The 72,089-nt window shown below is 32.2% G+C and overlaps 3 protein-coding genes across 3 annotated transcripts; all 3 read right to left on the bottom strand.

Annotated features, from left to right (window-relative positions):
* Nucleotides 1-18,692: 18,692 nt before the first annotated feature.
* On the bottom strand, nucleotides 18,693-20,954 carry LOC123697468. Its single transcript, XM_045643993.1, has one exon. The coding sequence runs from the start codon at nucleotides 20,914-20,916 to the stop codon at nucleotides 18,931-18,933; it is 1,986 nt and encodes a 661-aa protein (XP_045499949.1). The 5' UTR covers nucleotides 20,917-20,954; the 3' UTR covers nucleotides 18,693-18,930.
* A 369-nt stretch (nucleotides 20,955-21,323) lies between these two features.
* Nucleotides 21,324-22,910, bottom strand: LOC123697549. Its single transcript, XM_045644093.1, has one exon. It carries the CDS (start codon nucleotides 22,908-22,910, stop codon nucleotides 21,324-21,326), a length of 1,587 nt encoding a protein of 528 aa, XP_045500049.1.
* Nucleotides 22,911-47,788: 24,878 nt separating this feature from the next.
* On the bottom strand, nucleotides 47,789-49,102 carry LOC123697550 (uncharacterized protein F54H12.2-like). The gene has a single exon (XM_045644094.1). It carries the CDS (start codon nucleotides 49,100-49,102, stop codon nucleotides 47,789-47,791), a length of 1,314 nt encoding a protein of 437 aa, XP_045500050.1.
* Nucleotides 49,103-72,089: the final 22,987 nt, after the last annotated feature.

A 72,089-nucleotide genomic window follows, 5' to 3' on the forward strand; every position in this document is an offset into this window, starting at 1 on the left:
CTTACTAGTGCCAAAGTACCTACCTTGTTATTGGAACTAAACGTGGAAAAAGTTTGCTTATTCTCGTTACGCAAATCCCCAGTTATTTTAGATATTAATGTGATAAGTTTGTATTTATAGCTGTAAATTACTTGCCTAATTTATACGCTCATTTTATTTCATCGCTCGAGTAGGCTTCACTGACTCGATCGATTTTTCAAGTTCTTATTTATAAATTGTGTTTTATTATTTAATTCCTGGGGATTGAATATTTAGTAAAAATGCTTATAATCATTTAGTTACATATTAGACGTTTTATTTTCACTTTTCACAGGGTTTGTATACTTGTTGGCATTTTGTGAAAAGTCTAGGAAAATGTATTTATATTTAAATGTTCATTAGCAATGAAAATCTTGGTTATTTGTTATTAACTTAACGCTTCTAACTCTCAATATTTATTATTATAAAACACTACTGTTAATAAAACATTTTAAAAAAATGAATAAAAAAATAAAAATCAGCACAATTCAGAATAAGTACGCAATGTACGAGTCTGACGAGCTATTTTGGAGAATGTTTTACCTAACATAAATGTTTAACTGATGGAAACATGTCTCGATTAAAAAAAGGGATCGTTAATAAATTCTGATATAATATTTGCTTTTTCAAATATGGAATACATTTTTGATGTCTTTATTCCGTACTTGAAATTGGTTTATGCAGATACGTCATATTAAAATGTTGCTCTCATTTTGTTGACGTTTCATTTATTGTTTTATAATATACCTAGGTATAACATGAATTTGTGTATAATAATTGACGGAACTAAATTGTTGGTTAAATTTAAACAACGATTGTTATTCGTGCCGTATTTTGTTTCAATTTTAATTATTTTATATAATTATTTGTGTAGTACCAAAGTTTTCTACGTGTATTAATTATTTTAGGTTTATTTTATATTCAGAAACTACTCTCTACCAGTTATTAATTGTATTATTTAAGCTCCAACCAACCTTCATTGTTTTTAGTTACTAACTTTACTAACTAGTGCAGTTTTAATAGGATAAAGATCTTCACCTATTCGAATTGGTATTCAGAACATTGTAATAATATGAAACAAGTTAATAATATATTTTAGATGAAAAATTTAAATATTAAAGTTACCTAAACATTTTGCTCTAAAAAGAAAACCTCGCAAGAAAACATCTATCTTACAATTGCCTGATTAAATTCTTTTAGAACTATTAAAGATATCGAAGCGTATAGTTAACTAAGAAATTAAACTCGAAAGTAAATTAACGGTAATAAGTTAGTATGAGGAATATTTCCCAATATCACGTTGGTTAAATCAGTCTCGTCTCCATCGGATCAAACTTTGTAATTCCAACTACACTTTAAGCTCAGTCTAAACGGTTGATTAACGAGTACCGACCAGTTCTAACTTTCTTCGCTTTAAGCGCTTGTGCGTTTGATACCGTCCAGCGGGTGTAATCAGCTAAGCTGATTTAAAGCGCCCTTTTGTGATTTTTTTTTTTTGATAAGCGTTGCAGTTTTACAGAGTACTGTCTCTTTTTAGTTTTAGTAGTATATTTTTAGCTTTTTATGTACGGAGAAATGGTGTAAGTTCTCTACAATTATCCATCACATCGGTTAAGAATTTAATCTAAAACATTTAAATAACTAATAATAAACGCCTAATTGTGATAGTTTTAATTTGGTATCACAATGACGTTGATAAAACGAATAAAGTTTTATTATATTGCAGTCTTGAGATCGAAATTTCACCTCCATTGATAACTAAAACTCAATTTTAGGAATTTGGCCTGTATGAAGATACTCCTAACATCATCATCGAAATAAATATTTATTTTTCAATGTATCGCTTACAATGTGACCATCCACGTACTACGAGAATCACTCAAGCGTTTCGTTTTAAAACTAGTTTACGATTTTCTTACCACTAAGTTACCTTCTTGCTAATAAACTTCATACAACACTTTATTATTTTTAACTCAAACTTATTACTCTGTTGTGTTTACACTTTAAAATTCAAAGTACAATAAATGATCGGTTGATGTTTGAAACTCTGAATATAAAATTGGTTAAATGTAACTGTTTAATTGGGAAATTATGTTTTTAAAGCATGAACTGGAAGCCTGACAAAAGTTTTGAAACAAGATTTTTTCAGTAACTTCGCAAAAATATTATAACTTTTATAAGGCTATTTAATTCTTACAAGGTTATAAGAAATGTTGGATTTAATCTTAGGGTTGATCCCTCATTCGATTGTTTTTGAAGTTATACTTCTTTTGGCGCGATGGAGAAAAATGATGAGAGTGAATTTTTACGATGCGCGCGCACACCGACACCTAAATTTAACAGCATGAAGTTAGTTCTAGGTGGTATGAAAATTGATAACTATGTTCAAGTTGTATATTCTAGTATTTTTTCCATACGCCAAAGTCCAAAGAAGTATAACTTCTAACGCGTGTACATAAGTACACACACTCTTTTTTTAACAACCTTTCGTTATGTTAAATAATATTATTTGAATAAAAAAAATACTATATTTAACCAAACCGTGACGTCACATCCTCATGTGAGAAAAGTAAAAAACATCTTAACTAGAAGGTGCGAAAGTTTTTCTTTCCGCTACTGTAGTCAAAGTAAGCTACTGCCTGCAAAAGGCATGCACGCGAGACTTTTAAATAGCTTATTTTAAAATAAAGTGTTTCTTTATGTATTAGAAACATAATTTTAATCGTAGATGTGTGACGTGATTTTGATATTTGCTATGTAAAACATGATTTTAAGTTGCATGGTTCTAGGTGGAAGTATATAAAGGAAATAATTCGCTTACCTATTATTTTACATAATATAAGGTGTGGACAGTGGTGGATAAGTTTACAAACTTGATAGTTCGGTTAATTAAACATAATATGATATTTGACGAATTTATTACAATGTTTATGTCATCAAAAGTTTTATTTTGACCAAGCGCTTTCTTGTTTAATCTGTGTTGAACTGTACTAGCCGATCATTTTCTTTTTTTAGCCGAGCTTTTTTAGCACAAACACACGAAAATCTTATCTGTTTACAAACCTCATCTTCAGAGATAAACTACATATTTACATAAAAATATAAAAAAATAACTAAAACTAGTTTCAAAATAGAACTGCTTTAGCAATACGAGGTTAACGTCATAAAGCTCTGTATGCACGTTCGATTTAATGCAACACGTCAGCCAGTGACGACGATAATTTGCGGGTCTCTGTAACGTTCCTTATCGATGCACATTATACTGTAATAACATTGTGCACTTTGCCTTATCGCGAACACTTGTTCTGAGTAATTTTAATATTAGACCTGGTGTACACTCTTGATGGTAACTAGCTGTGCCGGACCCGCAGACAAAGACGCAGGAAAAAGTAAGTACCTATTTATAAAGCTATACATTATGATTATTCTGGTAAGTACCTATATTAATATATGACATACTAGCTTTCCGCCTGCGGCTTCACTCGCTGTGTCTGAAACTTATTAAATTATACATATATAAACCTTCCTTTTGGCTCTTCAATCACTCTCTCTAATCTAAACCGCATCAAAATCCGATCCGTCGTTTTAGTTTAAACATACATAAGGAGATAGGGGCAGAGAAAGCGACTTTATTTTATACTATGTAGTGAAGTTACATCTCCGCCAAGTATCATCAAAATTCGTTGAGTGGTTTTGCGTAGGAGCACATACGTTTATAATTTCTTAAAAACTTTCGTGTTTACAATATTATCTTGGATATAATATGAATGGAAACGCTAGAAATGCCTTTATTGAATGAACGGCAGAAAATCTACGTCATAAGTACTATATGACAGCTCTATTCATTATTTGTAACGGTCAAATACAATTTGATATTAAAATTGGTTGGTACCGATCTATAGGAAGGAACGAAATAAAATGTCGAGCCAGTGGAGGGAAATAACGCGAGATAAAGAAGCGAGCGAACCGAACTCGAATATCATTAGCATTTATATATTTGTGCCTCGACGAGAATGCAAACTATGCATAACTATTTAGCGTATACGTTTACGATATTACGTACTGCATTTTGTACTGTACTGTACATTTTACAGTAATATTATAAATGGAATTTTCAATAGCGGATTTTGTCCATGAAATGGATAATTGTGCATATTAGGTGCAGTGGCAAGTCGTAATAGCTCGCTTGAACAGTTTTTACTAAATGCGAAATTGTTTTTAACCTCCTGGGGCCTGCGGTCATATATATATTACATAAACAATAAAAAAATATTTCTACGCCATCTTTTGCGCATATGCGGGAATAATACCTCAAATCGATGTAGTGGTATGTCATCCGCTATACTAAACGGTTTTTGGTTTTATAAGTGACAGTGATTTGAAGTATTCTCATTTCGAAGTTGACGGTGGCTGTGCGACGGCAAACACGTGGTCAGTAATCTTACATTTTTAGTGGAACCATTAGTATATTGCAGTATATCTTTGTATATCTAATTATAATAGATATTATTTCTGCAACTGCAATAGTTATTTTGTAAGATAAATCTAAAACTTGTGAAAAATATGAATGTTTTCTTTTATGTCATACTGGTAAGACATTTGGTCTCAATTCTTGCCAAATTGGTATTGGTTACAAGGGCCCCATGTATTACCTATATGACATTATTTAGTTTATGTTACAGATTTTATTATAATTTTCAAGGATTATAAGATACTGAGATCTACCAACACCTGGATGAGTCAAATATTGACCTATATGATGGACCTATGGAGTTTCTTGCCGGTTCTTCTCCATAGATACTGCTTTCCGAATCGGTGGTAAATGTTAATACTGTTATGACGATTCAAAAGTGCTTTTAGAAGAAGTCTAATTTAATAAATAAATGTTTGAGATGAAGATAATCCCCCAAATGATACCGATGAAGCCGCCCAAACACCAGAAAATGAGTCTTCTTCCATTCGTCCAATGAGTATGAGTCACGTCAGTACAGAATCGTCACTATATATGTCATCTTCAGTTGTTGGCAGACCATTTCGGGGACGCACATGACGTGGACCAAGCATTAGAGGAGGCTGACCAAGAGGATGGATTAGAAATAAGACCTATGGGTGGACGTGACAATATAAATACACCGCCGCGCCGGTGCAAAATACTTGAACTGGTTATTTCTCACCCTTAAAAATACCTATCTTTGAACCAAGTAACAAAAAATAGATACAGACCAATAGATAGAATAATAAATATTAGGTTTCAAGTTTAAAAATATATAATAACTAAAAAAACAAGTAGTTTTTCTTCATTTTCATAAACTTATTACACTTGGTACTGGGACCCCCTGTAATATATAAATGACATAAAGAAAATCCAAGTTTTCCACGAAAGATTTTTTTTTCCATTTTTTTGAATATCTATAATTGCATTAGAACAGATACAGCTAATTTTTATTAAAAAAGAAAGAAAAAAAAATCCTGGGTCTCAGGAGGTTAAACACCTCCATGGTAATTCACGTGCATTTGTGAATTATGTAAAGAAGGGATTATTATGCAGTGAATGGAAGTAAATTGAAATAAATACAAGGTGTTGTTAGACTTTAATTATTGTAATTGTGCATTATACATAGTATTAAGTATAGTAAATTATATCTAATCTTTACTGAATTAGAAACGTGTACGGATAAAAATAACAGTTTCGCGATAAATTTATTTAACAGCATACTCCAGGAGGTCTTGTGAAGTGTGGTCCTACTGCGAAGATGTCACATAAAATAAAGGTATAAATATGATATATTATGTACATACAAACTGATTTTCCGTAAAATCAGTGAAATCTTTTCCTTAATCTGCCCCACACTCTACACAAAAAATATTATTATTTTCTTTTAAAAAGTATGAAAAATAAATTAATAAGTTTATTTTATAGAACAGAATTATAATTACTATAACAATAGCTAAGGAGGCTTGTAAATAAATATGACATTAAGCTGAAAGCATTTAATCCAGTACACTGTAATACCAAAACCAACTATTGGTAGGTCATACAAATATTTGTTCCATTTGAGAATTGAACACGCAACCTTAATGTAATTGCTCAGCCTATGCGCCAAATACCTGCATAAGAAAGTTTGACTCAAATGCAGTTACAAATAAAACACAAAACAAGGCATTATGTAAGGGAATTTTAAGTTAAAACGATTTTTGTTTTACGCCAAAACATTATTTTTTTCAGTTATTAAATGATGTTCAAAAATATTAGGAAATGAGTTGGCGTAGTCAAGGAGCAAACGGAATGGAGTAAGAAATTTCTTGCGGACGTTAAAAGAAAGATACGGAAACAGAGAAGAATAGAAACGAAAATAAAATAAAACTGCATAAAACTTTCCGAATTTCCTTGATGTGCTTCGGCCAAAATAGGTGCCAGTTGAGGAGAACAAAAAAGAGTTTTTCACGGTTTTACTTTCTGATTTTATTTAATCGCACAAATCTACTATAGCGCTTCTAGCTTCGCTGTATCTTCTAGACTCCTAATCATAATATTAATATCTCGTGAACATTTTCAGCAAATCATGACGGTACTAATAATAATTTAACGACTTCTAGGTAAGTAATTTTCCTAATGGAATAAAATATAGATAGGTACTGAATGTAAAATTTGTATAATAATGTAATATATGTGTGTCCCCTTGAAGATACATGTTTAAAATATGTTTAATGCTATCTAAATAACTTAAAAAATAATTATTGTTATTCAGATTTATGAAAAGAGACAGAAATGAGTAAGAAGGCATCAAATCCTACTAAAAACGGACAACCTTTACCACATAATTGGGTATTCCAGAACAATCGATATATTTCTCGAACATTCCTCGTTTTACAAAGCGCCCTGTGGAACTTTCGCCAATAGCACTAACGATAGATCGTTACTAACCTTATTCTTAGTCTATTACCACCGTTCTCTACAATTGGTAGACATAAAATAGTTATAACTCGGACTGGAATGAGAGCTATTAGCCCTCCAATAGCGTGTAACAATTTGCGACACCATTGTAAAGGTCTTGGCCCTTGAGCAAGTTTGTCGATTGGCGAATTAGTTGAATTTAATGATCAACCCTCACAATGGACTTTTGTTGCGAGGGTGACAATGGTTTTAGTAAACTCAATAGTTTCTTATTAATATTTATCGATTTAAAGTATACATTTTGTTATAAGGCAATGACTATTATAGTAGTAGACGCGGCATACGCCAACATCATTGCACTAAAAAACAGCGTAATTAATACATACCTACTTACTAACGCATTATCACCAATACAGTTGTTCTCTCTTTCACTCTCACGCACGAGACATAATACATGTCTCACTCATGTACTTCGTAATAACAACTGCCGATTAAAATACAAAAAGAACGTCCAGCCACGACGCTGAATGGTGCGTGACTAAATGAACTCGGGCACTTACCTGAGTTTTTTCTTGCCAAAATAGAGAGCGGGTAACGTATCTAGCTATCTTTTATATATCATAGTTATAAGGTATATAAGTTTCGTTACCGTTTTTTGTAAATTTATAAACATCGATTGCTTAAGCAGTTCAAATACGCCATTTCAAAACAAACCTGTAAATAATCAATTAGCATAAGCAGTAACCAATCAGATAATTAAAATCCACGAAGTCCATCAATTTCCCTTATACAGCTAATCATACAGATTTGTACAGCTAATAACGCCACCATTAACCCGGAATTAGCGGGTAATTTTTAAACAAACGACCCACTTAAAGGATTGACAAGCCAATACATCAATAGGTATTTAAGCTCTGCCATAAATCACAACAGACAGTGTCTGGGCGATACTGACGCATGTCCAATTTAGCAGCAAATTGTAACAAAACCAACGCTTGACGCAGTAATTGTAGGAAGGTTTTAGTAATGGAATTAGTTGATCGTTTCTGGGTGGGAAGCTATTACGCGGTCGCGTTTAAGGGTTAAATGTTTGCTACGGTTGTCTGTCGTTAAGGTGCGTAATCTATAAATTGAGTTGGTCTGTGCGAAAAATTCTTAATGTTTTGTTATCCATTGAGCTCAAATTTAGTCACGAATAAATGGCCTCCTACTGTGCTACTATTATTTGCTTTACTATATGACAATTTTGAAGCTGCACCTTCTTCAAAGATGTATTTTTTTCTTTATTTATTATTCCGCATTTCTCATCAAAGCAGCCACAATATGTGACAGTGAAAGATGTAATAATTATCCTTATATAAATACTAGAAGTCCGCCCCGGCTTCGCCCGTGGTACATATTTCGCAATAAAAGGTAGCCTATGTCCTTTCTCGGGTATCAAAATATCTCCATACCAAATTTCATGCAAATTGGATCAGTAGTTTAGGCGTGATTGAGTAACAGACAGACAGACAGAGTTACTTTCGCATTTATAATATTAGTATGGATATTGTTTGTGAATTTTTAATTATATTAAAATTTACTGGTAATAGGTTCGCCATTTATTAAAACATTAACATAAAAGCATATTGCGTACCTGTGTAGGCCTTTTTAATCCTTCCGGCGTCTGGCATTATGGGTTGAGCTAACGAAATTCGTTTACACTAATTAATATTTTATGTATTTAATTTAGATTTTTACGGACCTCCCTATATCAAATGAAGGCAGCAAAATGGTCATAATATTTTCACTTGGAAAAAAATTCTTGAAATTCTGTTATTTATATTTTTTGAATTAAAGGTTTTATTCAAATGTATAATATATTATCTTCGTGGTTTTATACAAATTCACACTTTGTATATTTATTACTATCTGTACCCGTATTACTACGTTCTTATTGATCTTAACGTGATGATATATAGATCATAGCTTTTCTAGATAAATAGGCTATCTATCATTGAAATATTTTTTTCAAATCGGGCCAGTAGTTCCGGAGATAAGCGAGATAAGCATACAACCAAAGAAACAAACTTACAAACTCTTCAGCTCTTTAGTATTAATATATAGATTTAATTATATAAATATATTATTTTTATATCTATATATGGAAACTAGCTTACCACCCGCGGCTTCGCCCGCTTTGTCTAAAACCTAATAAATTATATACTAAAACCTTCCTCTTGAATCACTCTATCTATTAAAAAAAACCGCATCAAAATCTGTTGCGTAGTTTTAAAGATTTAAGCATACAAAGGGACATAGGGACAGAGAAAGCGACTGTTTTATACTATGTAGTGATATCAAATGCAAAGTCAATTATTAATGTATACCAATGACATCGGGCTTTACGAAAAGGAGTCACCTAGATATGGGTATTAACTATTAGGTCTTGCTCACTTTATGAAAATGTGATAAGGTTCAAAGGTTAACTTGGACCTTTCATTAAATCTCTTAAGATATGACCCTTTCATATCTTAAGAGATTTAATGAAAATGTGGTCAGGAATACAGGCCAAGATTACCTACATGAATTTTGGTATTAACTGTTAGTCTTCTTATTTTGGTCTACTCTTTTAATTTCCATGGTACCTTTATATAGTTTTTACCAAAAGCTGTGCATAGTGGCATCATAATATTATATAATATACTAGGTTTCCGCCCGCGGCTGCGCCCGCGCAGTCAAAGAAAAACACGCATAGTTCCGGTTCCCGTGGGATTTCTGGGATTGCGTCGATTAAAAGTAGCCTATGTCCTTTCTCGGGTATCAAAATACCTCCATACCAAATTTCATGAAAATTGGTTCAGTAGTTTAGGCGTGATTGAGTAACAGACAGACAGACAGAGTTAATTTCGCATTTATAATATTAGTATGGATATGTATATAGCAGAAAGAAAAGTCACAAATTTACACGGAAATATAATACAACTCGGGATACAACAGTGTCAATTTCATTAATTGCATTTTACTATACCAAATTGCTAAATTTTCTATATAATCATTATCCATATAATCCATTCCATAAAATCTTCTATAATCATTATTATTTTACTTAATTAAATGTTCTATTTATTCGGTTCGATTGCGAATTTCCACAAAAACCTAACTAATCGCCTGACCTATCAGCTACCAAGTACATTAGGGATAAATGACTCCGATAGCATCAGGCATTGAACAAAATCTATAATTTTTACTTAGGATTGAGAAACAGAATAGAAAAAATGTCTTTAAAATAAGATTAAGAAATGACTAATCAAAATAGTGCTGCATTTGTATGAAAATAAAAATGTCGACATAACTTTTTTGGTCATAATTAGAACTGGGATCTGTTGAACGTACTAAAAACAAGATAAACGTAAAATAATGTTGAGATATTAAAATTCATTTATTTATGTACTTAATACGAATACATTTTATTTTAATACTATCAAAACGTGTGGATATATTGTAACAAGCATGTTATTTGAGCGATGGGTTTTAACATCGAAGTTTAGGCTACATAATCCAACAACCTCTTGACATATCGTAAAATTAACATTATTTATTAGGATCCAACGTCATAAATTAATTAACTATATCATACAAGTGTCTTTTGATTGGTGACAAGCTTCGAAATTGTTGTATTATATACCGATTGCTAGCTTTCCGTCTACGGCCACATTCTCAAAGAAAATCCTCGCATGAACTATGCTGGGTCTTTCTTCTTTATCCGTTCCTGTGGGATGAAAGCCAAACAAACATTAATATTGTAATACTAGCGGTCCGCCCCGGCTTCGCCCGTGGTACATATTCACGTTTTCTCTACATAAGAACCATCCTCGTACTTCAAGGAATATAATAAAAAAAGAATTAAAGAAATCGGTTCAGCTGTTCTTAAGTTATGCGCTTACCAACACATTTTGGGATTCATTTTTATATTATAGATTAATTATTAATTTACTTGGTAGAGATATCTATATTTAGTTGGTAGGTTCGTAGATATATTATATTGACTATTTTAGTAAATGAAGCCCAGAAGACTTACTTTGCTTCTCTTCGAAACAACATAAAATGCTTTTTTCTCACTAAGTTAATGTTTTGTTTCACGACATAGTGGCTGTGGTAATAAAAACATGTCTACGTATTAGTACGTAACTACGCAACTGTAAAAAACAGTTGGGCAACTCACATAAAGTTTACCAACAGGGTGTGTTGGCGTCGTACTTTTAAATGGTGTTGTAATTTGTTGAATATATATAGCTATAGTGAATACTTAGAGCTGTACGTTTTGTGCTATTAAATGAATAAGTAATCTAGACGTTTTGTAGCCATTTATTTTTGTATCAAAGATCTAAATTAGATATTTAAGCAAATACGAAAGTAACGTCTGTCCGTCTCTTTTTCACGCCTCAATACATCATTGATTTAGATGAAATTTAGTACCGTGATAGCTTGAGATCTGAGAAATGATATCTCACGGGAACAGGAACTAGGGTTTTTCTTTGACTACTCGGACAAATCCGCGGCTGAAAAGCTAGTATATTAATAAAGCCTGTAGGTATATGATATTTTTATTTTCGTTGATTTGATTGAATACAATAGTTATGAATGGAATATTTAATTTCGTTGCCATCCTACTACTATTATAAAGGCGAAAGTTTGTAAGTATGGATGTATGGATGTTTGTTACTCTTTCACGTAAAAACTACTGAACCGATTACAATGAAATTTAGCACACATATAGAGGGTAACTTGGATTAACACATAGGATAAGTTTTATCCCGGAAATCCCACGGGAACGGGAACTATACGGGTTTTTATTTGAAAACGCGAGCGAAGCCGCGGGCGGAAAGCTAGTTATAGGAATAAAAATATCGTTAAGGCGTATATTATATGAAAATCAGCTGAACCGCTTTGGTTAAACTGTCATTAATCAACAAAGGGTCAGTCCATTGTACGCGTAATACATTTATCATAAGCGTTCCGTGGAAAAACGTGAAAATGGTCGTGCTGACTACAAGCACGATTTATGATTCATTTTATTTTATTACTTACCGTGCGTTCGAGTTGGTGTATGGAATAAATACAGTTACCCATGTCTTATAGCAGTATTACTTCCAGAAGTGATGGCGCTAGACGACCTATACAGCGCTATTATTATTCCACGCTGGAAATAATAATGCTTTATGATAATATAATGGTATGGGGACAGTTATGATGACACCAGCTATATTGTAGGAAGAATTCTAACCAATACCCGCCCGCGGCCCCATTATTTTAGCGGCTCGACGGAACACAGTGGGGTTTTAGTCGGTAAGAATCCGACATAACCCACGGCTCCTTTCCCGGGGGCCGTGGGTATCTTTGGAAGATTTCCCCACTATAAAAAAGGGGAGGTCTATCTGGTCTGGTTCAAAAAGAGTATCGTGCATATATAAAATGTGAAAGTAAGACCTATCTATTTCTTTGCTTTTCTCAACTGCTTTTGTTTAAAGTGTGGAGAGGATATAGATAAATTTTTAAATAGATAGACGAAACCTTGAAGAAAGGCAAAGGCTGTCAAAACAATACTCGAAGGAATAGGAGATGAAAACTATCGCACGAAAGCTAGAAATAAATGAAAGCACTGAAAGCTCAGTTGAAAAAAAAGCTTTAAATTGAATCATTTTTATTCAAAATATTAATAACTCAAAATGCACGTTGATTAATTTTAGAATCGTGCATTGAAACTTCCAACTAGGTATGCACTATAAATTTAAAATAGAATTTCGAAATACATAACAAGAAATATAATTCAGATCACGGACATTGTATATTTTTCATGGGTCATACATCGATTGTTAGAGTTGAAAAATTAGAGTATAAATATTCACTTCTAAGCACGTTTCCACACAAACATACAAAACGTATCTGTAACACACGGGAATAAAAGTTTGTACATTTATTTTAACGTATCTCTATTTATGTGAAAGTTTTATTTTTATTATCGAGAAGTTGCTAGTTCTTGTAGATTCATGTTACATCGAATGGACTGAGTGTTAAAATGTTTATATTTCAAAGGTATGAAACTTTTACAGTTCCTACCGCCTTGGAACTAAATACATTTTAAAATTTTTAGTATGTATAAATACGAAAACATAAAATAATTAAAACATATACTTAATATAGTGCAACTTACAGCCTAGATAGCCATACCGTCAATAATGATCAGCTTTATTATTGGGCGGAAAGAACAAAACAAAACAGTAACAAATTATAATTTATCTAATTCATTCAAAATTGTATTTGGTAAATTGTATACAAATATCTTTCTATCTTTATCTTTCTATCTTTATCTATCTTTCTTTCCCCCCATTCAAACGTAGCTATCTTTACACCACTGCAATTAGCACATTGGGTGTATTGTATCTTTCTTTCTTTGTCTAGTATCTTTTTTCCCCAACCCACACGTAGCTATCTTCACACAACTGCAATTTACCCATTGGGTATATTGTATCTTCTTTATCAATCTTTCTTTCCCATTCGTAGCTATCTTCACACCACTGCAATTAGCACAGAACACGACACGAACTGAGCATTGATGAAACTTTCGTCGGGTTCTCACGAACCGCACGGCGAGCCAAAACTTCATTCTTTATTGACTCTGCGAACGAGGGCAAATAGACCGTCCAATGTACAGATTGCAAACCATTGAAAATGTTTTATTCCGCTCATAATCAAGTTATTTGCAAAGTTCTGTAACGATGAGTTGCGTTTTGGTTTGGCGTTTGGTTGAAGTTTGCGTTCAAACATTTCTATTGCGTTTGCGCAGGATTAAGGGAAATTGAATGTTATAGAAAAACAAAGACATTATTATTTTTGTAGCTGTTAATCTATGAATATCAATGAACCTATTAATTTCTTTAAAATTGATTATAATAAAACTAACTAATCTTAGAGCAAATGTTGAGCTTCGACTTCCAAATAATATTAGGTATATAAATTGAACGGAAAAAAAGAGCTTATGTTAACACGAGGCTGTTATTAAAAAATATTATAGTTTTAAGTAAATGTGAAATCAGTTTATTTTCATATTAGTTTCAATTCAGATATTTACATTGATTTTGTTTCATAATTATTATCATAAGTATGTGTAATATTAATTACTCAAACAAATTATAATAAATAATGATTAAATTTGTGATTACACACTAAATATTATGGTAAGGTTCATTACAAATATAAATTAATAATATTTGCAAAACTGAAAATATGCAAAACATTCTCGTATGATATGATAATTATTCAAAATTAATAAACTTCTATAATCCAATATGATTAATTTTGATTATTTCATTTCATTTCATTCAATTATATTATGTGAATAAAGATGATGAATTTCAATAAAATTAGGTTTCGTTAAAAATATTAAACTTGAAATATAAATACACTAGACATAACGAATTAGTTCTTTTAATATTACTAATTATTAATTTTACTCGCATTAAGATCATAAATATACCTCATATTACATTATATAAGATTGTCTTCCAATTGCTTACATAAGGCCGTCACAAAGAGCCCATTCGTCTAATTTACGGGCAAAACGTATCTCACTATGAATAGCGTTATTAAATTTACTGTCAACACACATTTAATTTAGTTCTATAATTCACATTTATACATAAATAAAAAATCAGTTCCAGTGTTAGTTCAGTTAGTTGCTTCTTTTAAATATCGAAATGTAATAAAGCGTGCAGAGTATAATTTTAGCTCAACTTCACAACATAAAAACCTTTCCCTATCTGCTTATATGCAAACTCATAAATAAAATCCAAGTAAAGGAAATATTCAATTCCACTGTCCATGACTATACATTGCGACTGTTTTGACATAATTATGGCTTTCACAACCTTAGATTTCATATTCTAATCAATGTAATAAAACGAATATCAAATTTCAATTCTAGTAAACAATAATAAGGTTGAATATAATAAATCAATAAACAAACAGATATCAATACTTCAAAACAATTGAAACACCAATTAGCGGTATCGATTCAGAGCGTTAAAACTTTGAAAGCGGTGAAATATTTAGAATCTCTCACACCTCATTTGGCAGCATTATTCGTCCGTTTTCTATCGAGCCGAAACAAAATGGAAGGTTCTGCTTATCTAAATGCAAAAACTTTTTGAGGTCAGAACACCATCTGAATGTTTCCTACTTTGGAAGTAATCGAATAAGATACTGTGGAAAAGTGTTAACGAGGCAATTGTTTTTGCTAGTTAGGATTAAAACGATCCCCTTGATATTTAGGTATTTCTACTGATTAGATTGTATTGTATTGTATTGAGTTAACTGAAATAATATTGAAGTGAAACTTAACTAGGTGTTTTTCTACGCTTTTTAATTAACATTAAAGTAGCTAGCTACTAGTTATTATTCTGTGATTAAAGTAAACTAAATTTTTGTAATATAAAAGCATTAAAATATTTGTACCAATAAACATAACGTGCGGTTATATACATATATATATACATTTTTCTATGCGAAATACATTATAAAAGTCCATTCGTTCTTTTTATTTGACTTATCAACAAAATGTAAATATTTATTGACATCAGGAAATAGGTATATTGAATCCTGGCATTGTCCCATAATAAATCCCCATTCTGTAAAGGTTGATACGCACGGAGGTGTAAACACAACTGAAACACATCATGTTTATAAACCATTCCACATGAATACTTCACCGGCCAACTTGAAAGATCAGCCCATCTTTATTCCATCCATGGAAAAAACGAATGCCGAATAATTTTTGCATCACTTCCAAACGATTCAGGATGCGATAAAGGGCCCTCCTGAAAAAAAGTTATTTATACGAACACCACCTATAAAACTTTGCGTGTCACGGTAAACTGAATCTTACACCCCGTGATTAAAGTCCACTTTTGTTTTTTCACAGAAAACGGCTCTTGTTCGAAAGTTGCAAGAGTTGGAGCAATAAAACACTTTCGCTCGAAGCGCGAAATCACTAACTAATTGCAGTTGTTTCGACGAAATTAACTGTTTGATGGTTAGCTATACGAAACGATATCTGGCGCAGTGCAATTCTGGCTAAGTGCTCAGCAATATTTGTACTTCTTTGCGTTGTTTGGGAGACAACAGCTTTAGTTTGTGAATTTCATTGTGGAATATGCCTTTGTAAGCGCGCTTTAGACTGGTTTATCATTTCATATTAAAGAAGATTCGTAAGCAATGTCATTTCATTATGAAGTGGTACCTGCAGTTTGCATTCAATTTTGACTTGACATTATACTCTTGTAGACTAAAATAACTTTTTGGCAAGACTTGAAAGGTAAGAAATGTGAGTCGAGGTCAGTGTTTTATAATATTCGTATTATCTCTATCTTCTATTTGCAAACTCAGTTTTTTGTTTACTAAATAATAGACTTTTAGTAACAATAAGTATATATTTTAAAATATTATAATATAAAAAGAAACTTCTCATTTTTGATGAAATGACGTGATGATATGTACACGTTAGAAAACTTGGTTAGTAAAATAAAAGTGTATCTACTCTCTACAGTATCATGTTAAATATGTTTATAAATATTCAGATTATAATAATAGATTAGTATTCAATTTACATCCACTAGACACAAAAACAAAAACATATACGCAATGTATGTACGTCATACAATTATATAATATCAGAAGTAGAATGAGCTGACTTTTTATTTCAAAAGATAGACCCTTCAGTACCACGTCGGCTTTAAATATATTTGTGGACAAACTTTATCATTCAATCACCTCTGGTAAGATCCGATATCATCAGATGCTGATAAAGTCACTAATAATAATTATCTATTAACAACATCTAGACGTACATTTCTAAAAAAGTACTCTACACAAAACATCCTACTAATATTATAAATGCGAAAGTTTGTATGGATGTTTGTTACTCTTTAACGTAAAAACTACTGAACCGATTACAATGAAATTTAACACACATATAGAAGGTAACTTGGATTAACACATAGGATAGTTTTTATCCCGGAAATCCCACGGGAACGGGAACTATGCGGGTTTTCCTTTGCAAACACGGGCGAAGCCGCGGGCGGAAATCTAGTATTATAATAATTTCGATTTCTTCTAAATCTACAAATACAATATACGCAACATATAGATTCAAAAAATTCTTAGGACTTTCCCTACAACAATTATTTACATTTCTCATTCTATAGAATAATTTCCACCAATTCTTAGTACACAGCCATACAAAGTAAAAGTGGGTTTTATAACAAGTTTGGGCGCAAGGTGTGATCCGTTTGATACATACGAGTCTTCTGTTTGGAGGGTTTACCTAGTTTCAAACTTCTAAGTGTTACTTTAGCTCTTTTAAAGTGCTCCTACAATTTTACCGGCTTTGCTGTTTTTATAGAATGTTTATATTTAGATACGTCACAAATTATTTGCATACATTTTATTTGGACGTCTTACAATTTACTAAATATACATTGTATTTGGTGGACAATTACGTTATGATTACGTCATAACGTTTTATTTCGTTGAGAGTGTAATTAATTACTTTTTGGGTACGGATTCTTAATTATTAGAGTGACGAGTTAGTGTTTTTATCAGGGAGACTAAGGCATTTGGTTTAAGGCTTATTACTAAAGGTAATTTAACTGTGTCTGCATATACATACTTGGAGCAAATGCATTCAACACCTGTTTCACTGATCGATTTCCTTCACAGTCGACAAGTGAATCACTGCGTCTTCTTCTGTAAATTTTTTATCGCAAATGGAAAAGCTCTTTTACATTTTTTTCATGCTTTAGTTAATAACAATTTATCGCTATATCAGTTTTTATTAGAACTAATAGTACTTAGATATGAGTAAAATTGCCAAACACTTTATCATTTAATATGAAATCAGTCATTATTGTATTCATAAAACCCATTTTCTCTTTGAATTGAACTTTTCTATTATTAATATGATAAGTAGTAACGCATTTAGATCTACAAATATACAAATACCTGTAAACCATTAAAGCATTAACATAAATAAATCACAGCCAACGTGAAGCAAGACTCAATAAATAGTTAATTCAAAACATTACGCAAAGTCCAATTACGTTCGATCACTAAAACTGATTACTTGCAATTGGTTACATTTTGCATTACCCTCGTCCGACTGACGTATGAACGGTCTGTCTGTCCATCAGTCCAATTACCGCAGCCTACAACCGATACATCAATCTTACGAGCAAATATGGAACGCAAGAGATAGGGCACAAATACTGGCCGAAATTGTATGTTTGGTGTCGGAATGAATGGCCATTGTATAGTCCAAGCGTTAGAATGTTCTGGAAACATACGATAGTACGGAGTTTGGCGTAATTTTGATTTAGTATGTCCGTTTGGGATTATGCAGGCTTCCGATGGTTGGCTGTGTCGCGCGTTGATTTTTGGGTACTGTGTTCTGAGCGTGAAGCTTAATTATGTGTTTGTGAGTTTGTTCGATGGTGAGGCAACCTATCAATAGTGTAGTCTTATCATGTGCAGGTATTTTTTATGATTATTATTATTTAATAACAAATGATTTATTTATACTTACAAAATATAAAAGGGAGCTTTTCATCGTAAACAGTTATTAAAACGATTCTTAGGAGGTTTTTCTAAGCTTTTTCTTTAATCAAAGCGATGTTGAAATCCTAGTTTAAAGAAGAATAGAAATCAAGCATTAAACAGACATGGAAAATTCGTTACTATGTGTTCCCGCTTTAGGCTTGGGAACTGGAATTTCTTTAGGGAAACTCAATATTCCTTTTTAAAACAATTTATTTTCGAGACCGACACACCTTTGTACAAAGTATTTTAGATAAGTGTAAAAATTACATTCTACCCGGCCAATAAAATAAAAATAAAAATGATAATCTATGATGGTGGGTGCGCGATTGCTATTATAAATTAACAGGCGTAGACATAATCCTCCCCCCGGTGAAAAGCGTAGATTTTCAAGCTTGAAGGTCTTCAGAAGTGGGCAGAGGACATAGTCGAACCAAAGGTCTTCGAACGCAGCCTCTTGTAGTTTCGACGTCCGCAACTCGACAAACGCCGTCAGTTCCATGGAATAATCGTACAATACGACCCATGCGCCAACAAAGTGGTGGAGAATTATCCTCTTGAAGCAGTACGAGGTCTCCAATGTTTATTTTTGATTTGTCAACCTTCCATTTTGTTCGTAGTTGCATTTCTGATATATACTCTTTCTGCCATCTCTTCCAGAAGTGTTGGCGGATTTGTTCAAGTCTGCCATATCTATCCAGGGAGCTCTCTTTAGCGTCATCCAATGAAGGAGCCGGTAGTGCATTCAATGGTCTTCCAATTAAAAAGTGCCCTGGGGACAAGGATAGGAAGTCATTCGGGGAAGATGACATGGGACATAAAGGACGGCTATTGAGAATAGCCTCAACTTGAGCAAACAATGTCGAAAGCTCTTCAAACGTAAGATGGGTATTGCCCATGACTCGCTTTATATGATGTTTAGCGGACTTAACCCCGGCCTCCCATATTCCACCAAAGTGAGGAGCGTAAGCGGGGATAAAAGAAAATTTTATTCCCTCCTGAGCAGCAAACTCAGACAGAGGTTCTTGATTAGCCTTTAGAAAATTATTTAGTTCTTTCGCGGCAGCAACAAAATTTTTACCGTTGTCGGAAAATATTTCGGTTGGCTTTCCACGGCGTGCCACAAATCTGCGAAGTGTCATAATATAAGCGTCTTTTGTCAAATCAGATACGACCTCTAAGTGAATGCATTTTAAGCGCAAACACACAAACAGACATAAGTAGCACTTAACTACTCTAGCACCGCGTCCTTTACGATTTAGAATGAAGAAAGGGCCCGCATAGTCCACTCCAACAGACCTAAAGGGAAAGTCAACGTTGACACGATTTGCAGGTAAGTCAGCCATTTTTGGATTATAGGTCTGACCACGAAGACGTGTGCAGGTAACGCAGTTTTTGACAACGCGCCTAGCTAGTTTTCTGCCATTGACAGGCCAAACAGACTCGCGGATAATCGACAACAGAAGTTGCGGTCCTGCATGCAGAGATCGAACGTGTTCGCGTTCAAATAGAAGCTTCGTCACATGATGAGTTGAATTTAGAAGAATGGGATGCTTCTTTTCAAATTTATATTCAGATGAACTGAGCCTGCCACCGACTCTTATAAGATTCGCCTGATGATCAAAAAATGGAGATAACGATAAAATATTTGACTTTGGGCTTAAAGGTTTACTATTTGACAACTTATCAAATTCAGAAGTAAAAGTTTGTTTTTGAGAAAGCATGCAAATAAAATTAAAAGAATTATTTAATTCGTCAATTGATAAAATGCCGGTAAGTTTATTATTTTTATTTTGTTTTTTAGAGTTGTGTAAAAATCGTAAAATGTAACTAAAAGTTCTTTGAAGTTTTGTAAATTTAGAATATTTTTTAAAATCAAAATTAATTTCAGATTCGACGGCTGTATGGACCTTGACTTCAGGTAAGTCTTCTTCGTATTTTTTGTTAAGTTGAGGCCATTGGGACTCGTTTCGGAGCAAGAAATCAGGACCATACCACCATAAATTGTTAAGAGGCAGTTGACTGCCGTTTACTCCGCGTGAGATCAAATCAGCGGGATTGGATTTAGTGGGCACATATCGCCAAGATTGTGGGCTAGTGAGCTCCTGTATTTCGCCTATCCTGTTGGCCACATAAGTTTTTAGTTTGTTAGGATTGCTGTTAATCCAGGCCAATACTACTGAAGAATCACTCCAATATACGACTCTTGTAGGAACGAATCTAATCGACTCCAATACTTGTTTGCAGAGTCTTGCAGAGAGACCAGCGGCACAAAGCTCTAAGCGTGGAATTGTGGTGGGTTTTAGTGGCGCTACCTTGGACTTAGAGCAAAGAAGTCGCACCATGACCTCATTGCCTTCAGATATGGATCTCATATAAATGCAAGCTCCGTAAGCGTTTTGGGATGCATCGCTAAATGAATGCAATTCAATGATTTTTGGTGAATCACAAAGAACTCTACGAGAAATATCGAATTTTGAAAGAAATTTTAGATTATCAACAATGTCCAACCAATCATTTTCGATATCCTGCGACACAGGTTCATCCCACTCTTGAGCCACAATTTTTGGAGCAAAATCTTTGGTTGAATAATGCATGGGCTCAAAAGACCTAAAGGATCGAAGATTCGGAATGAACTTGAGAGGATAAGTCTCTTTGTGATTTTGTCACTATGAAGTGGAATTTCTATAGGAAAACTAAAGGCATCCTTCGATGGATCCCAACAAAGTCCGAGAGTGCTCGACTACTCACTGATTGTCAAATGTTCTGTATTAATTTCGTGTCAATTTTGGAACAAGTTTTTTGAATTAGTTTTATACTTTCGTAGAGGAAAACAAGCTGAATTTAGAGCGTTTGAAACTGAATTTCGAATGTATTTAAGTTGATCTTCATCATCACAGCCGGTGATTAGATCATCGACATAAAAGTCGTGCTGAATGATATTTTTGATCATTTCGACTCCACATTCCTCTCCAACCTGCCAAAGACATCTCGTGCTCAAGTAACTGGCACTTGCGGTACCGCAAGTGACAGTACTCAGTCGCAGAGTTTTGATAGGGTGAGATTCATCTTCTCTCCATAATATGAGCTGAAAATTTTGATCTGAACTCTCAATTTGGACCTGACGGTACATTTTGGGGATGTCACCTGTCAAAATGAATTTATGTTGCCGAGCTCTCACTAAAATGGAGAAAAGAGAGTCTTGAACATTTGGGCCTAGCATGAGAATGTCATTGACAGAGAAGCCAGAGGTTGTGGGGGCTGAGCCATCGAACACTACTCGGAGTTTGGTAGATTCACTATTTTCCTTTATGACAGCATGGTGACACAAAAAATATGATGGATTTGGAATAGGAGTAGGTGATTCAGATAGATGGCCCATATCAGCGTATTCACGAATGAATTCAACGTATCTCGATTTTAGTTCTTTATTTCGTCTAAATCTTTTCTCAAGATTTAGGAATCGTTTTTTAGCTTGAGAGTATGAATCGCCGAGGCAGTCAGGTGAGTCCTTTAGGGGTAACTTCACACAGAATCTGCCGCTTTCTAAGCGAGTGGTGGTATTTAGAAAGTGTTTTTCGCATGCTATGTCATTTTGACTTCGAACAGTTTTTTGGGGTAGCTCTTCAAGCTCCCAGAATTTTGTGAGCATTTTGTGAATTTCGTTAGATGTAGGGTTTGCAATTCTGGAATGATTGCAATGAATAGTTTCTTTACTAAAATAATTGTTGATTGGGCCAGCTATTATCCAGCCGAATTTAGAATTTTGCAATTTAGGATTATTAGGACCTAAAGAAAGCTGTTCGCTGTTTAGAATGTCCCAGAAGATATCTGCTCCAATTAAAACTTCAATCGGAGCTGGCTTGTAGAACTCAGGGTCCGCCAAAGTAAGAGAATTAGGTATTTTGAGAGCTTGAATATCAACTGGGGTCTTAGGTAAGCGGCCCGTCAATTCGTTGAGAACAAGACACGAAAGAGTAACGCTGTAGTTGCTATTTAGAGATTTTATTTGAGTGAGACAGCTTTCGTACACTGTGTTAGAGGAATTATTGCCAATCCCAATGACATTTATTGCCTGCAATGGGCAAGTTCTTAGTGACATTTTCCGTTGCAGGGATGTAGTGATAAATGAAGACTGGCTGCCACAATCCAAGAGAGCGCGAACCTTTTCTACCTGCTTATTAATAGGGTTAAAAACTTCTATCAATGCTGTAGATAGGAGAACATGATTGGACATTTGTCTAGAAAAGGCTGCTACAGATTCGTTTGGTTCAACTTGCTCATCTGTGCTTAAGTTGGCAGTGACGTCATCATTAGAACTATGGAGGAGAGTGTTGTGTTTTTGCTGGCATTGTCGACATGAACCCATGCGGCAGTTACTGACAGGATGCCCTTGTCTGAGGCAATTTCGACATAACTTATATTTATTTACATACGATAGCCTATCTTGTATGTTTTTAGATTTAAATGTAGGACAGTCATAAATTCTGTGATTTCCGTTACAAATTATGCAAAGATAAACATTTTGATTAGATGTAGAAAATGAATTAGTATTTTTATTTTTATCAGATTTATTATGTTTTTGTGAATTTAGTTGTGAGGGACGTGGCGTGAATTGTAATTTAGAATTAGTTTGTGATTCATTATAAGTGCCAACCTTATTGCGATTTAAAGATTCTAACACATCTGCACGGTTGATTAAAAATCTTTGAAATTGTTTCAAAGTTGGAATGTCATCAATAGTATTTCGATACTCTTCCCACTTAACAAGAGTACATTTGTCCAATTTAGAAGACAAAATAAATATTATAAGTACATCCCAATAGTCAGTAGGCTGACCCAGGCTAGACAAGGCGCGAAGATTTTTTGTAACATGATCGACTAAAAAACGTAGTGACTTGTCGGACTCACGAGTTAAAGATTGAATGTTAAGTAAAGAATCTAAGTGATGATCAACAAGAAGTCTTTTGTTATTATACCTGTCGCAAAGTAGCGTCCAGGCTGCCTGGTAGTTTGCTGTTGACACTTCGAGATTAGAGACAATCCGTGCCGCATCACCCTCAAGGTAAGAAAGTAAATAATGAAATTTATGTATATCAGTAATATTTTTGTTTTTATGAACCAAATTTGAAAATGTGTCGCGGAACTCTAGCCAACGGAAATATGAACCATTAAACTTTGAGATCTCGATTCGTGGTAATCTAATATTTGAGTCTTGATGGAAAGAGTCTTCATTGGCCATCGATTTTCTACGATTTTCGTTGTCATTAAATAAATTATCATATTTTTTAATAATTATTTTAGCAGAAGCAATACTTTGGACGAAATCGTTCTCAATGTCGTCTCTTTCATCAATCTCGGAATCAAGATTTTCAGAATTTAGAACCTCAATCTCGGTCTGCAACACATCAAACTTTGTTGACAATGCTTCAAATTTGCTAAGTTTCAATTTAAATTCAGCCATTAATACTTCATCCATTGAAGTGGACTCGCTAATTCTGTCCAAATAATTTTTAAATTTTGTAATTTGGCCTTTAATAGCAGACCTTTTTGAATATGAATCTCTTAATAACTTTGGATTAGATTCCGTAGACATTTTGTAAAATAGTTTAATTAAATATTGTTATGAAAAGGAAGTATGTAATTATTTTCAAATTATGTAATTATTTTTGATTAATTAATAATTTAAATGCACGTCAACAAGTCTGATAAAGTTATGGAAGAAATAAAATGCTTATCTCACGCTCCTCGCCTGGTGGAACCTGCCGCTGGTAGCCGGGCTGCTGCTCACACGCAGCTGCTGCGCAGAAGATCGTGCGAGCGATATTTAGTCGCCTGAGAAGACGGCTCCTGAAATTATTCGGCGAAGTCGAGTTTATAAGCGAGAAGGGGCGATAATATACGAGATTGTTGTAATGAATTCAATTTTGAACAAATTAATTACGATTTACGTAAGGGAATATGGCGTGAGGATGTGAGAATAGGTTAGGTAATAAATCAATTGCTATAATTTAAATTGTTTTATGGTTAGGAACGGAAGGAATTAAGGATTTGCACTTAACTTTGTATGAATTTTGAGCTGCACTCCGGCACGACACTTTAGATGTGGCGTTGTTCAGACGAGCAGGTTAGGTATCCCTTTCGGCAGGAATCAGTCCCAAAAAGATTGCGTAGATGTGTAGATAACTCATCCGTTTTTGGTCCTGTCACGGTCGCCAAATTGTTCCCGCTTTAGGCTTGGGAACTGGAATTTCTTTAGGGAAACTCAATATTCCTTTTTAAAACAATTTATTTTCGAGACCGACACACCTTTGTACAAAGTATTTTAGATAAGTGTAAAAATTACATTCTACCCGGCCAATAAAATAAAAATAAAAATGATAATCTATGATGGTGGGTGCGCGATTGCTATTATAAATTAACAGGCGTAGACACTATGTTTAGTGATAATAATTTTTGCGGCTTTTTTATGCCACAGTTCATAATTTGCAGATTGTTCGCGAAACTGTTTAAAATGTATTTTAAAATAGACCTATGAACGAAACTAATGGATGTTCTGTGTCATCATAAGTTTTAAAACTTCCTAAAAATAGAGCGTTTTAAATGAAGCGGTGTAACCCCAACGTTTAAAAGAGAAGTAAAATTTTTTAAACAACAATTAAGGGTCACAGTTCTGTTGTGAATGTTTTTTTTAACTTTTAATCTTTGTAGTTTTATTTTTTCAACTTAGAAGGAATACTGGTTGACTGCTTTAATTACTACAATACAATATTTAATTTTATTATTCAACTAATTTATACATTAATTTCAATTCAAATGAATGTATTATAACTAATTACATAATTGATGTAGATCATTTCATATAACATTATGTATTAGGTAATAAATCATTGCATAGAGGTTCGTGATACCTATTACGAATCTTAATTTTTTCGCGAAAACAGAATACACTACATATTCACTTAAACTAGCCCATGTCAATAATTTAGATATATTGTCATAACTTTAGAATAGACAAGTCTATGCATATAACTGCGTTAAAAACAACCGACTTCAAACTTGCACTTGCAACATTTACAAATACAGACAAAAATGCTCATAAAATAAAAACTACTGGGCCTATCCGAATAAAATTTTTATGGGACCAATTCGACACCATCCCGCATCGAACAAAAAAAGAATCACGTAAATCGGTTCAGAAACCTCGGAGTAATCGGTGTACATACATTAAAAAAAAAAAAAAAACATACCGGCCGAATTGATAACCTCCTCCTTTTTTTGAAGTCGGTTAAAAAGTAGAATACAACTTAAGCTTGTTTTGTATAAAATATAAAAATATGTAAAATATGTAATGTATGAATATTACCTTAAACTAGAGATAAGTTTAATTTATACATAAGATAGCATGTAACTCATTTTAAGTGAACTATTCTTTTTATGAGTACTAATAAAGTCTTTAAACCTAAACCTAACTTTCAGTTAATATATACTCAAGCACCCGCAGTCGTACAATAGTTTCCAGTTTTAATCAACGTTTTTAATTAACTAAATATAACACCTTTTAAACTCGTTTTAATACTCTTAAATCCAAAATTACTAGCCAATTATACCACGTAAAAAGTTTCAAACATTAAAATTTCCCGAGGATGCTCAGTTGAACCCATATTAGTGTCCAAAGGCCCTTGACAGCTTCACGCGAAACTAATTTAGGGCCGAATTAGCCGCTCAGTAATCACAGGGAATAATTAATATTAGCTCTTATTATATGGCTTGTAATTACCGCGTGAGTACGTGTCACTGCTCTCGGCGAATTTTGAGTTACGTGTGTTAATAAAAGTTGGCGGGTGTTTTTTTACGATTATTTCAATTTTATTTTACTGTTGGATGGCGAAGGATGCTATGTATCTTTGTAGGATGTATTCTATATCATTGCCTAAGTATGTTGTATTGTATTCTTTTCAGTAGACCGTAGACGTTCCTGAAGAAGGATTATATTATTTTTCTTATAATATTAAGGTAGGGTTATTGAAGCGTGTTATATAAAAAAAATAAAAAATAAAATAAAATTTATTAGCAACTTCAAATATAACATTACAATATTGCTCTGCCTTCTGAACAAGGTAATTACCTGTATCTCAGAATTATAACGTAAGTATTTCGTTTGTATAGTTATATATATAAAATGTATTGTTAGAAAAGGTTAGCTTTAAATCGATTCATATCTAAAAATAGAAGTCAATAAATCTTTTAATTAACTTTTTTTAGATTCACGTTTGTTTAATAGTTAAGCAGACATAAGTAATGGAAAATAACAAAAATCCATTTTTTTATTAATTCAATTTTTATGTAAATATTTATTCTAAAAACCTAAATACAATTACGTTTTCGATGGTCTTCATTTCTCGGAAAAATAAGCACTGCTTCAATTTGTTTCAAAATACAACTTTGGTTATGAAATATGAAATGTTTCCTTGGAATTTTGTAAATTTATTCTTGGTTACAACTTTAATTTACACTTTGATTTGTTAAGATATTACAACTTTAATTTGTTAAAGATGTTGAAATGCAAATTTTTACGTAAATAATACATTTACTTAGGGAAATCATAATAATTGGTTAACGCGAAATACTAAAATGAAAAATGCTTAAATTAAGTACTTTGTCTTGTATAAATTTAATATTTTAGCTTTATCCCGAACAAGAATCCACCTGAGTTTGTTTAGGATAATCATTGTGTACAATATCTGGGCCAGACTGTTTATTCATTTATAAATGAATTTTAATTAAAAACACAAGGGATTTTTAAATCTATGATAAATTAAATTTTACGGATTATAAGAATTGAGATAGGTATAAAAATCAAGGCCTTAACAATTTAACATGTGATTTTTGAACAAGATTTTTACATTTTTATGACCAATTAAAATGCGTTTATTTTACAACACATTATTAAATGTTTATCAGCAGAAAATCTACTATTTAATTTAATTTAATCTTTATATATAAAACTCAAAGGTGACTGATATAGTGATCTATCAACGCACAGCCCAAACCACTGGACGTATCGGGCTGAAATTTGGCATGCAGGTAGATGTCACAACGTAGGCGTCCCCTAAGAAAGAATTTTAGAAAATTCATCCCCTAAAGGGGTAAAATAGGGGTGAAAACTTATACAATGAAAATCTATCTTTTCCATGCAAGCGAAGCTGCGGGCAACAGCAAGTATAGTATAAAACCAAGTCCCTTTCCGCTGTTTGTCTCTTGATGCTTTAAAAACAACAGATTTGGACGCGGTTTTCTTAAGAGATGGTAATTCTCGAGGAAGGTGTTTATAATTTTTTAAGGTTATAGACAAATCAGGCGAAACCGAGGACAGAAAGCTAGTACATTATAAAAGAATAATTTTCACAACAACATAGCTACTACATTCATTAGCATTCACAGCGATAGTGTAAATAAGAGCTCCAATCAAAGGTTGTAAATGAAAATGATTAATTGTTGCAGTAAGCGATAGCAAGCACGTAAGTGGGGTGAGAATGAGCGATTTGGACAGTGAGTCGACGACTTTACAGTGACATGTTTCAACGCCGGAAACTATTCATTATACCCTTAGGTAGGGTGAGCGCTCACTGGGATGGGAAAACGCTGTTGCGAATCAAACGCTGTATAACCAGTTCCTGTGAAAAGTAGCTGACCCAATCGTATTATGCTTTATTGATTGATTAAATAGCATTGAAATATGTTTAAATATTAGAAAAGCGGCTTTCATGTAGCGTAGCGACGCCTGACAATTTAGCCACCGATTTATGCTTATCTCCCGATGTTCTCCTCGAACACCTTTATCAAATATCGACTTAAATTATTATAATCTGAAATTGTAAAAGTATTCATGTTTCTTTTCCATTTGGAAACCGTCTATAGAATGCTTTTAGAAGTTTATGTAAAATGTACATAATATTATAGTACCTAATAGATTGAAACAATCAGAGCATGAACATACCGCAATGTGCGTTCACCTTTAAATAGTACCTTTGAACTTTTTAGGTCGCAATTATACGCTTTCGGTGTATAAAATTTAATGTACCCTTTTATAAAAATTAGCTACTTTTAGGTTGCACCATTTAACTTTGTGGCTTTTAATATTATGTATTTACACACGCTTGTCGTTGTCAAACTCATTGCCGTGAAGCTTCATAATGAGGCCTCTTGACTCTTTTTATTCATTTCACATGTCAAGTAAAAAATATAACAAAACACGTCTATACAACGATATTGTGACTCTTATTAATAAGTTCTATTTTTTATGATTGAAAAATATTCCCCTGTTAAGTTTAGTGCCTTAATTATTCATGAAATTCTCAGCTATAGTTGACAAGAATACTTTGCATTACACCAATTAAAAATATTTTTCGTGACCGTTAAAACATTGATGTATTTACTCTGTGTGTGTATCTGTACTTATTAATAACCTTCTTTTGGCAAATAAACACATATTTTTGACGTGACAACGTCTTATAATTCGATAAAGCCGGCTGCACGCACGAAAAAACATGACTCATGCGGCGTTACCTCGCTCTGACTCAGCTGAGGCGTTCCATGTAAGGCTTGAAGTGCGAGCGAGAGTGCGGAACGAGCGACAAAGAAGCACAATCGGACGTTGTCACGTTCAACTATCGTCAGTAAACCGACTTTACAGACAACCAATTTTTTTTAACGTGTTATAAAATTTCATTTTCTTAAATAATTAGGCAAATATATTGATTTAAAACGGTTGCTATTTATTAGGTAGCAAGCGACGTATATCAAATGTAGGTCTTATTAATTTAGACATACGTGTCAACCGCACACAACCGCAAACCGATAGCTAAACATTACAATACAATCTCAATTGTATTTGACACCTAATATCCTATATGGCCATAAATTTCTCCCATAACTCCCCATTAATGCCCTCTCGAATCAGATAGTATATTAATATTATACCACCTGAAATAGTGTCTAGATTTAGGAAGATTTATCCCTATATGTGTTGGAAATATAAAGATTTATTTGAAACTGGTATTGAAAGCGGAAAAAGGGTGATACTCTCTTCCGCCAATTTTTGTAAGTCGGGTTCGTGTGGCGTATAGATGGATTTTGGATATTTTCTGCTTATCGTAACTTGTTGCTCACGTTTCTCTTACTGGACCAATTTGATTGATATTTTGATAGCTTGAATTATTAATGATTGTTTGTATTTTTATCTTCGTGAAGCGAGCGATTGCGCTGTAATAAGATTGCAGACACAATAATACCTATTGCCTTTTGGTAATATTGCTGTTAGCTATAGTTCCTAACAGCTAATAAAATGACTTCTACTAATGTCTTAATGGCGAGCGCAGAAGCCGTTAATAGCAGTGATTAAAATATCTCGTAAGAAGTAGATAAATAAAACTTATAGTAATAGTTCATAGTCTACAGTACATTCATATTGCAAAAATCTATACATATAATAAAATCGTAGGAAAGTCAAAACTGTACATTGAATATTTTTTTAAAAGAATACATAATCCATGATCTATAATCGATATAGAAGCCAAAAACATAGTTTTTAGAATTTTTGTCTGTTTGTCTGTTTGTCTGTTTGTCTGTTTGTCTGTATGTATTTCCTTGCTAATCTCAGAAAGTACTCGGGGGAGGAGCAGTGAACCTTTATTTTTCTTACATATTCCGTGTACTACGACAGCGTACAATCTAAAGACTCATGTTTCAATGTTGGTTTCGAGTAAGCCATGCTATTATCTAGCTTTACAAAATAAAAACTATGTCATTTACGTAATTTGGGCAGAGAAACAGTTTAATGAATTTAGTAGTATAAAGACAAATTTGAAACAGCGCCATCTATGAGATTTCGTAAAAATCAAATCAATTTACATGTTAACACTACTGAACATACTGTTGAAAATTAATAATTTAAATATAATCATGTTATTTATTTAACTCTTTAACCCATATCTTCCCTTCCCTATAAGGTGCGCTTATATTTCGTGTGAATATACTACATTTTTAAAAGTGAGGGTAGGTAGATGTTTATTATTTTAAGTCAAACTAGACACCATTACAATTAATCTAACATTGATTGCGTTCATTGGTTACATTTTTAAAATCTTCGAGTTTTATAAATTTATAAAGAGTAGAAAAAATTCGATCACGAGGCGGGACTCGAACCCGCATAATTTCGTGATCGAATGTTTCTATTCTTTATAAATTGAATGTCATAAAACCAAAAATATCAAATTCAATCTTCGTGTTTTGTGAATTTTCACCATACAAAAGGTAAGTTATTACTTTTATAGGTATTTATTTTTTATAATATAGCAATTCGTGTATTTTATTGGTTTTATAAAGTATTTTATTACACTTTTAGAATGAAATAATAGAATGATGAATTCTTTTTTACTTTTACAAGATTTTGAGGTGCGTTGGGAACAGTAGTTTGTTGATAAAACTTTATTTGTAAGTAGCTTTTTTTATAGATTTACAATTAACTTTTGATTTTTTTATTTACAGATTCAATATTCATAAAATTATATCGCCTTTGGAAGACTATTTCTGCTGACAATTTTACAACACCACTTGAAAATTGATGATTTGATGATGAAGATAGTGGCAGCGAGGATTAAGTGGAAATTAGTAATCATCCGCTTCGTCAATTTTTGACTGAAGTTAATGTCCAACGTATGGTTCAATCATTGGAAGTATCTCGGGTAATTTTGGAGGATATTTTTCAGGAAGGAGAGAAGGGGCGGCCAACCATATATATCAAACTACATACTACGTTTTAGTACCGAAAAAATGTTATTGTCAAATGAAACATAAATTTTGCACTCACAACTGTACAAGTTATGATTTTTATTCTGACTTTGCTGTTATCTGATTATAATATTTATCGTTATGGCTATCGAGGCACCGACCGTACTGGGATGAGAGTACATGACTCATCATCCAGGATTGCTTAGAGCATTTTCACACTGAAAAAGATGTTTTCTTTGAATCGTAGTTGCTTCATTTATTTATTTTTAATCATTTTACACAATTTGTTTTATATTTGTCCATTTTCATTATATTTTATAAATAAAATGGAACCAACATAACTTTGTTGTGTATCATTTCTCTATTAATAACCCGTAGGCATATTTTACGAGGCCCCATTTAAGGTGCGGTCCTGAAATTATAAAAAGTTAATGTATACTTTTGCCTAATATATGCTCAAGCTCATTTTTAGATAAAAAGAATTTAGTTATAAATTTATTAAAATTTAGTAGATAAAAGAAATTAAGTATGTTACGATTTTATAAGAAAACACAGTATATTTATTAGGCGGCGGCCTGGCGGCGGTGATCTCTTCCAGGCAAAAGATATTAATCAGCTCAATAAAATTGAATAGTATGTTGTTAGTTATTCTTTAAATTTACTGATTATAATGAGCATTTCCGCATGCAAGTTGTATCGTAGTTTAGATATATCATAGTTTTGACACATTAAAGTTCCAACAAAACCCTCAAATTTTTGAGCAGAGTTGAGCAAGATAATTTAAAAAATGTGCTGTGTTAAGTATTATAGAAAAGGTTAGTTCGTTGATAATTATTATTTCTTCATCATTGACATGTTGTTAAATGTTATTTTATTACTAAAATAAACTTTGACTGTTAATCATCTCAATTCTTCAATTCTTCAGTATTTACCTGTATGATTATTGCTTGGTAATTAATATGTATATTTTCATGTCGTATAGCTAATTATAAACATAAGTGTGATGTGAAACTAGCTGGATTTATTTTTACACACTCACAGCCATATATTTTATACTAGCTTCCGCCCGCGACTCCATCCGCGCGGAAAAAATTAAGATTTAGTTTTTTTTCTACGTATTTTTCCGGGATAAAAAGTATCCTATTTTATGCTCAGGATAATAAGGTATAATTATACCAAGTTTCATCGAAATCGAACCGTTAGTTTTCACGTGATGCCTTCACATACAGACAGACAGACAGACAAAAATTTTTTTAATCACATAATATTTGGGTTTGGTATCGATCCAGTAACACCCCCTGCTATTTATTTTTTCAATATTTTCAATGTACAGAATTAACCCTTCAACAGATTTATTATATGTAATATAATATAGATTAAAATAGTGTTAATAGTGTAAATCATAATATTTTTTCACAATTAAAAATATTTCCTTTTTTCTTATGGTGTTGGCATCGAATTAAACCGCGCTGTCGTTTCGTTCACTAAAAGTGATGTTATGAGGACCGAATATGTAACCGCCTCAACTTACCTACGGAAACGAGAGTAACCTGCGTTGTCTGTTAGTTATTGTATAGTCGAATTTAACGTTAGGTACATGGAAATTGGAATCTAAATATACCTATTATGTATACTTATATTAAATCTGTACATGAAATATATTTCCTAAATAACTATCACGGGGTGATTAGGGATCGACACTGATGCTAAAGAAGCAAACAGTAAAATTTTTGTCCGTCTGTCTGTCCGTATAACCGTTACAGAAACAAAAACTACTCGACGGATTTAAACGAAACTTGGTACAATTATTTTTCATACTCCTGAGCAGAGCAGTAACTCCATTTTTAAACTTTCGTCGCGTGTGCAACCTTTATGGTACACAGAATAAAGCTACACAGAAATCATGTATGAAAGAAATGTTCTCCTTATTATATAAAAAATATCTCCCGACATCATAAATGTCTATCTTTTATGGTTGACTCACAATAACACGGTAACTTCCTATAGCTTAGGAGTTCGAAGCTTTCTGATTATATTTGTCTATAACACTCTGAATCTGAAACTTTTACTCAATATGAAGACCGTTTGACCAATGATAGGGTGCATAGATGTCTATCGGTACTCAGGAACTCCCTGGGCGTGTTATAACGCCTAGGCCACAGTATTACAATTTTTCCTACAGCAGGGCGACGAATGTATTTTCGCATAGCAACGGAGGGGAACTCGCGGGGGGTCAAGTGACGCGGGCCACGTACCATTAACATGCTTAGTTTGTGGTACCGAGCGCGAAAGAAAGTCATAGTGTTTTTGTTTTGTTACTATGTAAACTAACGTAATTTAATACTTAGCTACATATTCTATATCGGTGCGCTCAAACTGTTAATCTACATTTAATTTAGATTATTATATTTTGAAATACTAAGTAATGTAGAATTTAAATCACATTCATTCATGTTTTCCTCAGATTTTCGATTTTCTCCTATTTTAAGATTTTCTTATCAGAGTTTTCAATTTTAATGTAGTTAAATTTTAAAAGAGACAATTAAGAACATTTAAAAATAAAGTGTCACGTATTTTTTTTAAACGACGAATGACCTAAAACGACGTAATCGCGGACGAAGTCGCGGGCAACAGCTAGTATTATATGAATTTGTTTCGGGAACCGTTTTTAAATAAAACACAACTCAAAACCAAAATTTTACAGATTCTGTTACATGATACATTGTTTCTAGAATGATAACAATATAATTATAATTTGATCGTTATGACTACGCGCTTAAAATAGACCGGGTGGTAATTATGAGAGGTAGGTATAACAATATATTATATTAAAATTGTTTTATTACAACAGAAATAAATAAATTATTAACAGGCGAACTGAACATCAAAACACAGGTCTGTTTACAGTACTTGTTCATAAATGAATTTACGAAAATAGACGTAACTTTATCTCATATTATTTATTATCATCTTGACTCAATAACAAAGCTTTGAGCTACTTTATTCATGCTAATATTAGAATTAGGGGTTTATATATTTAATATTTGGATCTAATTGAGGAAGATTGTTTTCTAAAGTGTCAAGTAGGCAGGAAATTTTGCCGCTTAGAAATATAATGTGGATGTTACATTAATAAAAAACCTAACATTAAGAACGCAGTCCTCGAATAATTGAAATGAAATAATAAAATGAAGAAGAAGTTTATACTTAACATTTATACGTGTAACGATAGAGAATAAGCAAACTTTGAAAATAATTTCATCTTCCGAATAATTTTTAGTTGCTTGTAGCGAAACTAAGGTAGAAAATAGAATTTTCCACTTTAGCATATTCGAGCACAAAACTTCGACATTTAGTTAGTTAGGTGAAGCAGTTTTAATAGGCATGAGAAATTGGGTCCACGTACGATATGGTAACAAAATCAAGCAAATTGGTGTTCTCCAAGCGATGCAGCGGTGCATCGATCAGGGACTGCTTAACTTACTTCATTTTCAACCTTACTGCCAGCCAATAAAGTCCACAATCAGTTCCCGTTTAGAAGTAAATTTTAAGAGAATTTCGCGTTTTGAAGCCCGAGTTCGAATCTTGGGATACTTTATGAACGTAACCTGGAAGCGGTTAGTGGCGGCACACATGATAATATCGCACGCCATTTTAGCGTTATTGCTTATGGAATACGGCAGTTTATTGCTTGTTCCGTTTTTGATTATGATCATATTTAGTTGTTGGTCTACCATACAATGAATAGCGGTACGCGGCATCTCTTTGCAGTTTGATGAATTTTGTAGCGATAGATTCCGGAGTATGGCACGTTTGGGATTTTATTTTAGCTTTGACAAACATGCAGGAAATTATGATGAAGACTTGAGTGTTGTTGAGAAATTAAGCTTGTTAATTTCTACGGTGTTTAAAAAGATTTATAATAATATAATGTAGGTAGAGTACCGGTCTATAACTATAACTCTACGAATCTTTATTGTGTAAACGTTCATACTAAGTTAAAGCATAAACGATTTTATAACTATGTTAATAATTATTAGTTGCCATTTCATATATTTTTTTACAACTTACAAATAAAAATGTAAAAAATAAAACGTTTTTATTCTACGACATATTACTTTCAATTACTTTATCTCCTCATTTAAACTAGTTCATCATAATAATTCCGACTTCGTTTTCAAAACATAATTTCGTTGAAGTATGAATATTTCATATTATTATTTAGAGAGGTTATGTAAGGGCACTCCAGAATAAATAACAGCACTCCTGGAAACTTTTCAAGTACCTTTGTTCGAGGATCGAGATACAATTCTAGGTAATTCTGCATGTCACGTGTCTAGAAAATTCCTATTATAGTAGAAATATTTCTCTTTCAAAGAATTATACTTATGTTCTTAGGAAAACTTCGCTGTAATATAATCGAGCGTTTTATTTATAAAACCCGACTTTTTCATGTCTGTAAGGACCGTGTATTTAAATAAATAATTAGGGTTTTCAAAATTTATTTTTCAACTTATCTGCGCATTGTACACATCATCACTGCTCGAAACGGTGAAGGAAAACATTGTGAAGAAACCGGCATGCTGAAGAATCAACAGTTTGTCGACATGCATCTGCCAATACCCGCACTTGGCCTGCGTGGTTGATTATAATGTGATTATAATCGTCAGATTTCATTGTCAGGAGCCTACTTAGTATTAATATAATAAGGGCTGATTTTACAATCCTTGGTTAAAATTTATCCGTCCAATAAATATTATTCGATGAATAAGTTTTAACCAAGGATTGAAAAATCAGCCCTAAATCAATTTTCACCATGAAAGAATCTATTGCGTTGGAAATTTTGATCAATTCAAAGTACATTCAACCCGTGTCACATGGCCCTTAGCCTGCCGCTCCCTTAACATATAAATTCACAGTATAAACATGTCAGGGAAATAATTAATTAATGATACGCTATTACATTAAAACCGCGACACTCGTGAAAAATACATGTCCGACCCCTTAACGACTTTCCGTGGTTAAAATTAATCCAAATTAATTAATAGACGATTAATCATTGCATACATGGAACATGTGTTTATGGTTACACGATGTTTCACTATACAGGGTGTCCCACTGTTGGTATACTAAGCTCAAAGGAGGTTATAGTTTTGCATACGCTGAGTTCGTAAAAAATACTTATAAAATTCCAGACGCATTTTTTTTCAAATAGATGAATTCTTAAAACTCTATGTGTACACCCATAACAAGCAACCCGCCCAACTTTGCCACCAGCACGTGAGCTATCGTTTAAGATTGTGTTTTCATAGACAAAATGCTCACATTAGCGAAACGGTATGTGCCGGCTGCGCGAAGCTAGAGAAGAAAACATGGATTTTCAGAAATAAAATAGCAAAAAATTTCTGACGTAGTTTTGTTGTTTAAGTATTTTAACGTGATCAGTGCATGCAAAACTAAAAGTCCCTTCGCGCTTAGTATACCAATAGTGGGACACCCTGTATATAGATAGCTAGTTTTTGCCAACTGTCATGGTATTAACTACTGGATGTTTAACACGGACCTTTCATATTCAAGGATTGGCTATACTTTCATGCAGCGTCTAAAAAATCTGCATGTTGATAAAAATTCTACTGCTACAAAGAAAGCTGTATTTTCACACTGAATATGTTTTTATTAACTCAGTTAAAACTTTCTATTCCATTAAAAATGTATAAAAGTATTAATAGTTGCTAAAAGTTTTCGATATTCTTTGCAAAAAACTTCGAACATCTGAGCGTATATGAACTGTACGGAAATGTTAAAGTAAACGTGTTAATGAGTCAAGTAAAAATGCTTGTAACAAAACTACATATAATATTGTGTATCTATACTATACTATATAATATTATAAAGAGGAAAGGTTTGTATGTATATATGTATGGTTTTCACGCATAAACTACTGAACCGATTATAATGAAATTTAACACACATATAGAGGGTAACTTGGATTAACACATAGGATAAGTTTTATCCCGGAAATCCCACGGAAACGGGCACTATGCGGGTTTTCCTTTGAAAACGCGGTCGAAGACGCGGGCGAAAAGCTAGTGTATAATAATTGTATCTTTGTACAAATTGAATTCAACAGGAAGATCATAATAGTTCCTGCTCTCACAGGACACGCACATTCATATACAATTTTACAAAAGGAATACTATCTATTAACAAAGGGCTACCCAACTTCGCACAAAGGGTAGATTTAATTCTGTACGATCGGATGCGACATCCCCTGTCACTTATCCTGATTTAACTGAAACAATGGACTGAACCATTCTTGACAAATGAATGTGAGTCTTCCTTAATCCCTGAGAATAGTTAACGAGGTCTCATGTAAATTTCATTCTTTAGTGCTGTAGGTAGGCTTTGGTGGGTTTGGGGCTTTTGGTACCATAGTATAAAGAGAACTATAGTCTTGGTGCTAAATGGATTATAACAGTTATGTTATCATTGTGGTAAATAAAGGCCGGATTCTGAATTGAGAGTTATATTGATTGAGGTTTAAGCATTTAAGTATGGTTTGAGACGCTCTTAACTTCGAATACTCAATTCTGATACCAGCCGTAAGGCTAAATATTACAATTTAAGAGACTTTTGAGTTTACGTGAGGTGTGTTGAAAGTTACTTGGCTAAATTAAATGGACTAACCAATCTGTAGTATTTTAATATTTTGTTCATATCATAACAATAGCATTTGCATATATGTATGTGCATCATATGTGCAGCATGGGCATCGAAAAAATCGTTTGTTATGCTTCCAAAGCAAAAAAGCATTTATTATTCAATTTGCCAAGCTAGCTTTTTCCTTCTACTGTTCTGGGCTCTCAAAACTCCCTAGTTCTTTGTAGTGGGTAATTGTATTATTTTAGGAGTGACACACTCGAGATATTACTATAGAGAGATGATAAATATTTGATGCTTGCTTAATATGGCGTATACTTTGACACAAAGCGCTGACCGAATATGAATAGTTCATTTTAGATCGCTTTATTATCACAAATAGACAATTTATAACAAACTAAAGGGACGAATAAATAAAAAAATGTAGATAGGTACTTATATTGTTTTATTGGGTTAAATTTTATATGGTTAATATTTTTAATTTATTTTGCTTTCTTGAGTAAAACGCTTCATAACTAAAAACAACCTGCATTCATATAATAGCATGATGCGTGCTCCATAAACTTATATATTAGGATTAGTTATGAAATTTCTTACAATAATATGTCTACAATTGTTTATAACATTTAAATAAATAATTCATATGTTTTTATACCGTGTATTTTTAAAAATGTAGCATGTAAAATATTATTACAATAAGAGATAAAAAACCCGCAAGCCAGTTCATAAAAATCTTTTCGAAACGTAAAGCAGATCGCAAAAATTGCATTACAGAGTTTCATTTTTAGCAAATAACTAAAATGAAGTTTGAAACTTGCTTATTTCAATTGTACAATGAAAACTTAAAAGCAAGCTTTATTGTATAAGTTCTTTCCACCGTTTCCTGATCTCTAAAAATCTAGAGACACTAGTTTATTGGAATATTTCAGGGACGGATTCAAGAATTTAAAATAACACCATGCTATTTTAGAATTTATTCTAGCCAATAGCTATTGTGATAGTGCTTTTGATGTTACTAATAATTTTCTTCGCTTTTTGTACGAAACAATGGCTAAGGTATAAACCTGTATCTGAAAAGTCCTTTTTTCAATTCCTAGTAATAGTTTACAAATAACTATTATTAGTATTTTTTAAAACTTAACTAATTTTCAATTAACCACCCAACATTGTATTGAAAAAGGAAATGGTCCAATGTATGGACCAAAAACCCAGAGTCGATTTAGACAAATTGGGTATCAATGGCTTTATTATATTGCACAATTTACCCCACCGACAAATTAATGCCCATATCCATGGGGTATGAGAGTTATAGGCTAAATAACAAGTTACTCATGATTTTTCCATATATATACTTTGTTAGCCTATAACTCTCATACCCTATGGATATGGGCATTAATTTTACGGTGGGGTAAATTGTGCAATATAATAAAGCCATTGATACCCAATTTGTCTTAATCGACTCTGGGTTTTTTTTTGGACCATCACCTTTAGTGCTTATTCACAAGCCTATTGATATCATGAGACAATTAATTATAATATTCTATTATCTTCTAACACTTAATATATCTATTCCAAAGTCCGGCCCTGTAACATTGCACCGAATCTGCGAAGTTCGCGCTGCACAAGAGTAAAAGAAAAGTTTTCAGTCGGAGCTCAAAAGAGAAAGGAGTAAACAACTTTACTTCCTATTTGGTGAACAAATGGCGTCTCTCCAGCGAGCCGTTTCACATACAATGTGTGAGGCGGACCACGAACCAAATATTTAGTTTATTTTCATACATTGTGGCCGAATTTTGTTGCTATGTAAAATAAGATTGACGATTGTTTCTTTGTAAATTGCAGTTAGTGTGCATAATTTTATTCAGTCCTAATTTTGGATAAACATTTTTATATAGAATATCTACTTTGTTTAAAAATACTAGTGATTTGTACTACAGGTTTTTCACAGACCTATATATCAGACACTAGTCCATCACAACAAAAATGCTACATACTTACATATTTATTATTTAGTTCGTTTGTAATAGTTTTAATTTGTGAAGGCAAATAAATGAACTTTTTATTTATTTTATTTAAGATTGTGTGATTGTTTTCGTCCGCAGCTTCGCCCGCGTAGTCAATGGAAAACTTGCATAGATCCCGTTCCCGTGGAATTTCCCTCCAAAGGAGTGTCAAATTTCATGAAAAGGAGTAACAAACAAACAAATATACAAACTTTCGCATTTATAATTTTAGCAAGATATATTAAGATAGTAGTGTGTTCATTGATTGCAGCATTATAAGTGGGACCCATCAATATGAAATAACCTCGAAGTAGCAAATAAATACAGGCGTCGTGTCTCTTAACAAACACCGCGGCGATATCGTTGTTAAATGAACAAAGGATTTTATTTGTTCATTGATGCGCTTTTCATATGTGTTAGCTTTTATAACAGAACTTGGTACAATGTTATTAAAAGTGGGTAGTTTGTTTTAATTATGAATTTTGGGGTTTTGTTACAGCAAAATTTTTGTTTTTTTAAAGGGTGTATGCCATATGGGGTAACAAGCTGTGCTCCACGGTTTTACCAGCATTGGCCATTGCTCCGCTCCTATAATGGGTCTTAACGTGATGATATATCCCATAGTATTCCTCGATAAATGGGCTATCTAACACAGAAATAATTTTTCAAATCGGACCAGTAGTTCCTGAGATTAGCGAGTTCAAACAAACATACTCTTCAGCTTTATAATATTAGTATATATATATTTAATATCGTGTATACCATGTTATTAGATAAGTGTTTTCTTATCTTAGTATAATTAAGGTATAAAAATAGGGTCTTCTTTAGTTTACTAACATTATATAATTATAGGCCAAATATAAAATTAATATATATGTATATATAACAAAAACTTGAATATATGTACATTATACAGTAACGAGCAGATAATTTTTTAGCCTTCAGCGGGTCTGAACCCAAATCCACCCAAAGTCAAATCGGCCAAATTATAAGTAAAACAGCGATAAGTGAAACTTATGAGGAATATATTTACTCTATACCAATCTAAAAGTTTTAAAAGTTCAATTACTTTACGTCATTCTCACATACAGTTCTCATCATAAACACTAAAAATAATTTATTACTGGGATATTATTAGCCTTTAGCGCCTTCATTTTGCTGTCAAACGCTTTGACAGGTTATATAAAACGAAGCTTCAACTTAAAATTAGAATACTATTTTATCCTTATCGATTGTCTGAGAGTTCAAATCGAGTTTTATTTATGGTTTTATTGTGGTTTTATTCGTATAGCTTGGTATGTTGAATATAAAAATAATAGAAATATTTACTGAAAATGAATCAGAATTTTTTTTATGTTATCTATGAAATTTCTACACATTTTTATTGCGGTCCGATATCACTTCACGAGCTTTTACATTATGTCCACATTTTAAAACCACCTGTACCTAAACGTTATCTGTTATTCCATATAAAACCAGACTTAACATGCATTGCGAAATTTTATCATATTTAAATAAATAACTATGTTTTAATAAACACAAGTTGCCACTGAAAATAAACACTAGCGCATTCATATTTCAAAGCAGCCGACCGCAAAATAAACATAATAAATATTGAATGCTCCATATTTTATATTTTAAAGCCATTTTAAATTTTTATAAAAATGTATTCTAAAATATCGCGCAGTATAATTAAATGCAACTCAATTTTATTTCACCTATTCCGTTACTATAGACCTGTTATGTTATAAAAATTCACTAGTTTATTTACTCGAGGAAAACACAGTAAAATGTTGTTTTCGTATTTCCAATTCACACATGATAGATTTCGGGGTTCAGCCGGATTGCTGTTTGAAAAAACCGTTTCATTTTGAATAGCGCATATTTTGATTGAATTCAGGTCAAATGCACGCTCATTTTTGCTTGTTTTTATTTATATTTAATTTCGTTGAATGATATCCGTGATTTAAACGCTTTATTGCCGTGTGATATGTTTATTTCACGAAGTCAAAGTTCAAATTCAAATAAACAGAGTGAGCGAGATATTATAAGCTATTTACAAGCATAACAATCACGTTACTTTAAAGTAACAATTGTTGCTACACTGCAAGTACTACGCTGCTACGAAATGCTATGACTCGTAGCCGTTGTAGCCGGTGCTACGACTTGGCAGAATTCTTGAATAAAGACTAAATACCGAAAACAAATGGGAATTAATTTTATAAAAGTAATTTTAAAATGTTTGTTTTAGATTGAATGTTTCATTTAATTAATTTTATACACGCCGTCGATTCAGCGGGATGCTGTTGAAATAATTGGTACAATTTATTTTATCCAACTAACTTTTACGTTATTTTGTAGTATTATATTATATTCTTTGAAACAAACTTTGTTGCATTTTTGCATCAATTTAAACCGTAGTATTAAATGAGACTTAGAGAAATGATTATCTTTATACTTTTGTTACCATTAAGCATTAAAAAAAGTTATGTTTGCATTGTTATTTTGTAAGATTTTTATTGTATGTGTACAAAAAGTCTTTTAATAAAGTTTAAAGAATGTTTTCTTTAAATTGATTAAAATTGCTACAAATATTGCTTTGGACTTTTAAAAATACATTAAAATTTATTTTATAACTTTTATTTATTTTCTAATCAATAAGCGTGTATTTGTTTTACATTCATTATTTTTACTTTTTAGTATTGATTTATAAAAAAATAGATTATAGCATAATAATAAGTTCAATACTATATAACAGATATTTTATAATTACAAATTGATGTTATTTACTTCCTTTATTTTTAAGATACGAACCACATATACACTGAAACAAAATAAAAAAAAGCATCATAAAAACTCGAAAGAAATGAACATTTTCAACACGGAACCCTCGAAACTCATTGCACATTCGGTCCATCGATTATTTAAGGTTTATTGCTGTACACAAATTTATATTTACGATGCCTAATGCCAACCTGCATTGGCCAACGTACAGAGCGCGTATTGGAAAGCGATACTATCTGCTAATAAATAAAACACACAGGAGACTTGTTTATTTTATAATATGACCGTGACAGTAAGGTTTAGTATTTAATAACTACTGTTAAACTTTTTCGTATTTATACACGCAACGCAATAATAATGAACATAATAATGAGGAATATCTATACTATAATATTATAAAGCTGAAGAGTTTGTTTGTTTGTTTGTATGTTTGTTTGCTTGTTTGTTTGAACGCGCTAATCTCGAGAACTACTGGTCCGATTTGAAAAATTCTTTCGCTGTTATATATCCCATTTATCGAGGAAGGTTATAGGCTATGTGTCATCACGCTACGACCAACAGGGGTGGAGCCACGGGGGTGAAACCGCGCGCAGCAGCTAGTATTAGATAATATGTGTATAGAAGAAGTTTAGCAGAAAGATCTTATCTGAATCAACATTGACATACATATTCTTATAATTTATAATCATTTTAAATTTATAAGAACAAAAAAAATGAACTGGGATATTTTCAGGACAATAAAAAGATTAGGCTTATTTTTAATAGTAGTTGTAAGGCATCTTTTTTAAGCTGATTTCCAAAGAGAATCAAATTTACAGTAAAAAGAAGGTTAAATGAAAGACTTATGAAAACCATTGTTTGCGTAAAAGCAAATAATGTTGCCCAAGTTTGGAGAAATTTTGAGCGAGCGGGCTAAATATAATTATGAATATATTTTTTGAAAAGCTACTGAAGCATATTTTAAATTAATAGGTATGTTAAAATTCTCGTGCCGCGGTGAATGTATTTAAACTCCTCCGAAACGGCTTTACCGATTCTCATGAAATTTTGAGTGCATATATAGTAGGTATTTTGTGTGCATATATATAGTACATACTAGGTACATATAGATAAATTATTAATGAAATTTCGAAATTGTAACATTTTTTAAAATATGAAAGTTCATTACATATACTTATTTTCTAACTACTTTAAGTAAAAGAGGTAAAACACACACTTTGAATGAAAACTAATCCTCTAAGTACTTACAGATCACAAAAACTACTAGTTATTGACCTCGAAACAGAAAAGGATATTTTATGTCTGCGGGAAGCGGGCGTATAAACTCAATTCAGCTTTGAAACGAATTGCCGTTCAAACCGATTGATTGTTTCATATTTCCAAGGGAATTTTTGTTTTGATTTAAAGTACATTTGTATTATTATAGGTCAGTTTATAATGCTATGAGGTGAAGAAAGGTCATTTTAAACTGACTAGCTGCTCCGCGCGGTTTCACCCCCGTGGCTCCACTCCTGTTGGTCGTAGCGTGATGATATATAGATTATAACCTTCCTCGATAAATGGGCTATCTAACACTGAAAGATTTCTCAAATTGGACCAGTAGTTCCCGAGATATTGACTGTTGAATGGGTGGTATTTTTTTATGGTGAGTTTTTTTTATTTACTAATTTTGGAGTTAGAAATAACAATTTTCTCAAATTATGGAATTTTTAAATAAGATAATAAATGGTTTTTGGACGAAGGATTTGAAATTGCATCTAAATTCAAACCATAATCAGATATCTTAAATATAAATGGACGTAGAATAAAACTGATTTTTTTTTAACACTAACCTGAAAAACCAAGTACAGCACTAGGTTTGAGTACACCACTATATTCCATTGTGCGTGTACTTGTAAGTCGTACACCTTTTAAATTTTTTTCTTAAGAAAATCTTCAGGGAATATCTTGCAAGCTTAGCATTTTGCAGTATATAGAAGTCTACAAATTTACCTAACGAGTAAAATAAATGAATCACCAAAAAATCTTTGGCCTTCTCTGACTTATATTTCGAAGACGTGTAATAATTATTATGAACTAAAATTTCCTGTATTTTAAATTATTCCCAATTATGCATTAGTTCCTAATTTATGATATGGGTAAATTATGCTCCAATATTTTTTGTACTAGTACTTCTATTCCTTTCTATGTAGTATATAACTTCACTAACAATAATTTTACAAACAATTAATACACCTTATTTCGCTTACATTAAACAATATTTATGAAGCTAATAAGTTATTTAAGAGCACTGGACTCAGCTCAGAAAAAGCGATATTACTTGTCACCTTGCTTTGTGAGGAATTTAATTCCGTAGAATAATTTAACACGGCACAAAGAAGAGGAATGTCTTGGTATTTACTTCCCAAAACATAGCCAAGTATTTATAAATATATAACAAACAAAATTAAAGCTTGTTTAGCTTCACTACATAGTATAAAACAAAGTCGCTTTCTCTGTCCCTATGTCCCTTTGTATGCTTAAATCTTTAAAACTACGCAACGGATTTTGATGCGGGTTTTTTTAATAGATAAAGTGATTCTCGTCGAAGGTTTTAGTATGTAATTTATAAGGTTTTAGACAAAGCGAGTGAAGCCGCGGGTGGAAAGCTAGTTTATTCATATTTTGAATTTCCTTATTTAAAAATCGTTTTATAAAATATATAATTTCATTTATATTCTTTATTTTTCTTGCATCTTACAATAGGTTGTAAATAGTATAAATTATGAGATGTGTAGAAACTCAGCATCCAAGGGTACCTACTAGCGAAAACGTTTCTATCAAGCTTATAGCTTCCAAACTAACGATTAAAGATACACTACAATAGCTTATTTTACGATTTATATGTAAGTATGTATATTGTACAAACATAAAATGAAAAGGTATATTGACCACAATTAAACTTTCCCTTCACATTTCATCCAACATTGACATAGTTAAACTCATGCAATACGACAATTACAAAAATACATTTCCCGAAACTACATGCTCCGTACAAATAGTGCGTGCTTCTTATACCCTATATATATTTTATATATAATAATATAATATTATAAATGCGAAAGTAACTCTGTCTGTCTGTTAATCAATAACAACTTTCATGAAATTTGGTATAAAGATATTTTGATACCCGAGAAAGGACATAGGTTACTTTTTACCTCGGGACATAGGATAGGTATTATGACGGAAATTCCACGGGAACGGGAACTATGCGGGTTTTTCTTGAATGCGCGGGCGAATCCGCGGGTGGAAAGCTAGTAGTATATATAATATTTGCCTTGTTTCACAGTGGGTGAGCGAATAACTCTTCAAATATAAACATATATTTTTCACTAGTTCGCGTGCCGCGGTTAACATTAGTGTTCCAAACGAGGTCGTGGCTTTGTTACGAAATGTTCCTACTGTTTGTTTGAGACTGCTTTAATAAGTAGTGGCTGTTCCCGCGGATTGCGCTAAGCTTGTTTTTAAATGAAAAAAGTCGTAGAACAGTCAAGTGCTGTTAGTATAGTGGCAGTTTAGCAGTTCTCTTTATATGAGTTATATAAAAAGGCTATTTATTAAATACACAAAATGAATATTCACAATTTTAAAATGTAATATAACAGAAGGTATTGCAGCGATCTTAGACATAGAAATAGTAATGATCTTAGTCATAGTCCGTTGTGCAAATAACATAAAATAGCAACTTGAATTATATTTTACATAAATAAATGCAAGCTTGGAGGAGTAGTTGTGATACCACCTTTTCCTATTAGCTAATTACACCGTCCGGCGTTCTTATCTATTACTCATTGTGCACCTCGCTTATCACTGCTTTTGTATTAAACTTCTTTGTTATGACCTACCTCACTATTCTAACCAAACGATGTATTATTATATTCAAGAAAAAATACGTCTAAAATCCTATAACTATATTTATATATTATCGTACTATATTATTATAATTGCTGTTTTTTTAAAAAGCGATTCGCTTCTGACGTTGTTTATCAAAGTCTAACCTAACCTAACCTAATTGTTGTTTTTTTTTAAAAAGCGATTCGCTTCTGGCGTTGTTTATCAAAATCTAACCTAACCTAACCTAACCTAATTATTTTTCCGGGTAATCTGATGTATCGAACTTTGTTGCGAGCTACCTCGCTATTCTGAATCATCAATAAAACACATTCATTTTACTGCCATTTTTATTTCCAAAATGTTGTTGCTTATTATCTACTGCTTTGTGTATTTAGCGACCATTTGTCCATTTTGCTATATAAAAATAATTATTGATGAACATTTGAATTGTAGCCTTATCTACTTATAAAATAGGAGCGAAACATCTCATCCACTAAAATATCGTTGTACAGTGTGTTCCCTGTAAATATGCTCGTAAAACTATGCATTGAATATCCCTGAAACTTATATAGCAAATACATTAAGCAATATTCACCACAAACTGAAGTCCAATCATTCTGAATCCTATCAACATTCCAGTCCCATCTCTTACAATTCCTTTTCAAAAACTGGAGATGATATCGCTCAGGTGTTCGTCCATATGAATCAAAATATTGACCGATGCCATTCGTATCGATATGTAAAGCTACCCAGTGTGAACCTGGTTTATCATCCGCATCCAAATTGCATATTATATACGTTGGTACATGGGTATACATAGGCAGTCTATTAGCAGCATAAACATTATTTTCTAGACTAGGATGAATCTTTTTCATATGTTTTTGTAATTCTAGTGTATCCATGATATTACTGTTATTAGCAGATTATTACAGTACCAATCTATTCAATGGTTGTCATAGGAATGTTCAATTATAGTGTTTTGTATAAGATTAAATAGGAAGTTTGTAATGAAATAAAAAATAGTAAATTGCATACAATTTGTTTTATTTAATTTTATAATGTTTCCTTTAGTTACATATACACAAAATGCATTAAGCATAACACATAAATCTAAAATATAACACACATTATAACCTTAACTACTATAGTCTACAGTAACATTTCTATTTTTATCTATTTCAATAATATTATCAAACTCAGCATAAACAATACAGTTAATTGTTTGTGTTAGTGAGGATTCAAATCGTACTTCTAATCTTACACTACCATGCTTTATGAGATTCCAATGAGCTGATGAGTTAGCTGATAAATCAGGAGTTAAATCAAATGCTAAAAGACAGTAGCCTTTGGCATACTGTTCACGAGAGATTGCATTTCCTTCATTAAGAAAGTGAATACCAGTCCCCGAGAATAGAGTATGATATGCCGATGTGAATATATTATTATTAAAAGATGGTTGCAATGCTTTTGAAGGTATTTGTTGACCATCAATATATAAGCTGAAAGAGTTAATACCATAGTTTTCAAAGTTAAATGGATTTTTAGTAAGTGAGCCATTAAATGCGGAATTGTTAACAAATCCAATAATACATCTTTTGGGTACCTGTCCCAAGAATATAGTATCAAGAGTTTTTCCTTGAACACCTGATGGAATTGTTAAAACTTTAACTTCAGCACGAGTAATAGGATATTTAGCAGTTGTAGAAGCTAAAACTTTCTGATGTGCGAGTAATACACTTGGATTAATTCGTGCTCTTCGAACAATAAGAGTTGCATCCGTAATGCAAACTTTAAACTTTTCATCATTTGACCCAGCAATTAAATTAAAACTCTCTCTTGACCGAACTAATTTTACACTCATTTCAACACCATTAATTAAAAATTTATCTTGATTGAAAATGTCACCATGAAGATGACCAATCATTTCTATTTCCCGGCTTTCATTAACTAATTCCTGTCTTTTAGCAAATCCTGTGTTTTTACCATCTGTGGAATCCATTTTGCCTGCTGTATCATCATACCAAAGACTACAAGTAAGATGAGATTGTTTAGCAGCAGGAGCATAGTTTAAAAGGGTTTCCATGTATGCTCGATAGGCATAGGTATTATTAGGTGGTGATACAAGTTTTTGGTTTAAATAAACATCGAGTTGACTAAAAAGTGAATGCAACCAATTATTTACAGGTGCTACTACTATAGTTGATAACAAGTTTGTTGAATCTTGATTTAATACTTTTGCCTTTATGTGGAGTAATGTATGAGACAAATCTATGTAGTCATCGCCTGTTCCAGGAACTTGAAACTCGATAGGTCCATCATCAGCAAGAGATGAAATTGGTTTATAGTGAATCCACAATCCATTTTCAATGCTTGTTTGTGTGGACGGTAATGCAAACAAATCTAATTCTGACTTAACGCACTCACAAGAATGATTATGAAGGAAAGACATACTTAATTTGAAAATATATCTTTGATGTTTTTTGGTTTTAGGCCAAGTTTTTTCGTAGCTTTCACTTTAGCTGTTAGTGGTGGAATGAACGAGGCCAATCGTTTTCTTTTAGTTATATACCCAGATCCTGTCATGTTTAATCGATCAATTTTGTTATCAGCCTTTCGTTTTAAGTTCGTACTAACTTGCTTTAGACGATCTTTTATTGAGGCTTCCATAGGACGGGCTTGAATCATATCCGATAAAAGTCCTACTCCAGCGTTTAATGCCTCCTTACCAACCACTCGAGCACCACTTGAAAGTAAAGGTAAAACTGATCTAAATAACCCTCCTAAGAAGCTCCCAATACCATGACCGCGTTGGTATGGTGAACCCTTATAAATTACTCCAACTCCTGATCCAGCTTGATGTGAATAATAATTTTCATATGGACATTTATGATGATCATGAGGAGAATACATTATTATAATTTGCGGAAATGTAGTTTAATACACACGGTTCCAAACTGGAATGGTATTTTTTGTCCTGCGCTCGATCTTATATCCATTTCCAGCGTATCGAACTCTCTTCGCATAACGGGTAAGTAGTGAGGTGGAGAGAAAACGTGCATTTTATACGCACCATAAATGTATTTTGAAGGATCTAATGAAATGACTCTTAATAGTGGAGTCATAACATCACCCACAATCTGAGGATCGATAATGTCGCAATATAGAAATAGTTGAGATGGTAACCCTAAATGTAAATTAGCAGGACACTTCCCAAAATTTCTGTCTAGGAGATTTGTATTTGGTTCATAACCTAGTTGTAAACTTAATTTGGGTGATAATGTTACGGATGTTATATTTTTATCCAAAACAGAAACAGACACAAATTTTGTTATTTCATCATAACGAAATTTCAAGTTCTCTCCGATACCATTTAACGCTCTCAAAATATGTTCAACGTTATCGTAGTTGGTAGCGGGAATATGTTTTTTGTAGTACACTGATGATGGTTTATCTTCATTAGGAATTAACATGGTTTTTGTGATGTATACAACATTTTCATGATCTTGAACAGTAAACATTGTGCATGGATATTGAAACTCCACAACTCCAACCAACCATTCACCTTCTAATTTCATAGCTTTTGGTAATTTTGTTGAAAAATTTGTGGTCTTGTTATCAGGAAAGTATTCCATTGAACTATTGCTGAGCAAAGTTAAATAAAAACTTTCTTTATTCATATTTCTTTTAAACTAGAAGCTAAAATCCAACTGTTAAATTTATCTGGATAACCTTTCCACTTCACTAATACTTCTTTTCTGTTGCCCGAATAACGAGTACCAATTATTTTATCTATTTTATATTGTGAGGTGGGGTTGTAAGTGACCTTCTGTAATTCTCTTTCATAAAAAGTTCCAACTATTGGTTCATTTTGTAAATCTGTAATTGTATAAACAACCCATGGAGATCTATCAATTATTGAAGATATAATAAATATTTCATCACTCCAATTTGATTCATATCCTTTTTGGAAAACATGTTTATATTTAGTTATTCGAACATAATCACCCACGTTGAAATTTGGTTTTGAATTTACTAAAGAAAGTTTGTTTGACCCTCTATCATAAAGATTAGTCCAAACTGTCATAATATTGTTGGAACTTACATCACATGGGCACATCTTAATACTCGAGTGAATGCTGTGATTATAAGAGTATATTAAATCTTGTAAAACATCTATAAATCTATAAGTATTATTATGAGTGAAATAATGCCACATTTTCATTTTTAGAGTTCTTTGAAATCGTTCAACAATACTAGCCTTAATATCAGGATTGTTAGTGGTATAGTAATTTATCTTTTTGGATTTAAAGTATTTTTGTACATCTTTTGAAACAAATTCTGTACCTTTATCAGATTGTATGTGAGTAGGGGTTGAATTACTTTCAGTAAATATACTTTCAAAACATTCTTTAGTTGTTTCTGAGTTTTTCTTTTTCATTGGTCTTGCAAAAGCATATTTACTAAATACATCAATAACACAAAGTATGTAGTTGAAACCATCATTATATTGAGAATAAGTTCGCATATCACTTAAATCAGCTTGCCACAGCTCATTAATATTTGATAGAATGTACCTATTACGCGGGAATTTTTTCCGAATGGGTTTATGTAATGTATATGTTTCTTGTGATTGTAACCATTCCTTTACTTGCTTTTTATCCATTTTACCCTTCATAGCTTTTGATAATTTATCAATACTACCAAAACCAGCGGGGTTAGATGGATCATAATAAATCCTGTTAATTTCTTCTAGTACGGGGTCCATTTTTCCCAATCGATCTTTTTACGTATTTTAGTTATATATCTTTTATCTCCACTGCTCGGTGTAGAAAATTCTTGAACTTCAATCTCAGAGGTTTTGTTCAGATCTTTCGCTTGAAGTTGGTTAATAAACTCACATCTCTTTGGATTTCCAATATAAGTAAGTGGTACTTTAATATCTTTCAATGCTTTAGCAAATCTATCCCACCCTATCGGATCACTTTTTTTAAGGGTCTAAGTGAATCATTTATTAAATCAACAATATTACTTCCTGGAACTTTTTCATTATCAATTATGACTGTGCCTTCATTATCCCAACGTATTTTACTTTTACTTGTTCCAATTAAGTTTAATAATGACTCACCTTTTTTATTATAAGTTTTTGGTATTAAACTGAGTATTTGTGTTGGTGAATACAGTGGATTTGCCTCACTTTCTATACTTTTAATGGAACCTTTCTCCTCCAACAAAGATTCAGCATCAACTGAACTTTTTAGATCTCTATCTTTATTTTTAAAACCAATTTTAGACTCATTTGAATATTCATTAGATGTAACAGAATAAATTGGTAATCTGAGTGGTTGACGATCCTCTTCGGTAAAGTGAAGGTATCTTTGTAGTGTTTGTAAATATAACATCCACTTCTTTCGGTCTTCCGTCTTACTATTCATAATATTTTGCATTTCAATATCTAATCGAGACAAATTACTTGTATCCTTATTTTCTTGTTTTAATTTTTCAATCAATCCAGGTTCAATAAGTATCATTTTCTTAGCATTTTCCATGTTAACTGGCTAGTCCACTTACTAATCCACTCAATATTGCACCTAATATTATTGGTAAGAAAGTCCCTCCTTTTTGTATAATAATATTTTTTCTTAGTTTATGTTTACACTTACGCACCAGTTTACGGAGTATATTTTTGTGTTTATTCAATTTTTGTTTATCTTGATCTTTAAGTGGTATCTTTCCTTGTAAAACGTTATGAATACATTCACAAATACAATTTATTTCTTTTTCATCACACGTTTTAAGTAATGCTCTTTGATGTTTTGGTTTAAGCGTATGCAAAGCATTTAGCAAATGTTTATGCGTTGTGACTCGACGATGCATCATTTAGAAATGATTTGAATTGTTTGATTCTTGGTGTATTTAAACTCTTTCGTGGGGACGTAGACTGTACAGTGACCATTAAATGGGAATACATTTGTCTTGATACGACAAAAATCATTTGTATTCTGTTTTAAATCTACCATTAAATATCCATGTGCTTCTAAAGTTGCATCCCTGTAGGCGTCTTCAATGAATTTTGTGTTATCTGGTGACACTTGTCGTGCTAAATATCTTATTTGAGTTTTATCTCGAGGGTTTTTAAAATAAATTATATAACTTGAGTTTAAAGAAATGTCTCTTTGACCTTTACCTTGATGAAATAAATTTTGTGTTAAATAAAATACACTAAGATTCCGGTGATGACTACCTTTTGTAAATATATCCACAATTCTTCCATCAGACTCTCTCATTAGATCATCAATAATAATAAGGTGTGGGTTTTCACCATCAAACATATTAAGATTTGGAATTCCTTGATGATAGTTAACATTTGGTAAATTATATAAAGGTTGCATTTCATCAAAGCACCATGTGATATGATTAAAATCACAATTACATATTTCTTTAACTGATTTTATGAAATTTGTTACAAAATTTGACTTCCCACATCCACTTGGTCCGGCCACAATAGCAGTAAACGGATGGATAAAGTGAAACATTTCACACGTCTAGAGTTTAAAGGGATGAAATAAAAAATGAAAATGTTGGTGTAAAAATTTAATATATATATATAATATTATATTGCTAAAAAATGATCTGTTTACTATTTCTAACACAATTAGTACTTATCAGAATTTCACAATCACCTCAACATCAAATTTAAGTACACAAATAAAAACTACAATAGGTATTTTACGTTATTTACAATCAAACAATACTAAACTATTATAAAACTATTAATAAACTATTATATAACATTATAGCAATATAACTTTTTTTTTTTTTTTTTTTTTTACAATGAGTACAAATTTTTAGTTATAGGATTTTAGACATATTTTTTCTTGAATATAATAATACATCGTTTGGTTAGAATAGTGAGGTAGGTCATAACAAAGAAGTTTAATACAAAAGCAGTGATAAGCGAGGTGCACAATGAGTAATAGATAAGAACGCCGGACGGTGTAATTAGCTAATAGGAAAAGGTGAACAATGGGACGCTAATGACCCACCGGATATCAATTAGATATGAGTTAATCGATCTGCACATCTTCGAAACCGTGCATCCTATCGCTTTGGGAGTAAGTGCTATCGACTCATCGTGGTCGCTTTAGTGGGAAAAGAGTCCAAACTTTTTTTTTTTTTTTTTTTTTTTTTTTTTTTTTTTTTTTTTTAGGATGGGTGCCACTGATTTGTGGGTTCGCCAATACGTCATACGCCGGCGTATCACAACTACTTGGAGGATCATATCAACGATTTAAATATCTAAATAACTGAAAGGAGGCAAATAACTTTTTTATTTGAATAAAAGAGGAATGAAAATCTAGTATGATACATTGATAACTTACACGTAACTAATGAATACAAGGAAGTCCATCCCCTTTAGCCAAACGTCAAAACGCAAAGGAATAAAGTCCGCTAGCGATACTAATTGTCATAAGCGTACGATATTTCGCTAAGGATTTGTTCACAATACCAACGACGAAGACGACCACAAACATAACTTTAGAAAAACACACCTAAAAATAAAATATTAAAATTTCCTGTTGTTCTGGTGATTGAAATTTTTTGGTCGTGGTCGTCGTCGTAGTGTGACCGAACAATTACTAAAATATCATGAACGTATGTCAAAAATTAGCAATTACAGTTTCTATTCCTTAGCGTTTATTCTATTCTCTGCCGTTAGTCTCACCCCCATGTACGTTCAAGCGAATGACGTTCCAAATCGATATCCAAAGAGTTGGATCCAGCTGCAATCACTAGAATGGTAATTAATACACCGTCGATACTCGGTATACCCATAGTTAGGAACTATTAAGCAAACATAATGTTTGCAGAAGGCTATCCTTAGTGCTCTATCTCCTATTTACCTAAGGTGATTATGCCGAGTTTCCAAACTGTGGGAACACGGCCATAAATTATTCTATAACTCTGACTCAGAACGTGACAGTATTTATAATATATATGGAATAATTCGTCCAACTCTAGCACTATTTATAGCTTATGAGTTGAAATTATCAGCTGTTACTATGTGATCTTAGGTAGGTATGTATGTTGACTGTAACAATATGTTACAGTCAAAACCCTTAACCAGTCAAAAACCTTATTGAACAGTAAAAATCTATACATATATAATAAATCTGTAGAAGGGTCAATTCTGTACATTGAAAATATTGAAAAAATAAATAGCAGGGGGTGTTACTGGATCGATACCAAGCCCAAATATGTGATTAAAAAAATTTTTGTCTGTCTGTCTGTCTGTCTGTCTGTCTGTCTGTCTGTATGTGAAGGCATCACGTGAAAACTAACGGTTCGATTTCGATGAAACTTGGTATAATTATACCTTATAATCCTGGGCATAAAATAGGATACTTTTTATCCCGGAAAAATGCGTAGAAAAAAAAAAATCTTAATTTTTCTTAATTGTTCCGCGCGGACGGAGTCGCGGGCGGAAGCTTGTAGTCAATAAGTTTATTGATTAAAGGTGTCGGTCAAAACCCTTATTGGCTGATTTTATCTGATAAAATCAGTTAATAAGGTTATTAGGTATATAAATAAAAAATAGGTAATTCGTTTTATTAAGAACTAATGAAATCATCTAGTTAAATTATAAAGAAATCAAGGAAACTAAATCCACGTTTTTTTATTCTACACAGCCGGTTTTTTTTATCGCATTTAAATTCTTTAGCACGTAAAGTCGAGGCAGTTTTGCCTTAAACTATTTGGAAGCCGAAGCCAAGAAACCCCAATATAAAAAACAAGTACAATTTTCATTATATTTTAAATTGCTTAATATAATGTAGTTCAATGTTAATATTATCATAAAGTATCATCCCTATTTTATCGATATCGATACTATTGAGGCAATATTCATCGCAGGTATAGGTCCCCTGGGAACAAAATGAAATACGTGGTCGTATGATAGTTCAGAATTAGTGTTAGTTGGATGAATTCTACAAATGGAATGAAGCTTACACGTGTTTTATGTAACGATAAAATATTTTTTTATGGTGAAGTTTAATAATATAATGTACCTAAGTTAATTTTTTGGTACGAATTTTGACTTTTGTACTATTCACAATAAAGCGGTGGAATACTTAAATATCGTATAGAATGTGATAAAAGATACTTTTCCAGTTGTAGTCGACATTATTAATGTAATAAAACAACCGGCAAAAGTGAAAAAAAATGATATTATTAATTACTACATATTATTTAGATATGCTATTTATTAAATAGTTTTGAAGCCGATGCCTAGTACTTAATGATTTGATTATATACATAATATACAGATTACCTATATTTGGAGCAGTGGTGGCTCAGTGGTGAGACCTCGGACTTCGAATCGATAAGTCCGGGGTTCGAGACCAGGCGAGCGTGCAAGAAATCTGCGCATGTTGTAACATCACCACTGCTCGAACGGTGAAGGAAAACATCGTGAGGAAACCGACATGTCGAAGAATTAAAAAGTTCGACGACATGTGTCATCCGCCAACACGCACTTGGCCAGCGTGGTGGATTATGGCCTGTACCCTCATAGGAGGCCCGAGTCCCAGCAGTGGGAACGTATATGGGCTGATGATGATGATGATGATGATGACCTATATTTAGACATTCTATTAAAATTATATTATTTTTCTCAAAAATTACATTCAACTTTAGATAGAGTAAAGAAAAGTAGCAACCAAAGAATCTAAATGCCGTCTAGATATGAATATTAACTAATTAGCTTCGAATAATACATAAAAGTATCTATTTATTCTGAAAAAGCAAACTGTCTTCCGTTATGTATATTATATTAAGGATCGAATCTGAAGTATTTAAAGCAATTGAAACACAAAGAAAAGAGAAATTGATAGATCGTTAATTGTACGATTGGGATAAAATGGAACATAATGAAAATAATAATATCATCAATAATACATAATCTGTAGAAGATTAAATATGTCGACAACGACAAACATTGACATTAGCCAGCTTACACGAAAGCCATGTTAAATACATAAAGGTAAGGAAAAGACTAAAAGGTAAACAAAATATAAACAGTACATCACTAATCTTTATTGAGAGGACCATTCTGTATTGTTAGTTATGTATCGCCCTAAAGGGATTGAGGCTCAGTTAACAGGATTAAAAGATCGTAAGGGATCGGGATCTTTGATAGTACCAATAACAAATCTTCTATGAAGCCTTTACTATTGTTGGTTGAAGAGGCGTAAGATGAATCACAACAAATTGTGTCTTTTAATGGCAATTCTTAATAAATATGTTGAAAATGTACATAAATATATTATTTTTAAGCGATAGCATTCTGTTATATTTATAGATAGTAAGGTTAATATTTAATATTTACGTTAAATTACATAAAAAATGTTGCAAATGAAAATTTATAAAAAAGAGTGTGCCGAGTTCACGTGTCAGAAGTGAAAATTCTTTGGCACGGTTCAAAGATACCAAAATCGTCCCCTTACTCCATGACGTGACGGTATTGCTCTGACGCGACCTTAAAATATTATTCTCTTGTTCTCAACGCTCCTAAAGAAGTTTCACTTAAAAAATCACGTAAAATAAAATTGAAGAAACAGAACAAGTCTTAGCTCAGCAGAAACCATGCTCCTGATATTCTACCAACACCGTCACAAGTATTGCTCTATCTTCCTAGTAATCTATGGTTGTCACTACATAGTATAAAACAAAGTCGCTTTCTTTGTCCCTATGTCCCTTTGTATGCTTAAATCTTTAAAACTACGCAACGGATTTTGATGCGGTTTTTTTTTTATAGATAGAGTGATTCAAGAGGAAGGTTTTAGTATATAATTTATTAGGTTTTAGACAAAGCGGGCGAAGCCGCGGGCGGTAAGCTAGTTCTCATTAAAAATACAAATGTCCTTTGTACGAAAGTTAGTAATATCCTGTGGTCAGATGTCTCCAATTAGCGGGCAAGCTCCAGGGGCATTTTAACGAGACTGTAAAGGCACAATGAAATAATTCCAATTCAGGTCAGTTCAATTAAAACTCTATTGATAAAAGAATTTTCGCATTGTTCGGTCAAGTTAATTAGTGATGCGAAATGTTTTGCAGCCCTCAACTGGCAGTGAATTTAAAATATAGTGCCATGCGTTTCATTCTTGGATGTGTACATTTTTTGTGGGAGACTATAGAAGCCGAGTTATATATCTGTTTATTGATCGAATCTGAAGGTGAAGTGAGCAGCTTCTGATACATAAAACGATAATTTAGTGTTTTAATTATGTATTTATTATTTATATAAGACTAGCTTTCCGCCCGCGGCTTCACCCGCGTTTTGAAAGAAAAACCCGCATAGTTCCAGTTCCAGTGGGATTTCCGGGATTGCGTCATTTTCCCGGGATAAAAAGTAGCCTATGTCCTTTCTCGGGTATCAAAATATCTCCATACCAAATGTCATGAAAATTGGTTCAGAAGTTTAGGCGTGATTGAGTAACATACAGAGTTACTTTCGCTTTTAAAATATTAGTATGGATAATATGTATAATATGTACATTGTACAATGTATGTATATAAAAATGAATTCCACTTTCCATTAGTCATGTCATCACGCGTGAACAGCTGGACCGATTTCGATAATTCTTATTTCGATGTGTTCGTTATTATGCGAAAACATAGCAGCCATGTAAACTTCACGGGTTTGAAAATTACCACAGGCAGGATAACGACGTCTGAACAGTTGTTTTATGAAATAGAGTTAGGATTATACTTTTCATAGTAGGTACGTAGTTTTCTAATCGTATAATCAACGAGCTCCAAAAGTATATAATTTAATCCGTGTCAAAATAACACGCTTTTTCAAGGGCATAGAGTCCTTTGCCCTTGATAGCTAGTGAGCTTTGGCACAAAATAAATTTCTTCCTTGCATGTTATTGACCATTAGTACTAAACGGAGAATAATAACCAAACTGATTCATTCACATTGATACAAAACTTGTTATATAATGTTAAAAGACTAATTTATCTTCTAAATTGTATTCAATAAAACCTGTAATTTATCACAAGTGTGGGGGAACCTAAAGCCAGTTACACAATATACAGTTTTAGACTAAAACAGGCTTTAGTTTCTATAATATAAACACAATATAGTTTTGTGCCAAATTAACAGTTTTCAGAAAAATATTGTCATTGTATACTCATACTTACTATGTGAACCTTAGATATTATGTAGTACTTACCGCCCGCGGCAGCGCCCGCGTTTTGAAAGAAAAACCCGAATAGTTCCCGTTCGTGTGGGATTTCCGGGATGAACATATCCTATGTGTTAATCCAAGTTACCCTCTATATGTGTGCTAAATTTCATTGTAATCATTTCAGTAGTATTTGCGTGAAAAAGTAACAAACACACACATACACATCCTAACAAACTTTCGCATTTATAATATTAGTAGGAAAAACTCAATTTTTTTTCTCGTAAAAAACTCATTTGCAAAACCCTTACAAAAAAAAAGCAATTACTTTAAAATAACATTGCAATTTAGGGCTTACAGTTAAGGTATCACCACAACGTCTGATACTGAAATCCCGTTTCCACGTGTTTTTTCCGACATTTAAATTTTAATTATGCCGACCTCGAGGACAAAAGAATTTTTAAAGTGAAAAATGTTTACAGAATAGCCTTTGTAGAAAATTGTGAACACTTGTAACTCGCGAAGTTAGAAGGGTTTCACGTATTGTCTGAGTGTAACACGTTTTTAAATGTTAGCATTTAATTATTGTGCAATTTCCAACGAAATATGAGGTAAATCCCTTGTAAATTCACTTCAATGTAATGCGAGTCTGATAGTACATTTTGGAAAATAATTGCAGTATAAATTGGTGTAGGTAAGTAATGTTGTTTTCATTGATTTGTTATTTTGCAAATTTAAGAAATATCTCTTAGATTCGAGGAACAGCATTGCAGTTGGTATTAAGTTCAAATTTTTTCGTTGTTAATTATGTATATATAAATCGTAGCAGATCCAGTCGTAGCAGAAAGAAATTAAAAACAACTTATTAATATTTTTATACAGGGTGTAATCGTTAAGTGTGCACAAGCGATTATTCCATAACTATTGCAGATATCAAAAAACTTTAAACTGATATCGAAAGTAAACTTAACCTAATGAGTAAAATGGCCATAAGAATTAGTTTTAGTTTTTTGTTATCTTTAATAGTTCCGGAAAAATCGTCTGTGCACACTTAACGATTACACCCTGTATAATATATTCCCTGCCGCTGGAGTCAGGCCGCTGCTGGTGATCGGTCGTTATATAAATCTTTGGGGGAGGCCTATGTCCTGCAGTGGACGTCCTGAAAGGCTGGACTGATGATGATGATGATTATGATGATGATTATGATGATGATTATGATGATGATGATATTCCCTCCTTAAAATAATAAAATATAATTGATAACATGAAACAATCGAATTAATAAATTAGGTACATAATCCAATTAAATAATTGAATAAATAGTTGTAAAAGCAAATTGTATTCCCAATTCCTATAGTTATGTAACCTATAGTTTTATTATATAAAATAATTAATTTGTATTAACCTTTTCCCTCTTCAAATACTAGAATAGACAATCATAAGTTTTGGGTTTATCGGACGATCATTAATGAATTTTAGAACAAACAGAGTTATTATAACAAAGAGGTCAGTTAAATTAGAAACGGATTTCAATAACCGAAATACTCTGTGATATGATTTAGGGTTGATATACATGAGAAAACGATATTCATTTAAAAGTGATCATTCCTATTTAAAGCAGGCAAAAATATATATTTTTTATAATTTTGGTCTGTTTGTTTGTATGTATGTATGTCCAGGCTAAACTTCAAATTGCATGAATTACTAACAGGTCGGTTCAACATATAGGCTATATTATATCATCACGCTTAGACAATATAACAGAGCAATGTGGATAAAACCGCGGGGCACAGCTAGTATTAGATAGTTTTGATTGTTACGTTAAGTCTTTTAACAAGTGTTCTATCCAAAATAATTATGATTTCTAACCATTACAACCTAAGCTTAAGCTCTTGCATATTCTTCAGATAAGGAAATATTCGAGGTTTATAAATCTGTGTAGTTTTGTCGACGGTTTTTCTCGCCGCAACAGACCTTCCATGCTAGAAAAACAATAAAATCATTCTGAACATTTTGTGTTGCGCAAATCCACTAAAACCATATCCCAATATACAGGGTGTCCCACTGTTGGTATACTAAGCTCAAAGGGGGATATAGTTTTGCGTACGCTGAGTACGTAAAAATACTTATAAAATTCCAGACGCATTTTTTTTCAAATAGATGAATACTTAAAACTCTATGTGTACACCCATAACAAGCGAGCCGCCCACTTTCCCACCAGCACGTCAGCTATCGTTAAAGATTATGTTTTCATAGACAAAATGCTCATATTATCGAAGCGGTATATGCCAGCTGCGCGAAGCTAGAGAAGAAAACATGGATTTCCAGGAAAAATTTAAAAAAAATTTTTTGACATAATTTTGTTGTTTAAGTATTTTTTCTGTGATCAGTGTATGCAAAACTACAAGTTTCTTCGACCTTAGTATACCAATAGTGGGACACCCTGTATTTTAAAACAAATAAAATAGATACATATATTATATTCTTATCTTTAAAAGATAACAGATACATATAGAGCACTATTTTCTTACATAATGCAAACGTTTTGCATTATGTTAGTAAAAATACATCAAATACATTGTAGCTTTCAATACTATTACTTGTACTAGAATCTAGCTTTCCCGAGAGGAGTCGTTTCAAATTTGATTTGAATTTATGATGACAACATAGTTTATGAGATAAGTTTTGTTACCTTCACTCTGTTTCACGCTCCGCCTTATTGAGTGACCTGGATCATCTGATGCTGTCGGATTGTATTTTATCTGAAAATGTATATAAGATTTCAAAATTAAGTGATTAGATTTGGATCATTGGATACAGGGCATCGTTAACTGTGCAGTGACGATTGGATTTCATACGATTAAAGTTATAGATAATAATATTCGATTAAATAGAAATTTAGTTGCTATGTCAATACTTTTCAAGGTTTTTCCTTTTCTTTTGTCATAGTTATTGTTTTATTTTAATAAAAATTCGGTAAATTAACTGTAAAAACTAAAGAAAGTGGCAGGAAAAAACTAGCAATTACCGTTAGTAGTTTATAAATTTCAAGTGTTTTAAGGCGCGAGCGATTTCAATAAAATTATTTATTTTTTAATTCGCAACCACTATTCAAAGTGCTCTTAAAATATGCAGCGCTGTTTGATGTGCCCTCGATATTTTGAGTTTATATCATATTTTTTAGCGTTTTATAAAAGTGATGTTTGCGTATATTATATTAATGAGGACTAGGCTTTCGCATGTGGATTCGCTCATGTGTATTTCACCACGAAACTTTGATTCCTAGAAATAGTAGTTAAAGTTGTTTGCTAAAGTATACTGTGGTATATACGTATGTAAAGGTCCGTTTTCATATGTATTGAAAATCATTCAAACACGTTCAGTAATCGTATCAAACAGGAAAAAAACTAGAAACAAGTTGACATCGTACGAGTACTAAAGAAGAGTGATGATCATCATCACTATAATCATCATTGTAGGGACACACATATGCAATTCGCTGATCGAGCTTTTTGTATATCTGTGCGTCCGCATTGTTTCCCCGACGCTTTTTACATTTATTAGAATTATTAGAGTCAGTAACTCAGTAGTGCATAACGGCTAGCTTAAACAACACATGTATTGTAAAGAGCAACAAGTGATAACTGCGTTAAAAACAACCGACTTCAAACTTGCACTTGCAACATTGACAAATACAGACAAAAATGCTCATAAAATAAAAACTACTGGGCCTATCCGAATAAAATTTTTATGGGACCAATTCGACACCATCCCGCATCGAACAAAAAAAGAATCACGTAAATCTGTTTAGAAACCTCGGAGTAATAAGTGTACATACATAAAAAAAGAAACATACTGGCCGAATTGATAACCTCCCCCTTTTTTTTGAAGTCGGTTAATAAAGTAATATAAGAAAAGGCTTTATTATTTAACTACCTTGGGGGCAGAAGCACTACTCTACAATCATCATCAGCCCATATACCTTCCCACTTCTGGAAAATAGGCCTCCCTTAAGGGATAAGGGATAAAAGGATAATCCTCGCTTAGTAATACATTTCTAAGATATTATTGTAGAATATTTTACGGAAAAAAAACAGAACAATAAAGAATCACACATTGAAAATATGTTCAATAGATAATAGACGAGATATCCAAACGTCGAAACTCAACGAAAATTGTTCCACAAAGAATCTACCCATGTCTCGTATTTAATTTCAAACTACAATTTGCTCACAAATATTAGTTATCAAATTTTGATAAAATGTTAAATAGCTGAAAATTACATCCTAGGTTACTTAGAAACAATTTACAGGAACACTTGAATAATAAGTATAATAGTTAAGTTGAGAATTTCAATCGATTCGACGAAACGTTCTAATTGTTCGCAATTGTTTAGTTGATTTTAGTTTGCTTTGAAATATTGGCGTACCTACTAACCAATAATTCAAGTGAGATATTATAATTTATCTGTTGCTTTTTGTATAATTTTCTCTCATTGTATTAAAATAAGAAAGCTATTGAATACGTTTGATTGTGTCTACCTAATTGACTACACGTAAGAAAGTTAATCAGCACACGTACCTATATTGTAATTTTATATTTATTTTTATTATAATATAATATTATATACTATATTATTATTTTATATTGTAATTTTTACGATTCTTCATCCCTTATTAACCTCTCCTTCAAGATATGAACTCTTCTACAAAAATAAATTAATAATCGTAATAATTATCAAACCTACAAATTACGTATCTGTACACCCCAATACTTAAAAAAAATTATGTGTAGGATGTTAGTATAAGATTTCTATATATATAGTTATAAATAAATAAATAATTTGAGTTCAAAAGAAGCATCCTACAAAAACTTCAGGTTATACAAAAATAGCACTTGTGTTACTTACGGGTATTTCTGTAATTACGCGGAAATATGACGTCAACTCGGTTATAAAGTGGAATTTTTATTATTGCTTTTTAGTGACATTATTTTGATTGAACGTTTCTATTTTCATATGCCCATTGCTAAATATAGGCCTCCTCTCTTACCTCTTCTGTTATTATTCATAATTTATTGAAGTCAATGCAATTATTGTAACATAATATTCATTTTGTAGAAAATTGCTTTGAAAAATTATATAATGTGTCGCTTTAAAATGTTGTTCATCATAATTTTAAACAATAAACTATTTACTTATTTTTAATGGTTATTTTTATTATCAAATGCCCAAATGTATGCTACAGATATTTTGTCATGGTATTTTATCAAATCACCGATATCCTTAGTACTTTATTATGTTAACTTCCAACCCCTTGAGCCTGCTGTCGACCCTTATAAGCCTTAGAGAGCCTTATGAACTTCTCGACAACTTCAATTTGTGTAAGAATTTCAGCGTAAAAACAAGGTTCTATATCATATTAAAGAAAGTCATTCATTTCGTCTATCTGTTCCCGACAAACTCAAAAACTACTGAATCGATTTTCATTCTGTTTTCACAAAAAAAACATTCACTGAATTCAGTCCAGCTGTTTACGAGTTACGTGACTAACACTCGTACAATGAATTTATTGTTCTATGTATCCGTGATTGAAATATGAGCGCAATTGGATAAGAAAAGGAAACAATTTTTACAAATAAAATTAATCATTCCGATATACCTATTATGTATTATTGATCAGTTATAACTGAAGAGATCTTAATATATTCGCGGAGTTTTTCGTAAGGTTATTATGTTAATATAGGTATATAATTGTGTACCCATTCTCTAATATGTGTAATCTATATCATCATATTATATATTTATCAAATGATAGTGAAATTTCGAATTAAACCATAATTTATCAGATTTATTTGCCGTAAAGAATTTAATTTGTTTTATTAAACTTCATAACTATCCCAAAAATCGACCATTTTACATAATAACATGTGTCTGCCCTATGCCCTTAGGGAATTAACTAAAAGGTGTTCATCGAAAACTAACTATAAAATATTAATATGATAACATCATTTAAATCGAGCGCAAGATAGTTTAGTTGTGTTCGACCAGAGGTCCTTGTTGGGTTTTATGCTAGGGTTGTCACATTAATGTTTAATATAAACGAATAATTAAAATATATCGTTACTGACCATATTCTATCATACAAAATAAGCGGGTATAGCAAAAAAAAAATACAACAGCAGATATTAATATTCATATAGTACAACAGAATAAGATGTAACGTGAGAAAATAATCGAATTAATTTACGATAAATAATTTTTCCGACAACTTGATTCATCACATCTAACATATTAATATAATTTTAATACATCATCCATACTCCAATATAAAACTCAAACTCAAACATTTATTTATTCAATTATAATAAAACTTTTATTAGACTTCTTGAAAAGCACTTTTGAATCGCCATATCATTTTTTAACATTTATCGTACAGTACCATATACAGGGTTACTTGTAAAACACCAGCAACCTCGCAGGACAAGATAGCTAACATCATAAGTAACAATATTTGTTCTACGACTTTTGGCATAACGCAATAAATTATTTTTAAATGATTTTTTAAACCTTTATTGTACTCTCCTAACATTTGTAAGTCTATGTTCTATTCATTATCGGATGGACAACGCGACGCCTCCTTCCCGCTCTCGTTCGTTTCTTGTTTACGTAATTTATGGGAGGCGTAGAGTTTATAATATTCAAACGGAAAATTAAATGAATATTTATTTTTGTATGAAAATAAAATCTTACAAATTATCAAAAGTCGTAGAACAAATGTTGTTGCATATGATGTTAGCTATCTTGTCCTGCGAGGTTGCCGGTGTTTTACAAGTAACCCTGTATAAAAGGTAGCTATTACATGATTGGCAGCCCTATCAAAAACCCAATTAATACTTGAAGCACCTATACGCCTTCCGGCAACTTTTTCGGGACATTTCGGACAGAATTTAATCCAGCCCCGGGAAGGGTTCCGTAGCTTATCCCAACATGAGAGATTTTCTATTATTTAAACTAAACAGATTGTCCATTCTGGTCCTTTGAATTTAATTTACATTTTCAGTGGTGGAACTGAGGTGAAATAATGGATTTATAGTTGTTACAATGGAGTTGTGAATTTGCAATAAATAAGGTTAAAATATAAGGTAGGGGAAATGTTTATATCATAGATAGTCTAATATAAAGTTTATTATTATCATTTATACATCACATCAAATGTAAACCTATCTACGGAATACGACATAATTAATATAAGTTCTCTCAAACGCTGCGCTGTCTGGTACAATATTTGGTTCCACTGCCTTATGGTGGTTGTGAAATTTTGTTTCTTACCCCTATAATTTTAATAAACAACGTTGGAATGCGAATTATCAATAAAAACGATAATTTTTAATATAATAAATTAAACCTAGCTTAACTCATAAACTTAATTAAGTAAACCTAAGTTAATATAAGTCTTAATTTAATTTACATCAACATCAAATCTAGGGCAGCCTATTAAATTACGTAATAAGTACATACTATGTTAACTAAGTCAACCTTAAAATACTTGATTAACATAAGACTGAAGTAAAGGTATACTTAGATATCAATACATAAATAACAATTTCTGAAAAAAGCCTTTCAAAATATACTGTATGATAGTGTTTAATGTCTTTATTATATTTTATTTATATTCTACTAATTATCTGAAGGAACAAATTATGTAAATAATGCAGTACGATAAAATTAAATCAAATAAGATTGTATCTTATTCAATCCATCGAATCAATTTTACATAAATCAAAAGTTTTGCAAATTAATTGCTGTTATGAAAATTTTAATATTTTTTTACTGCTGGTCTGTGAGTTTATTCTCATTAATCTTAACAAATAACTTATACAAACGGCTTTATACTGTAATAGTAAATACTGGCAAGAATCATTTTAAATCTATTATTCAGGTCCAAAAAGACTGAGCTAAACAAATTCATATCATTAAAGCACTGTATATGAAATAAGTAATAAAAATATCTCTCAGTCGAGACGAGTATGACGGGTCTATTAGAGGGCAATAAATGAAACGGTAGTGTGGTTACGCCTCAAATCAAAAATCCATCAGACAGTACACAAGTCTGGTTAGCTATGAACGTTTAGGTGACGTTTTATTCGTTTAGTCGCATTTAAGGGTTTGGCTTGTATTCAATTTAGAAAGCTTTGGAATAAAAATTTTGGATATAATATATTATGGCAAGCACATTATTTGATATATAGTGTTCCAATTTTGAGCAAGGATACAAATGTATAGGTTCATAATGAGATGGGAAATGAAACATTAAGAATTACTGATTAATTCTTTAATTTCTACGTACAAAGTAAAAACGGGCAATACTCAAAATAGATAAGTTACTAACTAAATATTGGTAGGTATAGCATCTTTTTATGAATGATTCTGGTGAGAGGATACAATAAATACAAACACACAGTGTAATTTTTTTATATTTTATTTAAATATAACATATCATTTTTGACTTGTGATTGATATTATGACATTATTTGTCTTATCTATGGTTTTACCACCATTTATTCAAAACGAACTACAGTACTTGTGTGCCTAACTCTCTGTTACTAAATATAAACCGTACAGTCAGACCTACGCATTTTATTTATTCATACATAAATTGCATTTATTAGTCTTAACAGTCCGCGCCGGCAGAATCCTGCAAATTACCGAAGGCTGTATGCACCGCCCATCCAATATTCACGGTACTATGGTACGCCCATTTTAATTTCCTGTCTGATCTCATAAACGGAGGCTTTTGATACTCATCGAATATGTTAGCCTTATGTCGATATTTATGTATTTGGGGCCCCAGATTCTGGATATTTAATTGGATCATACCATTAAAGCGACCACCTAGAGCTTGTATTTATAATTTTTTTTTTCACCTAATATAATGAACCTAACTACTTAGGGTATCATTATTGAAAATTACGATCTAGCCTTATACTATAGGCTAATGAGTAATATAAATCCAACTTAATTTGCTAGGTAAAGTATGTCTAAGAACGTGTCCATTAACACTTTTCTTAATGTCTCTATTAAGGCGAAGACACTTCGTTCATGTGTTCTTTATGAATAGCACTCACTATATTACACTAACACTTCACTAAACTAACTCAAAAGGTTTTGTCCTTTTCAGTCTTTTTTATAAATGTTTGTATTTATAAATGATTCTAGTATGATGTTCGATTAATTTTATGATAGATATAAATACTCCTTGTGTCAATAAAGCATACAGGTACGATAATATCAGTATGTGGCGTGGTACCATAGAATAATACAATACTATACTAGATGGTACGTAATATCCTTTTTATAGTGGCACATAGACATATAGCGTATATAGCTAAAAGTTAAATGTAATTTGTAGCGACAATATCTTATGCTCGGTGATTAATAACTCAATGAAAAAGAAGAAAAAGACGCAACATTTCCCGTTTATAAATCTATACTAATATAATAAAGCTGAAGAGTTTGTTTGTTTGAACGCGCTAATCTCGGGAACTACTGGTCCAATTTGAAAAATTATTTCGGTGTTGGATAGCCCATTCATCGAGGTAGGCTATAGGCTATAATATATCATCACACTAAGACCAACAGAAGCGGAGCCACTCGCCGCAGCCGCAGGGCGCAGCTAGTTTGTAATATTCGTAAGACACGAAGATACAACAGAATCAAACCATTGTAATAACCGGGCCTCAACCACACACAATCCATCCCTATAACGTATTCCCGAATTGTTTTACGTTCCGTTCATTCTGTCTGTTAGTGACGTTTCATTTCCTTCACACTTTCAATTAACAATGGAAAGGTAATTAGATTACTCAAAGCTAAACAGTTCGGTTTAAAACGGGGAATTGTTAAGGGTTAATTATTTCGTTTATTTATTATAATCTTGAAAATTCATTGATTGTTGCAACGTGGGCGATGTCTGGAACTATGTCTATTGTCTAGCCAGAGTTTATTTTAAACTAGCTGCTCCGCGCGGTTTCACCCCTGTGGCTCCACTCCTGTTGCCCGTAGCGTGATGAAATAGCCTATAACCTTGCTCGATAAATGGGCTATCTAACACTGAAAGAATTTTTCAAATCGGACCAGTAGTTCCCGAGATTAGTGTGTTCAAACAAACAAACAAACAAACTCTTCAGCTTTATATTACACTAGTTATTTATTAGAAGATTTTTTTTTTAATTAAAATAAACCCTATTTTAGTTTATGGTTTTAAATGTATTTTCGTTTGATTTTAATTGTTTCATATACGCATCATTCCCGAGTGTGGAGGCACCGGGTGTTTACACGGCGAGTATTACATCAGCCGCTCTGCTGATTCTCGTTCAAAAATCGAAAAAAAAAAACATATTTTTCATGGTATTAAGTTTAGTTTAGAAATTTACTTATACATAATATTAGTATAGATGAGCTGTAAAGCTATTGTTTTATGAGTGATACATTTCAAGTTTATGTCTTAAATATAACCTACGTTGAAATCCCTTGATTACGTTAGACCTAGGGTTGCCAACCGTACTCTAAAATAGAGTATTGTACTCTATATCATGTAGGCGTACTCTATAATCTATAACACTAATAGAGTATGCTAAAATACTCTATTTTACACAATTGTCACATTCATGACTGAAAGAGTCTTTTCGGTCATGAATGTGAAGTGGCGGGAAGAGAGAAACCGAGCTTCATTAAAATTAATTAAAAATGAGCTCTTGATATATATAAATTTAGGTTTGGAATGTTTGGAATCATATAATTCATTTAAAAATAATGAAAAATTGTTGGGTACTGCAAAAAGTACAAAAAAATACATTTTTAAAAATATTAAATAAATGATACTCTTTTTTGTCAGTCCGTACTCTTTATTTACCTCCTTTGAAATCAGATATACTCTATTTCTTCTAATAAAAGTTGGCAACCCTAGTTAGACCATGCGTTTAGCGTTATAGCGTTATATATTTTACACCTTATTTTCTAGATTTTGATAATACGGGATCTAAATATATCTTAATAATATTATAATTATATGAACTTAATATATTATAATTATTTAAAAGATTAGCAATAGGCTATTTTATATCATATTTTTTCAAGTCAGTAATTAATATATTTTCTTAGTTTTATTAAATAAATAAGCTACAAGAATTTGATATTGAAAGCTTAGTTTCGTTTTAAGTAACTCGTGAATTTATTACTGCTTATATAAAATTACTGGATTGTTAAGATAATTTTATGTACATTAATATTTGTGTATAATTTAAGTGAAAATACACATTCAGTTACAAAAACCTGTTAATCTTAATACATTTTCGTAGAAATTAATTAATGTCATAATTAAAACAAAATTCGTAAATAAGTTACATTAGCTCCTTATAAATACAAATGGGCATCTTTTGTCTCCCAGAATCCCCTCAAGCTATAATTACCTACGTTTTTAATTTTTTTCTTGTTTCCTGTTATGCTATGTCCACATAAGAGTGCGTTTAGATAATATACCTAACGAACAATAAAATCCAATAAAAGAAAAATCGAGATTTGTTATTAACTAGACGTAACATTCATGTAAGAATGCAAGATGAAGCCAATTAAATATTTTTTATTTACTTAAAATTTCGGCTCATGTTGGATTCAACACATTAGGTAATCTCAATATTGTACTTACTGATAATATGCAGTCGGGAAAATATGCTAATGACATGCTAAAATGTATGAACTGCTGAAAATCAGAGTAGTGTCGCAGTACGACCGATCAGTGATCTAACAGTAAGTGTTAAAGTAAATTGTAGCTATCATCAATGGAATACCTATTCTTTTAAATAACCGTTCGCGTTCGGTTCGCGAGAAACCCAGTAATGTGGCCACAGCCTAATTCCGAGTATATTAGGACGACAATGGGAAACATTGTCTTCTGAATAATTAACGAATTCATTTCCTAAGGTCAATTATGTAACGGTATTTTAAATTCAGTTCTTTTGAGGTATGTTATAAGGGAAAAAATATTTCCTTGTCGCTCGGAAAGTAACCTGAAAATTAATTGCTTACCCGGGCTTTGCTCGAGTAGTTATTAGATTTTTGTTCAAAGCCAACAAATTACTTAAATTGTATACATTTTTGTTGTAATTACACCGTTTTAAAAAGCTTCTTCGTGTAATGACGTAATTCTAAACTCTACCTTAATGTACCTACAAAAATAGCAAAGCAGCTCAATTTAGTTGTAATTTTATAATTTAAATTTAGGAAATAATGTTCGTAAACAATTTTTCCTCTAAAAAAAATATCCAGAACGCAAACAGAAAACTTTTAGATTCATAAACATTCTAGTAGTTGCAAAATTTTCTAGGAATCGGAAAGAATCCTCACATATTTACCTCATGTGGGTATTTAATTTATTCTAGTACGATTAAATTTTAATTCAACCGATATAGATACTTCCGAGCAATTATTTACACGTGTGCTAAATTTCTATAAGAAAACAGCTAAGAAACAACTTTATAAAGTGACTGCCATCTTTTTCCTGGAGCGGTTATAGAATGGAGATGAGATGGGAATTTATGGTTGAGTTCCAAAAATTGCTTAATGGTGTCGGAGCCCGCAAGCAAAATGGCCCATTTCATATTTCGTAATACATTGTTTTCAAACAGACGCTGTCAATGTGCTGAAGATGTTTTATTTTACGGGGCATAAAAATTAGACGTTTCCTCCTTGAGTTTATATCTTTGACATCCAGTAGAAATAAAATGTATATGAAGCTGGAAGTATTAAAAATATTAATTGTGTTTAGAAGAGAAAAATAAAGGATATTGACGGGGTTTACTTTGCGCTAATGATTATTCACTACTGCAAGTCAAATGCCATCAATATTGGAATCTTAATAAATAAAATTAACCGATAGTTTTAATAAATTTAATTGTTAAAAAAATCTGATTTAAAATTAGATTTTTACTCGTATAAATTTCCACTCGAGTAAAATCCAAGACTGCGTAATTCATAATAATACCTCGTCTTTCCTGTGTATTAATTAAAACAATTCTCCAGGAAATCTTCTAAAAGGTAAATCAAACTGATTCTACATATATGTGTGCATTTACATCAAACGAACATAGAGCTAGAGCTAGAGCTAAAAACAACAAAAAAATGGTCTACGCTTGTTTTCACTAAAATAATTTGACATAATCGGGGTTATTATGAGCATTAGCTCGTTT

This window comes from Colias croceus, chromosome 14, assembly GCF_905220415.1.
Source record: "Colias croceus chromosome 14, ilColCroc2.1".
Lineage (NCBI taxonomy): Eukaryota > Metazoa > Arthropoda > Insecta > Lepidoptera > Pieridae > Colias > Colias croceus.

Excerpts from the sequence above, each read along its gene's own strand:
- LOC123697468 (XM_045643993.1), bottom strand. The coding sequence starts at position 20,916 with ATGAGATCCATATCTGAAGGCAATGAGGTCATGGTGCGACTTCTTTGC.
- LOC123697549 (XM_045644093.1), bottom strand. The coding sequence starts at position 22,910 with ATGGGTTCATGTCGACAATGCCAGCAAAAACACAACACTCTCCTCCAT.
- LOC123697550 (XM_045644094.1), bottom strand. The coding sequence starts at position 49,102 with ATGTCTTTCCTTCATAATCATTCTTGTGAGTGCGTTAAGTCAGAATTA.